This window comes from Solanum lycopersicum, chromosome 11 (genome assembly GCF_036512215.1).
Source record: "Solanum lycopersicum chromosome 11, SLM_r2.1".
NCBI classification, from domain to species: Eukaryota; Viridiplantae; Streptophyta; class Magnoliopsida; order Solanales; family Solanaceae; genus Solanum; species Solanum lycopersicum.
In genome coordinates this window covers 43,658,038-43,730,126 of record NC_090810.1, presented here as the reverse complement: position 1 = coordinate 43,730,126, position 72,089 = coordinate 43,658,038, and the positions used below count along the sequence as shown (strand labels likewise).

At 33.4% G+C, this 72,089-nt stretch overlaps 2 protein-coding genes and 1 long non-coding RNA gene across 4 annotated transcripts; 2 read left to right on the top strand and 1 right to left on the bottom strand.

The window, feature by feature from the left end:
• Positions 1 to 35,056: 35,056 nt before the first annotated feature.
• Positions 35,057 to 38,763, top strand: LOC104644646 (uncharacterized). Its single transcript, XR_738520.4, has 3 exons — positions 35,057 to 35,611; positions 35,823 to 35,949; positions 38,516 to 38,763. It is a non-coding gene; the product is annotated as an uncharacterized lncRNA (long non-coding RNA).
• Positions 38,764 to 46,493: 7,730 nt separating this feature from the next.
• LOC101263970 (endo-1,4-beta-xylanase 1) lies at positions 46,494 to 55,085 on the top strand. 2 transcript variants are annotated; one of them, XM_010314753.4, is made up of 8 exons: positions 46,507 to 46,633; positions 46,739 to 46,773; positions 52,721 to 52,872; positions 53,109 to 53,259; positions 53,353 to 53,522; positions 53,603 to 53,704; positions 53,771 to 53,917; positions 53,992 to 55,085. In XM_010314753.4, exons 6-8 carry the CDS (start codon positions 53,702 to 53,704, stop codon positions 54,961 to 54,963), a joined length of 1,122 nt encoding a protein of 373 aa, XP_010313055.1. In that variant the 5' UTR covers positions 46,507 to 46,633; positions 46,739 to 46,773; positions 52,721 to 52,872; positions 53,109 to 53,259; positions 53,353 to 53,522; positions 53,603 to 53,701; the 3' UTR covers positions 54,964 to 55,085. The 2 variants fall into 2 exon arrangements, with proteins under 2 accessions (XP_004250707.1, XP_010313055.1); XM_004250659.5 differs by lacking the exon at positions 52,721 to 52,872 and having other exon boundaries at positions 46,494 to 46,633.
• A 115-nt stretch (positions 55,086 to 55,200) lies between these two features.
• Positions 55,201 to 57,484, bottom strand: cel7 (endo-1,4-beta-D-glucanase). The gene is given in 5 exon segments (NM_001247394.1): positions 55,201 to 55,640; positions 55,718 to 55,881; positions 55,957 to 56,068; positions 56,486 to 57,139; positions 57,300 to 57,484. Coding segments are annotated over 5 exon segments (1,440 nt in total). The 5' UTR covers positions 57,480 to 57,484; the 3' UTR covers positions 55,201 to 55,310.
• Between the last annotated feature and the right edge of the window lie 14,605 nt (positions 57,485 to 72,089).

Here is a 72,089-nt window from a genome sequence, read left to right as displayed (position 1 = left end):
AACGTCCGGGTACGACTCCCGAGGGACCACCCTAGAGGCCCCCAAGAAGGACCCAAACGTTGGACAAGGATGCTGCCCAAGGTAGCTTGCAGTAGCAAGATTGGGGAGCCAGCCTCACGACACACGCCCAACACGGGCACACTGCCTCAAAAATTATTTGGGGAAGAATCAAAGGCTGCCTCCGTGACGCACAACCACCTCCCAGATCCGGTTGTGTCTTTTTAAAGTCAATTTTGACATGTCTAAAAGACCCAATAAGTTGAGGGCGTTTTGGTAACTTTACGGAATGTTTCTAAACTTTTTTTTAGGACCTATTTAACCCCTTTACCAAGTCAAAACCCCAATACCCATTAAGAAATCAAAATCCTCAAAACTCTCTCCTCTTCCAAAATCCCAAAACCTCCATTGAAGACCAAGCTCAAGAACAAGCTATGGAGGTGGATTCTTGGAGAATTTTTCTCAAATTTTCATGGGATTTCTAATGTATAAGGTATGGTAATACTTCATCCATACATAACCATTCATCTATGTATTCCTTTCAAAGCTTTTCCATACATGATTGTAAGTCAAAATCCTATCTTTCAATATAACCATGGGTTCATTCTCAAATTGATTTCAAAAGCATTGTAATGATGAATATATGTTTAGAAAATGATTTTATGATGAATTTCTATCCAATTTTATAAAGAACACATGATCCTCCTAATTCTCAAAGTTAGCCTATAATGTGGGTCTTGTGATCTTGATTTCATGTTTATAGAATTGTGATTAAATTGTATTTAATTGCTATCGCTATTACTATCTATATCAATTGAATATGAGTTTTGGAGGAATGATCAATGATGTTAATATCTTGGAGATTTGGTAAATTCACTTATTTCCTTTAATTAACTTAGAATGTACATTGAATTATGTTTATTGGTATGGTCTACTTATGGTGGCGGTGTTTACATTCTTGTACATGTTTATGTGTTGTGATCATGGCCTTGAAGGAATTAGATGAAAGATGAATTGATATTATTATTTCCATGTTTAAGGAGTTGAAGGATTTTTTAACCTTGATTCTAATATCATGTTCTAAGTGAATTGAAGTTATGTGGATTATATGAATAGCCCTCAAAACTAGTTGCATGACCTAGGTATGGATATGATTTTATGTGTATATGTGTGATGATCATGTTAGGGTTAGTTGTGGTCTATATGGCTAATGATGAAATATATTCTTTTAGCATGACCCCTACCAATATGAACCCTATATGAATGTGTGATCAAAGTATGCTAGGAATCCTCTATTCTAATGTTGAACATGTTCGTGTCTCCTATGATGTAATGTTAGTGTGTGTAGTCTATAGTCCTTAATACTCTATATGTGTGTATGACTTGAGATTTGAGGAAAGGTTGTTCATGTGTTGTGATCTTTAGAAGGTGGCTTCCTCAATGTTAGGTGTTAAGCCATTATGTGATCATGTTGACCAGTGTACACACACACACTTCATGCATATTATGAATAGGGTAGATTCAGGATGATTAAGGAAAGGATAGTTATCCTATGCATCATTACCTATTTCTATGCATGTGAAGTATATGATTAATGAAGTTACGAACATGTGTAATTAGAGGTGTTATGTGAAGATAGATATCACTTTGTATGCAACACACATGATGTACGATTGTATGAACATGTGAAAGAACATTCTCACATGAAGTAGGATCTATGATGAAAGGACATTCTCATCTTAAAATCCTTTGAGCAATATGATGTATGAAGGATAAAGCTCCTAAAGCCGTCTTTACGAACTAATGCAGTAAAGACTTAAATATATTTAAAAGGGAGTTAGATCCTTGCACCGAGTGAACATGAAAAATGAGAGTGCGGGCTTCACGTTAGTAAGTCCGGTTTCCCACAAAGAGAACCTTCAGGTTTATCAAGTCCGGGTTACCAACATAGATATTGTCTCATGAGATGGAAACCTCCACGCTAGTAAGTCAAAGTTTCTAGAAGCAATCTCCATGTTCTATAACTACATGACCCCGTAGGTTATAGATTATGGTTTCCACCTAGATAGCTATGTACGAATGATTGCACCTTAGGTAAGTGTTAACCTTCTCTTTTCGATGTGGGAGTAGAACACCGAATTCCATGTATCTCACATGGTCTATGTCGGTTATGGCTATGTCTCCCGAAGGTTATTAAATTAACTAAGATAAGAATATGATTTTTAATCTAAATTCTTTAAGAAGTGTACATAGTATAGGGAAGACTATGGACCCTACCTATGCATTGCATTAGATGACTTCAAGAAAGGATAGGATTGGAGCCTCTTATGAAGTAAAGACTTATGTTATGCATGACTTGTATGAATGCATGTTTAAGTGACTTTGATATGTTAATACATGAATTATGATTATGCATGTGAGTTACACTTATGGCTTCTAAATGAGTTTACTTAGTATATGTGAAGGTATGGGACTCTATGGGTACATTGCACAAGTAAGCTTGTGAAGGTATTATGAGGGTGGTTTACCCATGATATGAACTAAATGAGTTATGATTAAGGTTCTAGTAAAGTAAAAAGTCTTTATATGATGCTATGAAGTATGTGACCTTATGTGTAGTTGTAAAAGAAAGTGTTATGACTTGTTAAACATGTAGCATCTAGTATGTGGCCTTATGTCTAGTTGTAAATGAAAGTGGTATGACTTGTTAAACATGTTATACCTAGTCTAGGGTGACTTCTTAAATGCACTTTGTGGAAGAAGTATTATGGGATGCTACCTACGCATTGCACTAGTGTGACTTAGGAGTTGTCTTAGGTGATGGTCCTTATGTGAACTTGATGTCTATAATGTGATTATGACTTGTGAATATATGTGGTTGTGTTTATGAAGCATATATATATGAAAAACTATTCTACGGTGACCTCAAGGTGATACATAGTACTAAGTATGATAAATGACTTTATGTGCTATTATGAGTAGTATCCATGTCTATAATGCATGTGAACTATATTGAGCTTATATGTGTCTGTGTTCATGAAGTTTAATAAAAAGGCATGTTGCATTATTTCAAATGAAATGTCCTCTTTAAATTCATGTTTTTGCATGGTTGTCATATTTAGTGCATTCTTGTACTAATACCACTCTTTTCATCTTTTTACACAAAGTGTAGGTGTTGATGGCTCGAGGATGTCTAGTAAGCAAAGATATTGGATACATCTCCCTAGTTCAAGTAAAAGGACCCTTATGATTCAAGGGTTGCTTATGTCAAGATATTTCTTTAAGTTGATGTAATAGCTTAGACTTATATGTTATGTTGATAAGGGTCGTGTCCCTATTATATTTTATTGAGTTGTCTTAAGATGGAAGAGACTTAAGAGTCTACTTATGTACTTATGATTTTATATATATACGAAGTAATATTCTAGCATATGATATGCTATGAAAAGTTTTATTTGTTTTGCTATTTTTACGATTATGCAATGAAAGATGTCTAAGGGCTTTTCTTGGACCTCTGAAAGGTCGACGACGACGTATGACGATTTGAGGATACCATAAATTCTAGGGAATACCCTCGGGTCGTAAAAAATCTCATTTTGGTTGGTTGTAGTAGGTTAAGAAGCTTTGATAGGATGATATTCAGTCCTTTACGCTATGGAGAAGGTGCAACTCATTATAGATAGACTTAAGACATCCCAAAGTCATTATAAATCTTATGCATATGTAAGGAGAAGGGAACTAGAGTTCTAAGTTGATGATTGGGTGTTTTTGAAAGTGTCACCTATGAAGGGGGTGATGAGGTTTGGAAAAAAAGGGATGCTCATTCCTAGATATGTAGGCCCTTTCAAAATCTTGAAAAGGGTTGACAAAATGGCATATGATTTAGAGTTGCCAGCAGAATTAGAAGTAATGCCTCCAGTCTTCCATATCTCACTATTATACAAAATGTGTAGGTTATCAAACCTCCGTAGTGCCATTAGAGAGTGTGGCTGTGAAAGATAGTATTTCTTATGAGGATGTACCAATTGAGATCCTTGATTGTCAGGTTAGAAGGTTGAGAAACAAAAAAGTCGCTTTAGTCAAAGTTTTGTGGAGAAATCAGTTCGTAGAGGAAGCTACTTGGGATGCAGAAGCAGCCACTAAAACCAGGTATCCTCACCTCTCTCTTTTTGATTCCACTCTAGCTTGAGGTAATAGTTCCTATTCAATTTTTCAGTCGTTCATGCACAAATTCAGTCTTAGTATCATGTTCCTTTAGTTTGTACTTGCATTTTTTAGCATATTTGCATATTCTTGGAACTCAGTTCAGTCAGAAATTCAGTTCTCAGTGCTTAGTAGTAGGGATTGCAGCTCCTTCCCTCCATACTCAGCTATTTCAGTCTTTATTCGAGGACAGATGGTCCCAAGGGGGAGATAATGTAATAACCCATATCAAAACTAGACCAAAAATGCAGATTTTTCAGAAGTTGCAGGTGTCAGCATTGGAGCCAACTACAGACCATCAGTCAACTCCATCGATTCTCTACAAACGACGGTCGACCAGTATGGACCGTCAGTTAACTTACAATCCATCAATCATCAGTCAAAAATTCTGACAGCTTTTAAGTATGGGGTCTTTTGATCATTTTCTTGTTCGTTTGGCCCCTAATCTACGTCGTTTAGATCTTAAATCACGAAGTTTTAGTCAGTTTAGGCCTAGAAACAAAACTATAACTTACCTAAGTCAAAATCATTAATCAAACTTTAGAAAATTAGAAACAAGATAGGAGAAAGAGATCAAGAATCCTAGTTCAAGAATGCAACAAGTTTCCATCAATTCCAGCCCCAAAATTGAAAGATTTCTCCATTGAATTAGTCACCAGGTATGTGGGATTTAACTAATTGGTTCTTTTCGCCCATTGAGTCCCCAAAATTCAGTCAATTTCTTGATTCCCATATTATGAATAGACCTAGGGAATCTAGAATTTCAGCAGATTATCATGATAAGTTATTAACATGTTTCAAATCAGATTATCAATTTATTACATCGTTTCTTGGATGAATTTCAGAACCCTAGCTACATATTTCATTAGTTCTTGAATCACACATGCTAGGTCAGATATATCAATTATTAAGTTATACATGCATCAACTTGTAATGCATCATTATCAGATTAATTATTGCATTATAAGTTTGCATGTTCAGTTTGAGCTATCCAGTATTTACAAAAACTTAGTCATAATCAGTTAACTACTTAATTCACTAGGAGTATCATAATACCGAGTTGTACTAGGGTTCAGCGTACCCAAATAGTCCCAGAACTACTAGCCAAGTAGGTTGTGATTTCCCTCTGCGGGCATCAAATTAGTGATCACGCTAGAATGTCTTTATACCTTCGGTAGGGTATATCGGGTCCTTTTAATAGGATGTATACATCAAACTCCACATTTAGCTCATGTGGTTTTATTATCAGTTATTAGTAGCTCTCATAGTTATGTCAGATTCTATTGCATTGACTTTTTTATCAATAAATTCAATATTCAGTTTTAGCATCTTAAAAATTGGTCACTTCATTCAGTTATCTCAGTATTCAGTATCTTTATCATGTTCAAACTATTTCATTGTTATATTGGCTTGTTTATTTATATGTTATTTCAGCTTTACTCTATCCTACATAGTCGATACCTTTCAAATAAAGACGCATATGCGCTACATCTTCACGTGATGTAGATCCAGGTTCTTAGCATCCAGATCACGTTTAGATCGCTTCTCAATGTCTAATTCAGTAAAATCAGTGGTGTGTCCTCATTCTCCGAGGACAATAGTCATGAGTTTCTTTTTAGAATTTTTAGTCATTTGGTTTCAGTTTTCCTAGACTTAGTTGGGGCGTGTCCCAGGATTTCTAGTTAGTTAGAGGGTTATTTAAGACATAGTTAGATTCAGCTTAGTGTTAAGTGAATATCTTTTTAACTTAAGAAACATTTACTTTAAGATATGCTGTCATTATATTTTAATAGAAATCTTCATCATAAGAGTTTTAGAGACATAATACAAGTCAACAATAACATATAAGACATATTCTATATTCAACATGTAAGCCTTTCCATCACTTTAGACTCTCTACCTAATGTAACTTTAAGACTCACTTGAGTAAGACATGAACATACCACCCATACACCCTCTTCAAACACACCTAAGTGATTCTCAAAGTTACCATAGATAAAAACCTTTCAATTCACATACTTTAAATTAAATTTAGCCATTTAAGAGACAACTAAACAATTAGGGGACTTCACATAATGGTCTTGGAAGACCTAGGAAACTCAATTTAGCCTTCAAATCCTACTCGTTCCATGTGTAGATAGCATCTCATTCCGCTATCTACACATTGTAGAACCTATCTAATACTAGAACGCACATCATCACGCATGATGAGAATAGGCATTCACCGACATAGACACACTAGCTGGGTATGGAATCCGGTGTCACAAGACCCCACACCATGGAAGGTGTTCTACTTGCCAAGGGTAGAACTAGGACACATGCCATGTAGGCACGTGGTTTAGGGAATATCAAAAGGTTTCTTTGTACTCTAGCCTCATACTCAACCAGATCTACTCCCTTAAACATATTGACTTTGTGCTTCGCCTTTATTCTCATAGAGTATTTTTTCACATAGGTGTATTAGAGAAGGTACCATTACTAAGTCCTACCAACTCATAATACCATTTACAAGGATGGGTCCGCGAGGGATGCCAATAATGGTCTATTTTGATAGCTCTTATGACTTCCTTAAAGACGGTTTCATGTCGTTCCGGCCAACCTACCTCTAAGTCCATCATTCCACTCAAGAAGGAGGCACCATTTAGGTTTATCCCTTCAAGGCTTCGTATTTAACCTTCTTTTCATATTCAAGGTTTTGCATTAGTACTTCGTAGAAGTTTACCTACTTTAGGTGTACCGATCCTAGACTTTCATTCATACACTCATTATATAAAAATCAAGTACCAAGTAGGGACAACTAAGTTTGCCAATACAAAATACAACATTATTCTATAAATTCTCTCCTAAAGTACTCAATTATCATATAGCAACAACAAGAGAGGAAGTACTTTCAATCATTTAATTATAGCACCTACAACCTTATAAATTCATTCATACCATATCATGATAATACTATAGTCTACATAATAATGCCGACAAGGCCATGTCATATCATTTATAACAATTAAACACCGCCACCATAAGTAGACCATACCAATCAATAGAAATTCAATATCAATTTTCTATTTAATAAAGGAATTATGTCAATTCACCACCTTCAAATAGCTAAAATCATCATTCCTTAGCTTTTACAACAAATTCACACAATCAAGAGATCTTACCAATGAAAATGTCTATAAGACTAGGCCAACAATACATCCGTTTAAATGATCCCATAAAACCTAATTAGATATCAATAATATAAAGCAAATGATCAACACATAATTCAATATCCCATAACAATCAAAATATGAATTCAACCTAATTATCAATACACCCACTTTAGAGCAAAAATTTGGAATTCAAGGAATACAAGGGTTCATGGAGATTTTTACCTTAAAACCATAAATTAACATTGATTATTTAAACATTTTTATGCAAGAACCTATGCTCAGAATTCAAAATAGAGTTTCAAGGTTTTTCGTGATCTTTAAAAAGCCTTCGTAATTGACTCCTTGAATGAAAGAAGAGTCAAGATGAAATTACCATACCTTGAGATACCAAAAAATTGATGGGGAAACCGTTGAAAATCTACAATACGAGCTTCAACTTGGGTTCAAGCTCCAAAGGAGTGTTGAGAGAATGGAAGAGGGGGTTTTCTTTTGAAAAGTGGAGTCTAATTTAGGTCTAGGCGTATAAAATAACTTTTAATACACTAAAACACATAAAATAACCATCTACTATTTCATTAGGACATTGTGTGAATTTATCAATTCACCCCTAAGTTGGTCGTGACCCTGCAGAAATTGTAGGGGCCAAACGACGGGTCCCATTTACGGGGCATCATTTGGTCGACGGTCCGTGCTGAAGGTCGTGGTTTTGGTTAGATACCCTTGATTTTGGGTCTAATATCCCACAACTAAGTGTGTATCCACTCCCCATTTTGACGGGGCATCAATTGACCTATTGGGCATCATTTGGGGTCCTCGATTGGGGTTGTTTTGACAGATTCAAGGTAAACATTTGGGTATTTGAAGAGTGTTCCTCGGGGATTCTTACCCATACATTTAGACCCTAAACATTCCAATATGGATTCTAGGGTCCCCTCCTATCATTTTAGATGCCAAAAAACACATAAAAAAATGCAAAGTCACACTAGCACATACACAAGACTAGTTTCTGAGTGTCTTGGTCGTTCTTCGACGTTTGACTTTCAAACAATTTAAACCAACATATAAAGCTATTATTCACCATTTTAACATATTATTAGCTCATATAACACATTTTAGGCTCTATTTTATCCTAATTTATTTTGAGGGTCGTTACATTTTTCCCACTTATAAAAACATTCATCCTCGAATGACACTAACATTCTTTAAACATCACAAGGTTCTAAAACTCATGACTGGAATCCCTTAAACATACTATATCAAAAAGTTATATCAAATCCATATAACAAGAGATTCAAAACACAACAAGAGAGTAGGAACAACATCTACAACTTATCATTCAATAAGACTTTACATTTCTCATTTCACATTGGAGGAACTTCCTTCTCCACATATAATTATGCTCACTACATTATTTCTAGCACATTATGTCCATTTCTCATAAAACACAATTATGTAACATTTCCAAAAGCTTACTGTTAGACATGCTTATTAGTTCACTTATGCAACATTTAGGCAATTCATTATAGATGCACATCAATATGTGAGACAAAATCATTTAAGCTAATTTTACCATATAAACATAAATTCGTGGAAACATGCTAAAATTGTAGGGGAACCATGAAACTCATTTTTCACAAATGAATCCCAATTCATGCACATGCTACTAGATAGTTCTAACTCTTACGCTTGAGTAGAAGAGAAGAGAAGAGACAAAACTCATCAACCCAACTATTCACCATGCTCCCTACTTGGGAAAAATCCATCACTCTATCAAGAACAACATAAGAGGGTATACTATAACTTGACGGTACCTTTATCTGGATTTGCTTCCTTGGTGGCTTGGAGAATATAGAAATGATTCCTCTTTTGTTCACCAATACCCAGAGAATCATAAGGAGCTTGTTGTACCTCTCTTCCCATGGAAGCAATAGTAGGACAATCTCTCACCTTGTGATAATTATTTCATCCATAGCACCCACTAGTGTTGGCTAGATACTTCCCAAAATGCATCTTTCCACAAATAGAGAAAGTAGGCTTAGCAATTTGGGAACCACCACCCTTCTCATGATTAACATTAGAAGCACTAGGGACGTCTTGGTTTGGATCTCTCTTCTTAAACCTCGGTTGACCTTTCTAATCGGTTCTTCCCCTCTTAATACCTTTACCCCTCCTTTCAAGCTTATATTTCTCAATGGATTGAGCATACACCATAAGACTAGATAGATTCATGTCATTATGGAGAATGGCTTACGACACTCTTCCTTCAAAAGGTCAGCAACATCGGTCACAAACCTACTCTTCTCATCCCTAGGGTTAGATACCAAATATGGAGCATACTTAGACAATAGGGTAAATTTCAAGGAATACTTATCAATAATCGTGTTACCTTGCTTAAGATTTATAAACTCTTCCACCTTCACTTCTCTCTTCTAACGGGGAAAATACATTTCTAAAAATGCTTCCTTAAACTCTTCCCCTTTTATGGGACCTGATTGAATCGGCCTATTATCTTTCTATTGTATATATCACACTTGAGAAACCTCCTTCAATTAGTGCGAAGCCAACTCCGCCTTCTTCATAGAAGTCCACCCCATAACACTCAACACCTTATAAACACCATCTAGAAACTCTTGGGGATCCTCTCCCACCTTAGAACCAAGAAATGTAGGAGGATTCTTCCTCACAAAGTCCCTCAACCTAGAGGGCATGTTACTTTCAGGAGCATTCATCCAAGGACCCACATATCAATTCACTTGAGCCATTATGGCTCAAGCTAGGGTAAGAAGATCTCCTCTAACTTCCTCATTATTCATGTCCGGGGGAACCACCTGAACCTCATTCTCTTGATTAGTTATAGGGACTTGTTCATCTTGAGGAACTTGACCTCCCTGGGGAACTTGTTCACCTAGGGGGAACTCTCTTATCCACTCTTCTTGCGGGCATCCTTCTTGTATTCATATCATATAAACACAAGATAAGATATTAGGAAAATACACTTATAACCTCAACTCTATGGCACTACACAAGAGTAATGAAGAAAGTGAAACATCTATCGTACTATAGTCTCTCGTTCATAGATGTGTCACGACTCACATAGATGAACAAGACTCTACTAGATGTTGCTTTTTGATACTTTGAATCCTAAATACTACTTCCTAACCTTATGCTCTAATACCAAGTTTGTCACGATCCGAGAGCACCCCCAAGTCTTGATGCAGCGTACTTGACCTTTCGGAGGTCTTGAAGAAGCTTCTTAGAATTCATTCATCACATAGATATGAAAGGTAGTGCGGAATTAAAGTTTTTCACAATAATAGTCCAACTCTTTTATAAAATGCAAGGAAGAAACTATGTCTCATCATAAGCCATCTTATACACAAGTCAATATCATAGGGTCACAGCCCTTTCATCATTTGAAAATAAACTTATAGTCTATTACAAAGTCTTTTAGAAAAGAAAAGCTAGAACTAAGATCCATAACCTCGATCATATGAGGACATACCAATCTTGAGAGAAATCTACTTCCCAAGCTTCAACTTCTATAAATTCCGCACTTGCCACCAACACTTGTACACATAGAGAAACATGTGGAATTAGCACAATTAATGCACTAAGTATGGTGAACATGCAAGAAAACCATGCAAAAAGGGACATTTACTTTAAGATATACTTTCATAATATTTTAATAAAAACCTTCACCAAAAGAGTTTAAGAGAAATAATACAATTCAAAATTTCATATAAGACATATTCTTCATTCAACAAGTAAGCCTTTTCTTCACTTATACCCTCTACCTATGGTTACTCTAAAACTCACTTGAGTAAGAGATGAACAGACCGCTCATACACCCTCTTCAAGCACACCTAAGTCATCCCCAAAGCTACCCTAGATAACAACCTTTCTATTCACATACTATAACTAAGTCAACATTATTCAAAATTATCCATTTAAGAGACAAGTAAACAATTAGGGACTTCACATAATGGTCTTGGAAGACCTAGGGAACTCAATGTAGCATCTTCAAAGCCTACTCGTGCCATGTGTAGGTAGCATCTCATTCCACTTCCTACACATTATAGAATCTATCCAATACTAGAATGCACATCCCACGTGACAACAATAGGCATTAAATGACATAGACCACACTAGCTAAGTATGGAATCCGGTGTAATAAGACCTACCGTGGAAGGTGTTCTACTTGCAAAGGGTAGAAATAGGACATATCTTATGTAGGCACATGGTTTAGGAAATATCAAAAGGTTTCTTTGTACTCTAGCTTCATACTCAACTAGAGATACTCAATTATGCATATCCACTCGGTTCTTTGACTTTGTTCTCATAGAGTAATTTCATTCATATAGGTGTATTAGAGGGTACCATCACTAAGTCCTACCAACTTATAATATCTTTTACAAGGATGGGTCCACTAAAGGCTTCCAACCAAGGTTTATTTCAATAGCTTTTATGACTTCCTTAAAGATTGTTTTATGTCGTTCCTACCAACCTACCTCTAAGTCCATCATTCCACTCAAGAAGGAGGCACCATTTAGGTCTATCCCTTCAACACTTCTTAATTAATCTTCTTTTCATATTCAAGGTTTCACATTATCCATTCATAGAAGTATATCTACTTTAGGTCTACCGATCCTAGACTTTCATTCATACACTTATTCAATACAATAACAAGTACCAAGTAGGGAAAACTATGTCTACCAACACAAGATACAACATCATTCTATAAAGACTCTCCTTAGTCCTTAATTATCATATAGCAACAACTAGAGAGGAAATACTTTCAATCAAGTCATTATAGCACCCATACAAAATCATATAGACATCACATCAGCACCTTAACCTTATAAGTCACTCATACCATATTATGATAATATCATAGTTCACATAATAATGCCAACAAGGTCATGTTCATAACATTTATAATGATTAAACATTGTCACCATAAGTGGATCATACCAATCAATAGCAATTCAATATCAATTATATATTAAACAAAGTAATTAGGTCAATTCACCACCTTCCAATAGCAACAATCAACATTCCATAGACTTTCCAACAAATTCACACAATCAAAAGATCTTATTAATGAAAATGTCCATAAGACTAGGCCAACAATTAATCCATATCAATGATCCCACAAAACCCAATATAGATATAAATACTATAAGGCAAAATAAGAACAATTTCAATACTAATCAACAGATAATTCAATAGCTTATATCAATCTAAACATGAATTTAACCTAATTAGATCATGATCAATACACCCACTTTAGAGCCAAAATTAGGAATTCAAGAAATACATGGGTTCATGGAGTTTTTGACCTTAAAACCATCAATTAGCATTGATAACTTCATGAAACATCACTTTAAACCTTTTTAAACAAGAACTCATGCTTAGAATTCAAAATATAGTTTGAAGGTTTTTGGTGATCTTCTACTTGAATGAAAGAAGAGTCAAGAATGAAACCATCATACCTTAATATTTGAAATCCAAGAAAATTGATAGAGAAACCACTATAAATATCCAATCCTAGCTTCAACTTAGGTTCATGCTCTAATGGAGTCTTGAAAGAATTATATTCGGAAGAGGGGTTTTGATTTTGAAAAGTGGAGTCTAATTTAGGTCAAGGTATTTAAACTAACTTATAATACACTAAAACGCCTAAAATAACTATCTACTAGTTAATTAGGATGTGGGGAAACTTTACCACTTCATGCCTAAGTTGGGCGGAACCCTGCAAAAATTGCAGTGCTAAACGACGACTCCAATTGACGGGTTTTTTCTCTCTCTAAAAATTTTCTCTCTCTAAAAAATTTTCTCTCTCTATAAAATTCTCACGAATTCTGGTGTTCGTCGTTTCTAATCGGTGAATTTGATTAGTAAAACGAGTTTGGAATGGTTGGTAATCCGGTGGATGAGCAATTTCGACCTCCTGATCCAACGTCAGGAGTGGAGGAATCGAATGTTCATGCAAAAACTAGCGATATAATGGAAGGATCATCTTCTACCTCTTCGCGCTTGAGGGAAGAAGCGATCCAAGTCACGACAATAGAGGCAGAGATGGATGAGCTCCGTTGTCATGGTGAAATGGATCGAAATCCAAGTGGACAGGTAGGCGATAGACAAAGGTCGGATAATTCACAAGAATTGGTAAAAGGTGATTCTCAGGTGATAGGGGCGGAGAAACTATAGGTAATTGAGGCGACGAAATCGAGTTCGATGACGGCGGCAAAATCGCAATCGATTGAATCGGCAAAATTGAGTTCGATGGAGGCGGCGCAATCGAGCTCTGATATAAATCGATTGGAAGGTTCGCGACAAGAAGCCATTACTGGGGAATCATTACATGGAATGAATCTAACTACTAAACAAGGAAAGGAAAACAGGGGAGTTCGTGATATTGAATCTCGACAAGGTGCTGTAATGGTGGAATTGCATAAACCTGTTCAAGAACATGGAAGTAGAGATGGTGATCCACAAGGAAATCCCAATATATCTTCTCAATATCGTGGTGATCATTCTTACAAGGAAACAGAAATCTATCAACAACAACTTCAAATTGCTAATACGAATACAAGAATTCCTGTTTCGACTTCAGCAGTAGCTTATCCTAATCAAAATAGCCAACGAACTGGGAATCCAACTGAATTACTCAGGCAACAAGGCACTAATATTCAACAAGGAAAGAATCAAGGTAACCCTCCTAATGCTGCTAATACTTCGAATTCTGATGGTACTTTGCAAAATGTTGGGAGAATGACTGATTCTGTTAGAGTTAACTATCAAACAAATTTTCCAAAGATATCTTCTAACTTTGATAGACCTAGCAATAGAAATAGGATGGATAAGAGTGATCCTCCTTTAGGCAATACTGATAATTTGCCCAAGAATGATCAAACTCAAGAGCCAGCACCATACACAGTCATTCAAACTTATGCAGATCGACTGAGGTTTAATCAATCAAAGAAGGGTGTGAGTATTAATTTGAGTGATCCTGAGATTACCACTAAGCAGGGTCTTCCAGCAGTCCTATATGTTAAGGATGAAATTGTTAAGGAATTAGCTTCAACATGCAAGTTTACATTGATTGGAAAGTTCATCTACACAATGCCTAAAGTTGAACTTATTAGGAAAAATTTTATCCTCCAAACTCAACTTTCTGGTGGGGTAAAAATTGCACACTTCAATTCTAGGCATGTATATATAGACCTTGACAATGAATTGGATTATAATATGGTGTGGACAAAGCAACGAATGACAATTGCTGGACAAGTAATGAGGATCCAGGCTTGGATATCCTTGCCAGAATTACCTTGGCATTGCTATAACAAAGAGTTTATTACCAGCCTGTTATCCCCAATTGGTAGAGTTTTGTATCTAGACTCAGCCTCTATTAATAAAACAAGAGGTAGTCAGGCTAGAGTAAAGGTCCAAGTTGATTTAACCAAAGACAGGCCATCACATATTTGGATGGGATACATTGGAGAGGACATAACAGATGGAAGATGGCAAAAAATAGAGTATTACAATATTCCAGACTATTGCTTCTATTGTAAGCATCAAGGGCATAAAGAAATGGCCTGTATTATCAAACAAAGGGATGCTGAGAATAAAAGGAAAAAAGAGATGGAAAGAAATAAAGAAAGACTAGACAGTGTTCATAATAATAATGAGGATATGCAGATTTCTAAAGTTGTGGAATCTGGTAGAAGGGAATTAAATCAGCATCAACAAGGACAACAAATACCTGACAATCAACAACAATTAATACAAGAAGAATGGCATAAACAAAAAAGAAGGAATCAACCACAACAAGTCAGATTCAATGCAGACAAAGTTGTTGTTCAACAAACTCAGGCTCAGAAAGGTATTTCCTACTAAAAATACCTATATTGATCTTGAAGTGCAGGAATTCATAACTAATGAAGGAGGAGAGGAACATACAGTACAAGATCATAGGCCTCTGAGTGTTCCCCTAAACAGGCCTTCCCAAAATTATGCTTATACTCATCAAAGAAGTGACAGTCAAGTGTCTAGGAAGGAACAAACTAGTTATCAACAAGAAATAATAACCAGCACAGGTATTGACTCAATGCTCCCCATCCCCACACCCCATATTGCTCATAATACTGTTGGTTTAGCTGTTGTTGATACTGCTGGTGTAGCTGTTGGAGGTGTGGATGGTGATTGTCAGGAGACACATAGAATTTATCAATGTAGAAGTTCTAAAGGAAAGGGTAAAATGGTAGAACAGGGGTCCTTAAATGATAAAGTACCTCCTGATAAAATTAATCTTAATGTTTCTCAACAGTTTTCTGATAAGAATGTCAATCCTAAATTTTCTAATCTTGGCAATGATCCTAGTACCCATCATAGAGACAATCTAGATGATTATAAAGAACCAGACTCTGAGGATGAGTATGATCCTGATACTCAATTCTTAGGGGAAGGTAGGGAGCCAGGGGAAGACATAGGTACTTCTTACCAAGTTCAAAAGGGTCCTTTGTTACACACCTCTAATGTGGAAGAAATTAGAGATGTTACTGGAAAACAAGGCCTTTCTCCAAGAGGTAGAAAAACTCTAAAATCTAATAAAAATGCTAGTATTAGCAAACCTAACACTAGAGCTAGAAGTAGAGGTTTTTGATGACTAAGTTTCTATGTTGGAACATTAGAAGCATCAATACTTTTGGTGCTCTAGAAAGGTTGATTAATCTTAAGAAGATTCATAATCTGTCTATGTTTGCTATTTTAGAACCATTTTCTAATCAATCTCTCATGGAATCTTATAGATTGCAGTTGCTCACGGATCATAGTTATTGTAATCCTAATAACAAAATCTGGCTTTTTTGGTCTAATGAAGTTACTTGTGATATTATGGATAGTGATCAACAACAAGTGACTTGTGAGATTAGCCATGGTAATTAGAGTGAGAAGTTCCTTATGACTTTTGTATATGCTAAGTGTAAGGATCAGCTGAGGAAACCTCTTTGGGATGGTATGCTAAAGTGGTCTGAAACACTGCACCCTTGGTGTATTTTAGGTGACTTCAATGAGTGAGAATCTGGGTGGTAGAGAGTATAATATCAATAAAAGTTTGGAGTTTATCAGTATTATTGAGGCCTCTGGTTTAGTGGATATGGGATATCATGGCCAAAATTATACATGGTGCAATCATAGAAAGGATGGTGCAAGAATCTGGAAAAGACTGGATAGGGGTATGATTAATGATAAATGGATTGAAACAATGCCTCAATCTAGCATTACCCATCTTCCTTCGGTAGGATCTGATCATTGCCCTTTATTGATGGAAATAAGTAATCCACAATCCAATATTATTAAATATTTCAAGTTTCTGAACTACTGGACTGAGAATGTTTCATTCTTACAAATTGTGGAGAACTGTTGGAAAAAGAAAGTGATAGGAAATCCTATGTGGCTTTTACATACTAAAATGAGGAGGTTAACTAAAACCTTAAGATTGTGGTCAAAACAAGAATATGGGGATGTTTTTGATCAGGTAAAGAAGTATGAGGAGTTGGTGAACAAAGCTGAAACTGATATGATTCTTAACAATGGTATTGAAAATAGAGAAAAATTGAATGTTGTCAATGCTAATTATATTAAGTATTTGAAATTTGAACATAAAATTCTCTAGCAGAAAACTCAGTTGCAATGGTTAAATGAGGGGGATGCAAACACAAAATATTTTCATGCTGTGATTAGAGGCAAAAGAAATAGAATGGTTATTCACAAATTGATGGATGACAGTGGGGCTTGGATCCAAGGGGAAGACAATATTGCTAAAGGGGCTTGTGACTATTATGAGGAGATCTTTACTGGAAAAAATGAACAGATTAATCAGGATAAATTGCAATGTATTGATCATATTATTACTCAAGCACGGAATGAGGACTTGGATAGATTACCTGATGAGGAAGAATTGAGAAAGATCATTATGAGTATGAATCCTCATTCTGCACCTGGTCCTGGTGGCTTTGGTGGAAAATTTTTCCAAGTATGCTTTGATATTATTAAAGATGATCTTTTGGCTGCTGTTAGATATTTTTTTAGTGGTAATATTATGCCCAGATATATGTCTAATGCTTGCCTAGTACTACTTCCTAAAGTTGAACATCCTTGCAGATTTAAAGACTTCAGACCTATCAGCCTTAGTAACTTTACCAATAAGATCATTTCTAAGATCATTAGTTCTAGACTGGCATCTATGTTACCTTATATTGTATCAGACAATCAATCAGGCTTTGTCAAAGGGAGAAGCATTTCTGAGAACATTTTATTGGCTCAGGAAATTATCCATGGCATCAAAAAACCAAGAGAAGGCAGTAATGTAGTCATCAAATTGGATATGGTTAAAGCCTATGATAGAGTTTCTTGGACATATACTTGTATTGTTTTGAGAAAAATGGGGTTCAGTGAAGTGTTTATTGATAGAGTTTGGAGAATAATGAGCAATAATTGGTATTCTATTGTAATTAATGGGAAGAGGCATGGATTGTTTCAATCTAAGAGAGGCCTTAAACAAGGTGATCCCTTATCTCCAGCACTATTTATTTTAGGTGCTGAAGTATTTTCAAGACAACTCAATCTCCTTTATCAAAATCAGTTGTATAGAGGGTTTCAGATGGAAATTAATGGTCCACAAATTAATCATCTTAGTTTTGCAGATGATATAATTATATTTACTTCTACTGAGAGTAATTCCCTTCACCTTATAATGAAGACTATAGAGGAGTATGAAGAAGTATCTGATCAAAAAGTTAACAAAGATAAAAGCTTCTTTATGGTTACTTCTAATACCAGTCAAGATCTTATAGAAGAAATCAAAAGAGCTACTGGATTTAGCATGAAGAACATCCCTATCAATTATCTTGGATGCCCTTTATATATTGGAGGACAAAGGATTATATACTATTCTGAGGTGGTAGAAAAGGTGATCAAAAGAATTGCAGGATGGCATTCAAAAATTCTAAACTTAGGAGGCAAAATTACTTTGGTTAAACATGTCTTGCAATCTATTCCTATACATACCCTAGCAGCCATTTCTCCTCCAAAAACTACTTTAAATTGTATTACTAAGTTGATTGCTGATTTCTTTTGGGGTATAGAGAAAGATGGAAAGAAATATCATTGGTCTTCTTGGAAAAATATGGCTTACCCTACTAATGAAGGTGGTATTGGAGTAAGGTTATTGGAAGATGTTTGCACTGCTTTTCAATATAAACAATAGTGGGATTTTAGAACCAAAAATTCATTGTGGAGTCAGTTTCTAAAAGCCAAATATTGCCAAAGAGCCAATCCTGTGGCTAAAAAATATGATACTGGGGATTCTATTGTTTGGAGATATTTAACTAGAAATAGACAAAAAGTAGAATCTCTTAATACATGGCATATTTACTCTGGTAATTGCAGTTTTGGTGGGACAATTGGTTGGATACTGAACCTCTTGCCTCTAAATGTGATCATATCTCCAGTTTAAACAATAGTATAGTTTCTGAGTTCATCATAGAAGGGAAATGGAATGAAAGATTATTAAGACAGCATGTGCCTCCTTGGATGATATCTAATATTTTGCAAACAAATTTCAAGTATAATGCAGACAAAAAGGATAATGCAATATGGATGCCTGCAGAATCTGGCAATTTTAGTATTTCTTCTGCATGGGAGAGTATTAGGAAAAAAGAAACACTGATCCTATTAATAATATTATATGGCATAAACATATACCTTTCAAAATAGCCTTCTTTATTTGGAGAGCTTTAAAAGGTAAATTGCCTACTAATGAAATTCTGCAGAATTTTGGTAAGGCTATTTTAGATTGCTATTGTTGTTATAACAAAGGCAAAGATGACATTAATCATATTTTGATCAATGGTAACTTTGCCAAATATATATGGAAGATTCATGCTTCAACAGTAGGCATAATACCAGCTAATACAAATTTGAGACATCAACTTCTTCAATAGAGACAGCAGCAAACAAAGAATGAGGTACACAAATTATTTTTACATATTTTACCTAATTTTATTTGTTGGAATCTATGGAAAAATAGGTGTGCTGTCAAGTATGGAAGCAAGCAGTCCAGTATATATAGAGTTCAATATGGCATTTTCAAAGATGTGATGCAGTTTATACAAATTGTGTTCCCTACTATTCCATGGCAATCTAGTTGGAGCAAATTGATCAACTTAGTGGATCAATGTCAGCAACAATATAAGATTGTTATGATAACATGGAATAAGCCAGTTCTAGGAACTTATAAACTTAATACAGATGGTAGTGCACTACAGAGATCAGGCAAGATTGGAGGAGGTGGAATTCTAAGGGATCATCAAGGTAAGATAGTTTATGCTTTTTCTTTACCTTTTGGCTTTGGTACTAATAACATTGCAGAGATAAAAGCTGCACAATATGGGCTGGATTGGTGTGAACAGCATGGCTTCAAAAGAATTGAATTGGAAGTTGATTCTGAGTTGCTGTGCAAATGGATAAACAACACAATAAATATACCATGGAGATATGAAGAAGCTGTCCAACACATTCGACAAATAATTAGCAAATTTGATCAATTTCAATGCCATCATACATATAGAGAAGCAAATTCTACTGCAGACTGTTATCTAAATGGAGTCACAACTTGGAAATAATTCAACATTACTATACAACAACACAACTTAATGGAGCTATTAGAGGGAGTTACTTATTGGAGAAGATGGGCATACAAAATTTTAGAAGAAGGAAGCTTAAGAGAATTAAACATCCTCCTTAGATATAATTTCTTTTCTCAAATATGTTGTATTCCAAAATACATTAAACTTATTCTTTGACTTTAAGTGTTTAGAATAAGGTTTATCTTTTTAATTTTGATCATGTAAAGGGAGAGTCTCCCTAATTCATGCTTTCTTAGGACTTTGATTTTTTTCCTATAGATAGGCATCATATTGTATAAGGTTGAATTGACATATCTTAGTAGATAAGTCAATTACATACCTATCAAATCATAGAAGGTAAGGTCAAGCCCCCCTTCTTGTACTATTTGATTTTATGAATGTTAACGCCTGGGGGTGATGCTAAGCCCCTGACCCACCTCAAGGGTCGTTCAACTGAAGAAAAAAATATCCCACAAATATGTGGGGATCCACTCTCTCTTTTGACGGGGTGTCGATTGACCTAGAAGGCGGTGTTTGGGGTCGTCGATTGGGGGTGTCTTTGCATCTACATGGCAAATGTTTGGGTCCTTCTCAAGTACCCTTAGGGTGTTCATCGGGGAGTCGTACCTAGATTTTTTGACCCTAAAAATTCCCATATATATCCTACGGTCCCCTTCTATCATTTTAGACACCAAACAACACAAACATGCAAAGACACACTAGCACACACACAAGACTAGTTTCTGAACGTATTAGTTGTTCTTCGATGTTTGACTTCCAAGCTCTTTAAACTGACTTCTAAAGATATTATTGACCATTTTAACGCCTTGTTAACTCATAGAACACATGTGATTCTCTAGTTTATCCTAATTCATTTTGAGGGTTGTTACAATTTAAGTGTTCTAGGATGCCTGAAAAGTCGCACTAGGTAGAGTCCTTTTCATGGGTGTGTAGTGCGCACCACATCTAATGAGAGGGAGGATACAAAGTGTTCTAGAAAAATCCTCATTTTCTTGGTACTCTTATTGTGCGTAAGGTATGATTGAATCCATTCTAACTTGATGTTTAATGTTTTAGATCATGTCTCTTCGTAGAGCTTACGTCAAGAATGTGAATGCCAGGAATGCAAATGCAGCTCCTCCAGTCCCAGATCAGGAAGTCTCTAATTCTAAATTTGGGAATTCCAGTCATATGTTGGCTCAGAGTGTCTTTTACCGGAATAATCAGCGGGTTCAAGCTCCTGTGAATGCTAATGGTGGATCAACAACAGCTATGGTCGGTAAATCTGTTAAGATGAATTCACCTGATTTCTTAAAAAAGATCAGGAAGATCTTTGAGGTGATTCGGGTCAATAGGAATGATCAAGTGGAAGTAAAATAGGGGTACAGATGTAACCCCTACTACTTGGAAATGTTTTGTGAGACCTTTCTGGATAGGTTTTCGCCGATAGAGTTGAGAGAAGCAAGGGCCCAGGAATTCATAAACTTAAAGCAGGGTAACATGAGAGTCTAATACTATGGGCTCAAGGTTAACCAACTCTCCAAGTATTGTCCTTAAATGGTTGCTGACTCCAAGTCTCAAATGAATAAGTTCTTGTATGGAGTGTCCGATTCGATGAAAACAAAGTGAAGAAATGATATGTTACTGGGAGATATGAACATTTCTAGGCTTATGACTCATGCTCGGCATGTTGAGGGTGATAAGCTTAGGGAACATTCCAAGGAGAATAAGAAGGCTAGGAATGGGAACTATAAGTATTCTCAACAGAAATAAGGTGGTGGAAATCTCTCGCAAAGTCAGCATAAGTTTTAAGCCCATCCCCTTTGTCAGTTAGTATTTCATCCTCCAAAGATAGGTATGATCAAAAGGTTAGGGCACAAGGCTCTAACTATCAACGAAGTGTTTCAGGCACCAAGACTTACCCTACTTTCCCTAAGTGTGGTAAGAACCATTTGGGCGAGTGCCTCATAGAAAAGGGAAGATGTTTTGGATGGATTCGGTCTGGTCACAGGTTGATAGAATGTCCTTCTAGAAAGGGTCAAGGATGTAGTAACGGTAGAGCTCAGTCTACAACTTCAGCAGCACCAGCAAGTCGCTTGACTCCTCAAGGTAACTGATCTGATATAGGTAGCGGTCAGCGCTAGAACAAGTTGTGTGGTCTTCAGGCTCGCCAGGATCAAGATGGTTCTCCTGATAAAGTCACTGGTACGTTACAAGCTTTGATCTTAATGTGTTTGCTTTATTAGATCTAGGATCTACTCTTTCCTTTGTCACTCCTTATATAGCAGTCAAATTTAGTGTTAGTCCAGAAACACTCTAAGAATTTTCTCAGTCTCTACTCCAGTCGGTGACCCAGTTATAGCTACATGGGTATACAAAAATTGGTCTCTCAGAAAGTCATTTCATAAGATCATATAGAGTTAGAAACTGTAGGCTTTGATGTCATTTTAGGCATGGATTAGTTACATTCTTGTTATGCCTTAGTTGATTGTAGAATTAGGATTGTTCATTTCTGTTTCCAAACGAACCAATCTTAGAATGGAAGAGTAGTAGCTTATCGCCTATGGGATGATTCATTTCTTACCTTAAGGACAGCAAGATGATCTCTAAGGTTATCTCTATCATCTAGTTCGGGTTAAAGAATCTAGCTCTAAAACCCCTACTCTTAACTCAGTTCCAGTAGTCAGTGAGTTTCCAAAAGTTTTTCCAGAAGATCTTCCCAGAGTTCCTTCTAGATACCCAGCCTAGTTCTATGCCTCCTTAAAAGATGGCTTCAGCTGAGCTTAAAGAATTGAAAAAGAAGTTCAAAGACCTTTTAGATAAGGTCTTCGTCAGACCTAGTATTTCATGAAGGGATGCACCGGAGTTGTTCATAAAGAATAAAGATGGTTCTTTCAAAATGTGCATTGACTATAGATAGTTGAACAAGGTCACAATCAAGAATAAGTATCTCATCCCCAAGATTGATGGCTTGTTTGACCAACTACAGGGTGCTAGTATATGGGTATTTTCATGGCCTGAAAGTACCCCCTAGAAGTTAGGGAGAACCCTCGGTTTGTGGCAAGGCGTACTTGAGCCTTTGGGGTCTTGTACAAGCCCTTTAACTATCGTTCATTACATAAGACATGAAAAGAAGTGTGGAATTAAAACTTTTCAATACATTTAATAAAAAAACTAGACTTTCATAAATATTTAGAGAATCTCATCGTCACAAGCCAACCTAGATACACGACATAATATCTTAGGGAAACGACCCTTTACATTAAAAATAAATACATAATAAGTCATAATAATAAAACTAGGAAATAATAGACTATGTCCTCGAATATATGAGGACATACCGAATCTTGAGAGAGTAGATTCCCAAGCTTTACCTTCAAATCTTCCAAAAGCCTTCAACCTACACTTATAGAGTATAGAAAAGTATGGGGTTAGTACAAAACAATGTATAAAGTATAGCATATGCAAAAACATGCAAAAAGGGACATTTTAGTAAAAACACATTTTCATGCCAATTAAGTAAAACATTTATGAATATAGAAGAAAAACAACATAAGAATCATCATAACACTTAAAGAAGAATTTCCATAATTTTAGCAAAAGAAAGAATTTTACAGTAAAGTAACCCAAAATTACAGTGACTCATTTTAACCCTTAAAGTGAACTAAAATGACTCCAAAGTAGTGAACTTCCAAAGTATTGCCAATGAGGAAGTAAGTTCATTTCCTTCGGAGTTTCCCTATCTAAGGTCATCCTAAGACTCACTAAGGTAAGACATGAAGGAAGTATGCATATTCCTCCTTCAATACACACCAAAGCAACCCTCAAGACTACCTCCCTTTTGGCGTACTCACCTCGGGAGAACAAGCACCCACTCTAAGGCAATACAATATAAGAACACCCAACAACACACCAAGAATTAGCTTTCGAAATGCCTACTTAGTACAATGAGTAGATGGAGTCTCATACCACCACCTAACCTAAGTAGTACACTCTCTTAGAAGACTTGGACCAAGAATCCCCATTCGGAAGGTCCCACCTAGTGCAATGGATAGATAGCGTCCCATACCACTACCTACCCTAACTGGTACATTATTTTAGGAGACTTAGTTCCTTCAATTCAAATAATCTCACCAAGACTCCCCTTTCGAAATGCCTACCTAGTGGAATGGATAAATAGCGTCGATTCCACTACCTACCATAAGTAGAACACTCCTTTAGAAGACTTAGCACATTCATTACTTTTATGGGAGCTAGATTAACCGATATAGACCATGAGATCTAGAAATGGAATCCCGATATTAACCCCTATCGGATGAGGGATCCTCACTTGCCTAGAGTAAGGTCATTCTCTTAGCTTTTACATGGCTTGGCCAATAGCTACACCTATGTGGGCACATAGTTAAAGGATAATGATATTGCTACTAAGTAACTCATTCTCTACTAACAAGGAGTTCTCATCTCAAGAGGTACATTGGAATATAACATCTCAACTCACGAAGTGTAACCACCTCTTCTTCATATCCTCTCGATGCTAGAAATAACCCCCACAGATTCTAAACATTATATACTATAGGTTAAGGATAACTAGTGAACACCACATCTCAACTCACGAAGGGCACTCATCCTCTGACCTATCTTAGAAAGATCTTAGGATGTAGTGAGGTTTCTACAAAACACTTCATCTCAACTCAACAAGAGTGACCACCTCAAAACTCCTTTATTTACTCAACTTAGTTTCATACATTCATTTAAGTGTGTGTGTGTGTGTGTATTTGTGAGCACATCTTGCATATAAGCATCATTTAGTTTACATTTACTTCTATACATGCTTTAGACCTTCATTCATCAAATCACACATCTTATATGCTTCACATAATCATATACTTCATTTAGGCATAATCTAAATCAAACATGCAATTCAAGCTTCATAATACACAACACAAGAATTATCTTCAATATCACTTCATTTCACATATAAGGCCATCAAAGCCACACTCATAATACATACTAAGTATAATCAATTCATCAAGTAAACACCGCCACCAAGAAGGTGGACCATAGCATTCAAGAGCATCTCATAACTTAAGTTTAAACAACATAACCAACTTACCTTTTAATCCAAACTTCCACAACCTATAGCATTTTACTCAATAATTCATCATAAATTAGCCCTTAGGGCAATGTCTAAACAACAATATAAACCATAAGAAACCAAAGTTCAAAGACTACCAAGTCATGCTCATTCAACCCATTTCTTAAGCCAAAATTTGATGAAAAGATTTAACATGATTTCATTAAAGTTTTAACCTTAAAATAATCAACTAACATTAGAAACATCATTGTTAAGTCATTAGAAACGTTTTCATGCAGACCCATATTTAGAATTGGAGATAGAAGAAACAAGGGTTGAAAACCCTTTTTGAAAATCCATTAGGAGGGACTCCTTGAATAAAAGGGAGTTCAAGGATGGATAGAATACCTTAGATAGGAGAAATCCGAAAGATTTTGATGAAGAACTTGGCCACCAACAGCCCTTCTAGTTTTTCTTGACTTCTAGCTTCCAAAGAGGCTGAGAGAGAATTCTAAGGGATAGGGGTTTTAGGTTTTAGGAAGTGAGGTCTAAAATTAGGTCTTAGGGTTTGAAACATCTTAATATACCTAATAAACCATAAAAAAAACTTCCTAAGGTCATAAAATACTTAGGGTAAATTTACCAAACACCCCAAGCCAAAGTAGGAAATTACAGCTTTTACAAGCCCACCAACGACCCACCCACGACGGACCGTTGGTCAACCAACTCCCCATTGGTGAGGGTCCGTTGGTGGAGTATGCAACCCTCAAACCTTACAGACTTGCAGGAACAATCGACAAACCAATTCAATGAGCCATCGATTGGTCAACTGGTTGTCGACTAGTCCCGTTGGTGGACACTGCCATGCAGCTTTGGACTTAATTCTTGGGCCCTTCTTTAGGGCCCCTTGTGGGTCCTAGGTGGGGTCTTACCCAAACGTTAAACCCCTAAAAATATCCTTCTAGGTCTTAGGAACATCCCACACCAAATTCAAGCAAAATGAACACGTAAAACTCACTCAAACACCTCAAGACGCGAGAACACTTTCTAAGGCACACCTTCCGAACGACATGGATGTTCTTGGACGTTTGACCTCCAAAACTATCCAAACTTCACACATTGCCTCAGAACACTAATTTAACTCATATTAACACAAAATTATATCAAGAAGCACTCACGAGGCTCTAGTTCACCTTAGTTCATTTTAGGGCTTTACAGGTATTCCCCATCTTTTCATTTTATTTATCATTTAGCTTCTGCACCAGATTATTATCTTTATTCTGCACATGATCTTGCTAGCAGGGTTAGCTTGGGATCACTTTTGGTCCTAGATCCTGTGTCTATGTCTCGGGGATAGCTCTAGGCGTGACATTATTAATTTGCATAATTCTAGGGGAAAATTCACCTAGAATTGGGACGATCCATATGTTATACAAGAAGAATATTCAAATTGCAGTTACAAGCTTATTGATCCATATGGTGAGAGGATTTGTCCTATAAATGCAAAATTTCTAAAAAGGTGCTACTCTTGAAGTAAAATAACTCTCCTTAAGGTACGAGGCAAATTTTCATATCAATCTTGACATGCAAGAGTATAAATTATATTGCACCCAAAAAACAAAATAACACACTCTCCAAGAACTACGTCGTGACTTGATCCTCCACTAAGGTACGTAGGCACTTAGAATTACATTCTTAATTCAATTGGATGAGTGTCAAAAAAGTTACATGTTCTAACTTGATCGGTCACGTGAAAGTTAAAGTTAGGAGTAAAATTCATAAAATTTTAGACTTGTACCAAATGATGGTGACTCGATCGGAACAAACCCCTATGAACATGAATTGTTTCAAAACTTTAAGTCTTCAAAAATCTCCATGTCTACAAGTTGAAATATTCAAAATTTTCAAGTCTGCGAGTTGAGGTCTTCAAATTCTTAAGTTTGTAAGTTGAAGTCTTCAAATAAGTCAATTTAGCAAGTTCAAGTATTCAAAATTTTCAAGTCTACAAGTGAAAGTCTCAAATCAATCAAATTTGCAAGTTGAAGTCTTCAAATTCTTCATGTTTGCAAGTTGAAGTCTTCAAATTTGTAAGTTGAAGTCTTCAAATTCTTCAAGTCTGCAAGATGGAGTCTTGAATCAGTCAAATATGCAAGTTGAAGTCTTCAAATTATTCAAGTCTGAAAATAAAAGTCTTCAAGTCTTGACCTTCAAATTACCTTTTCTTAGGGAAAAGATGAGGATTCATCCCTTTCCACCCAAAAGAAGACCATAAAATTACCTTACTTATGGCGGGGATGGGTCTCCTTCCCAAGGACTAGTCTACATCCCTCTCCACCATAAGATTACATTTAAATTACCTTTCTTAATTTCTTTTCAATTGATGATACAACTAACACATTTGATCTCACATTGTCGATCTTAGATAAAATTTTATCAATTTGAGATTCGAAAAACTTCTTTCGGTCGAGGCAATAGTTGCAGGAATTGTTAATATTATTCTATAAACAATATATGCATTAGGAAAAGAATCAAGTATTTTTATTTCATTGAGTATTTCCATTAAATCATTATTTTCTACTTGTATTATTTTTATTTATAATAACTAAAACATGAATATATTTATTTACTAACTAAGAATATCAACAATAACAAAAGTTCAAAAAAAATTATAAAATAAAGTTAGAAAAACTAAACCTGGATCACGAATTTGATAAGTTGATATATTAATGTTGAAATAGTTTTGTGTTCCTTCAATATAATGATTGCTTGTTGCGCTTCTTAAGATTTTGAAGAAGACACTCAAAAATAAATGTTATTCTTTTTTTACTTGGTAAGTAAAAGTAAAACATTTTTTTAAGAGAGAGTTCAATATTGAGAATGAAAATAATAAAATAGAGAATAATAAAAAGATGAAATTATAAGGTAAATAATAATATAAGGTCAAATTTTTTGGAAGATAAATAAGAAAACACAATTCCTCACTTAAGGAAATTATTTTCATAAAATCTTTCATTTCCTTAGAAAAGTTGGAAAAACTAACGGCTATTTTATTTTTTTATACTTTTTACATGTTTTTTTTTTAATTTAAACATACACATAACTTTAAGTAATATGTATAAGTATTTTTTTTAAAATTGGGGTCCCAAAAAAATATGAGGCCCCAAGTGACTCAAGCGATGGCTTTAATGGCCTAGTGTTTAAGACTGTTCGACATTCCTTCACACCTCAAAACCAAATTCTTGTGCTTTGACGAAAGTTTTTCATAATGTAACCACACACACATACACACACACACACACACACGCATGCGCGCGCGTGCACACACACACACATCCTTCCACTGGTCTATAAAAAATTTTAAAAAAAATACACAAAAGAAAAGGCGAACAAGGAAAAAATATGAATATATTAGTCCAAATAAATATTATGGATTAATATAAGTGAGTTATTATTTGAGATAAATAAATATGGATTCAACTAAAGTCCAAGTAAGTAATTTGAGTTACAATAGATGAGCTCAGTTTGCTAAGTCCAATGTCATCTCATCCTAGAGGTATAGTTTGGGGTCATTTGTCAAATGACATGACATGACTAGTCAAACAAAGAAGTCAATAGGATCATATCATATGTAAAAATGACAAGTTAACTTTATGAATCCCAATATGTCATGTCTGATTGGACGAAAGGAAACTTTTTCATATCACAACTCCTCTATTTCCACTAATATAAATAGCGGTCCTCATAATTCATAAAAAAAACACTAGAATTTTAATAAGAAGTTGGAGAAACTCGTGAATTGAAAATCTCATATTTATTTACAAGCTCAAGAATTCAATCATTCAAGTTCAGGAACGGCCAAGATCAAGACCACCAGATTCAAGAACAAGCTTGAAGCCCTTGAATTCAAGAATCCAAGTCAAGATCAAAATAAAGTTCAAATTCAAAATTTAGTATCAAATTCAAGTACAAGCTCAAAGAACTTGATTTCAAGTATAAGTTACGTCAACATCAAGATCAAGTTCAAGTTCAAGTTCATCCAAGATTCAAGAACAAGTTTCAAAACCCTTGAATTCAAGATGAGCTTTAAGAACAAATTCGAGATCAAGATCATGAGCCTTTGAATTTATATCAGAAAAGATGAATTGAATGAATAATAGAGTTTGTAACACTCATATTATGAATCAATAATACGATTGTTGCTTTATATTCTTAATTATTATAAATCTCGACTCAAACTTTATCGTCTACAAATTCTTGTAGGCATTGAAAACTTGTAGGATTTCACATGACGTGATCAATTCAATTAGGGTTCGTAGAGGATACTCAATGCTAAACCTTATCACATGCCTATATTACAAGTATTATATTACCTTATAGAGGCATCTTAAAAATTTCACAAATTTATGAAATATTCGCAGAGATGAGATTAATACATGTCATTCTTCTTGAAAATCAAGTATTTCAATAAGATCTACAAATCCTTCAAATATTTTAAGTAAATATATAAATTCTTTCAAGGAGTTAAGGTTGAAATCACATCATCAAGTTAAAATTACTCTAATCTGATAAATTCGTCACTAACGTCCCTTAAATTATTGAGATTAAATCTAAATCATCCTAATTTGAGAAATACACCATTAACAGACCTGTAGTCATGGAGAAATTATATTCATCCTAGTTTGAAAATATGTCAGTGATGACCATTGAATCACAATAAAAATTTAGAGAGAGGAATCGAGGAAAACACAGACTTATACCTATATTATTTAATAAAATATTCTTATCTCTTCATATTTTTATTTTTGATTGTCATTTATTTTTTGTCACTTTAAAATTATTACAAATAAATTATGATGCTCAGTGGGACCAAATTTGTCCTTCATTTCTTCTCTTGTAAATCAAATATACAAATCTAAAGTCGCAAAACAACAAATACGGAAGGGTGATTAATATTTCAAGTCTCACGTCTTTGTATTTCATCAAGTTTACACTCCGACAAGCCTTGAACCTAGGAGAAATTTTACACACTGTCAATTTATGGTACTCTTCAACACATGTTCAATTCTACTTGGGATTCTAGTTAGAATATCTGGAGGCTACTCGAACCCTAAATCCTAGCTTATGTCTATATTAAGGATATTATGTTCACTTAAAGAGAAAGCTCTAGAATCCATAAATTCATGAAATTTTCATAAAGAGGTGAAGAATTAAATCATCCTAGTTTGAGAAATAAATCATTAACGACACTCGAATCATGGAGAAATCCAAACTATCATCCTAGTTCATGAAATATGTCAATAATGGATCTCAAATCATGGAGAAAATTATAAGAGAAAAATCAAGAATCAATAAATTTGTACTCACAATATTGATGGATAAACGTATTCTTCTTATTTGTCTTGTAAATTTTACTCAAATTTTGATAAATAAGATTATTTTTATTATTTATTTTGTGATTACAATATATTTTCATAATTGAAAGAATTTATTGCAAACAAAGTGACACACCCAATGAGACTAATATGCTCTCGTCTCTCATAAATCATATCTGCAAATATGAAGCCACAAGATTGTACAGGTGGAAGCTTCATTTTTATTGGTAATTCAAGTATCGTTTTTTAGTTTCATCAGGTTTCATTCTACTAAACTTTCATCAAGTCTACACTCCAACAAACCTTGAAGTAGGAAAAATTTGTAGGCATTGAAAATTAGTGAGACTCTGCAAGTTGCAAGATATATGCAATTCTAGATAGAATTCTTGGATGCTACGCAACCCTCAACCGTAATTCATGTCTATAAAAAAAGGATACTATATTTATTTGAAAAGACATATTGAATATTTTACAAATTCATGAAATATTATACTGTCTTTCTCAATTAAATCTTGAATATCCCACAAAAACATGAAATATTCATAAGGAGATCAAAATCCTAATCATTTTAGTTCAAGAAATACGCTACTAACTGTCCTTGAATCATGTAAATCTTATGAGAGAAGAATCAAGGGGGAAACAGATTTGTATCCACAATGTTTATTAGTAGAAAAATTATTCTTATTTAATTTGTGATTGCAATTTATTTTTTGTCACTTTTAAATTTGTTGCAAACAAGAATATTTGTACAACTAAATTCAATGACCATTTGAGGAATAGTGAAAGGAATTAATTCGGGCATATTGACGTCATTTCTAGTGTCATGCTTAGGATTCATAATAAATGCATCAAGGGGTCGTTTGTATATTAAGGAGTCGTTTGGTACCAAAATTAATAACACATGAATTAATAATATAGGGATTAATAATAGAGAGTTTATTTTTTATCAAGTATTTGGTCCACTGCTTCTCACCTTATCTTGTGTTTGGATTAAAAATTCTATAAAAATCTTATTTACAATAATTATATCCTTGAATTATTATGAGATTTAAATTCATAAGATTAGATCAAGGTAGATAATTACCTGACAATATTTTTTTGTGTGGTCTTCTATCTAGCTAGAAAAACAACGATTTTCTCTTCATGTTTGTTACTCCCTCCGTTTAAAAAAGAATGACATAGTTTGACTTGGAACGGAGTTTAAGAAAAGAAAAAAATGTGGTTCTAAATTAAAGTTATGTCAAATGTACTAAAATGTCATTTAATCTTGTGGTCATAAAGATGTCCCGTGGAAAGTTAAAGTTAAAGTGTTGTCAAAAAGAAAAGGGGTCATTCTTTTTAAAAAGACCAAAAAAATCGAATCTTTCTTTTTTTAACAGAGGAAATTTTTTTTTCACTTGAATTATTTGAGAGAAAATAATTCTCATTTAGGGTGTGTTTGGTATGAAGGATAAAATGTTTTCCATAGAAATTTTTTTTTTTTTGAAAAACAAGTACATTTTTTTACTTATTTTTCATGTTTGGTTGATAAATTGAAAATATTTCTTGGAAAAGATTTTTAGTGTTTGATTTATGAATGAAAAATATTTTTGAGAAAATATTTTTTATTTTTACTAGAGTAGAAAAGAATTTATGAAATTGAAAATATCTTTTTTTTAAAAAACTTAATTTTTAGGGGGATGGGGGTGGGTGTAGGGGGGTAGAGGTGAAAAAATAAAAGTTTGAAATCAAAAATATTTTTCAAAAATAAACTTAAAATTTTTTTTTGGAGGTGGGATTTGGGGGGGGGGGGGTGTCAATGGTAGGGGTGAAAAAACAAAAATTGAAGTTGAAAATATTTTGTAAGAAACAAACTTAAATAATTTTTTTGAAGTACGGGAGGGGGGGGGGGGGGTGTCTAGGTTAGGGGTGAAAAAAATAACAAATTTTTAAAAAAATTGGGGGATGGGGTGGGGGTTCTAGGGTATTGGTGAAAAAAACTAATTTGAAATTGAAATATTTTTTAAAAATAAAGTTTAATTTTTTTTAGGAGGGGGGGGGGGGCTGCAAAATTTTGCGGGGTGGGTGTGGTTGGGAAGGTGGGGTCAAGGTTAGAGATGAAAAAAATGAAATTGAAAATTGAAAATATCTTAATAAACAAACTCAATTTTTTTGGGGGTTGAGGGCTGGCCGGGGAGAGGGGGGGGGGGGGAGCGCGGATAGGGATAGGGTGAAAAAATAAAAAATTAAAATTGAAAATATTTTTTTAAAAATAACTTAATTTTTTGGAGGGGGGGAGGTCGATTAGGGGGGGGGGGTCGTGGGTAAGGACGGGTGGGGTGAAAAAATAAAAATAAAAATTGCAAATATTTTCTAAAATAAGTTTTAAATTATTTTTTTCAACAAAAAAAATGTAATTTGAAGTTGAGGGAAAGTTTTGAAAAATGTTTTTCTTAATTTTTGAAGGAAACTAGGGAAGTCATTTTCCTTAATTTTGAGGAATATAGATTGATTTGAAAAATATTTTCCAAAACTTTTAATCAAACCAAACATGAGAAAATTGAAAAATGTTTTCCTTCATACTAAATACACCCTTAATGAATTAAGAAAAATATATATATACATTCCCGAATTATCATATATGATAGTATGTCAATATCCTCTATTATACTTTAAGGTCATATATATCCGTATCGTCATTCTTTTGAATTGTGTATATCCTTGAGGTTAACAAACGAACACGTAACTTTATCTAAATGATTTACCCAATTTTATTTATTTATTAACCAAAATTAAAAGTACACCCAACTAAAATGGATGGTGTCAAAATCCACTCTTCATTTTTCATCAAAAATCATCCTTCTATTTTTCTGAACCCACTATGACCATGAAATTAAGAACTTATCTTTCAAGAAAGAAAATGGCTTGTGCACTAAAAATACTCTCTTCTTCAATTTACTTCAAACTTTGTATCGTCCCATTCCATTAAGTTTCAATATGTAACATTCCTTTCAAGTTCTGTCAATTTGGTGTCTTTCAAATTTTTTAAATTTGTAGACTTTATTCCTGCTAACCAAAAAAAAAAACTACATCTTCTTTAGCTTAGTAAGAATGTAGCTTGTTGGATGTTCTGTATATTATCTATTTTAAGAATATTTTCGATTTCTTTCGATAATAACAAATCAATTTGAGCTTTAAATTTTTTATTTGATTATAGACCTACTTTAAAGTTTGAAGCTTTATTCATCAGTGATTGTAGTATTTTCAACCCCTTTCAACAATAACAAATCAATTTGAGCTTAAAATTTTCGATCAGATTGTAGACCCACTTTAAAGCTTGAAGTTTTGTCCATTAATGATAGTAGTATTTTCTCAACCCCTTTTAATACCAATAAATCAATTTGAGTTCAAAGTTTTTCATTCAATTGTAGAGTCATTTTTAAGCTTGAAGCTCTGTCCATCAATAGTGATATTGTTTTCAACCCCTTTCAACAATAATAAATTGATTTAAACAAAATATGAAATTGGTTTCTTGATTTTGATTGAAACATTATGCTTCTAGATTTTTGTTTGTGAGATTTGGAGAATGGTGTCAATGAAAATGAATTGAAGAACATTTTTCCTTTTATTTGATAATTAGTGGAGATGAAAAACTATGCTTTTTATTATTAATGTTAAATGTCATGGCATGTTAATTTGGGTCATGGGTGGGTAAGTTATGAAAAATGGGTGAGTATTCAATTTTTTGGATAAATAAAAAAAATCAGATATGTATCCATCCGTTAGTCTCAAGAATATAGATGATTCAAAATATTGACCATAAGAGTATATATAATCTTCAAGTATAATTGAAGGTATTGACACATCATTTTTTATACTTCCGAGATATATTTGTCATTTTCTCCATGAATTAATCATTCACAAAAGGTTAGGTTACAATTTAAATAATAGATCATCTACTTTTAAAAATGAAAAGACAATAAATAATAGTAAAATCAAATAAATTATCTACGTTTACACATTTTTATAAAATTACAAATCTTAATTTTAATATGCCTACAATTTTATAAACAAATAGTAACATTCAACTGAGATCACAAACATGATCATATATTTGCTTTTTCAACAAGTAAATGTTAAATAACTCACATTTCAAATATTATATTATTTTGTATTAAATTTATTTAACAACAAACAACTTTCTCTAAAAAACAAAATTTATAAATTAATTTATTTAAGATCAAGAAAATAAATAAAATGATTTAAAAGATTTCAGGGATGTCATTGTTTCTATATATGTTGATCTCATGGTACTAAATAATATGCATTACTCACTACACCATTTTAGGTCTACGGCAACACTAAATCTGAACAACACTTATAAAGTGTTGCCTAAAATACTTTTGGGACCACTTTCAAAGTGTAGCCAAAGATTTTGACTTTTTAGCTACATTAATTTTAGCAACACATCTAAAGTGTACTCTTTAATGGGATAACTTACACTTTATAAGTGTTGTCATGGTTGGCAACAATTATTTACATGAATGGCCACACTTTTGAAGTGTGTTATTTTTATAATTGTAAATACAACACATTAAAAATGTGGTCTTAGTGTTTTCACCAAAATTTTATATTCCCTCCAACATTTTAACATTAAAATTTCATCTCCCTCCCATTTTTATTTGGCCAAAAAAATAAAACATTAAAGAAAAATTAAAAAGAATAAAACATTAAAGAAATAAAAAAAGGCCACATTTCCTAAAACTTCAGCTGAAGCTTCCATTTTCAGTTGAAGAACACATTCGCGGTAACTGAAGAAGGATCGAAGAACGGAAGAAATCAGCTGTTGTTCAAGAATGGAGAACAACATTCGTCACATTTATGTTAAACTTCATCTGAAGAACACCATTTTTAGCTGAAAAATCAAAGAGCATTGCGATTTCTCTGAACATGAACTGAAGAAGACAATTTTCCTCTCAGCTTCGTTGTTCAAGATTGGAGAGCTGAAGAAGACGAGTTTCTTCAAAGATTTCTGGGTAAACTGTTGTTCCATCATATTTCCTTTTGAAAATTGAAAGGAAATGCTTCACAAATCAACATGCCTCATGACTTAAAGCTTTAGGTTGTTGGAATAAAGTTTATCAGGTAAGAGATTTTACCTTCAAAAGTCTAAATTATAGCTTTAAGATTTTTATATGCTTGTATTTCAGTCCAAAATTGATGTTAGGGTTTTTATGTTCTTGTGTTGTTGAGACGAATTTTGGTGATTTGGGGAGTTTAGTTTATAGTTGTATTACGTATAAATGGGCAAATTATCTTTGACTCACTAGTTTTTCCTCTTGTGTGTTGAATGTAGAAGCTGAAGCTAAGTCGCCTTTATATGAAGAACTGAGTTGTAGCTAAATCGTCTTTCTTCGAAGAACTAAATTGTTGAAGCTGGCGATACCTACGATATTTTGTCCCTAATATAGATTTCGTCAACTGTAAGTAGCTACTCTACATGAATTTGAAAAGTTTTTAATGTTTGTTTTAATGTCACTGTTTTTTTAGTCTTCCTGAGTTCATAGTTGTGCTCACCTTAAGCTTGGTTTGTTCCTTTGTTAACCACATTGATTATGTCTTGTAGCTATTTTCTTGTAAAATGTTTCTTTTTTCGACTACATGCCTTGAAGTGTTAGAAGTCATTTTGTTGTTTCTCTATTGCATTTTCAAGTGTACATTAGAAACTTTAGTTGAATATTTCTTAGTTGTTTTGGGATCACCTCGTAGTATGGATTTGCTAAACTTTCTTTGTATTTTGAGTTGCACTATATAGAAAACGAATCATATGACTTAGAGATAGACGATATAGGATATATTTTTCAAGTCTAGAAGGGGTAGAGAGGGAGCAGTAAGTTGTGAGAGTGTTTTACAAGAGCTGGACATTACAGTTATGACAAATAGGAAATCTCAACCTATAAAGGGATCTATCAGGAAAAAAAAATATTAATAGACTTAACTTTTGTGGCTGGACAGTACCTAATTTCTTATTTTTTACAATAACAAGTAACTGTGTACGATAAGTTTGATTGGTGCACATTTTATTACCTTCTATAACTGGTAAAACTACAATGATAGCGTAACATGCTTTAATTGTTAATGTATATAACTTAATTCCTTAGTAAAGCAATTGTTTTTATGTCTTTAATTGTTTTGGTTCTTTTTCTACTTTCAACTTCTTCTTTTTTGATAAAGTAATTAAATGATATTAGAAAGCATCAAGAAGATGCAAAGTTACAAAAGCACCTTGTGCAAAAAAGCTGCTCCAAACAGAAAATATATTGGCTATTTTCTGTGCAAAAGCTCTCATTGGTTTGCTTGCACATGACACATCTGTTGATGAGGATTGCACCTTTTTTCCTGAGGTTGTCTTGTGTTAGACATGTTTTCTTCAAGGCTGTCCAGGTGAAACAAGAAACTCTTAGGGGTTGCCTAGTTTTCCAGACATGTTTCCAAGGTCAAATTAGTAGAACGCCATTCTGGGAGCTGAAATTTTAGTAACATTCTACTTTCAACTTGAGGATTATGCTTTCTTTCTTTTCTGCTAACTGTTACTAGCAATAACATAATAGAAGTAGGAGATTTGTTTTTGTAGTATGGACAACCTGTTGAGTTTTGGATATTGTTGAAAGTGAGGGAAGTTTTAGAAAAATTAGGAGAAGTCAGTGCAAATAAAATGGAGAGAAAGTTTTGTATGATGCTAAAGTCTGTCCTATTTAATAAGCTAGATGCAACGAATGAGAAATAACTTGTAACTTTCTAATTTCATTACCTGTCAAGTTCTTGCAATACTAAACAGTCTCTCATGTAACACATGATCATATGGTCCCTACCCCTCTCTGCATTTTTTTTTGCAAACAACGAATCTAAAAAAAAATGTTTGACGACCAACGTGGACTACCCTGCACCTGCTGACTGATAATTTTATCAATTTATATAAACCAGCTAACAGACAATACAAGCTGACTGGAATGCCTTGGTCGATACAGTTTTAGATGAATAAAAAAAGTGCAGGTCTAAATGCTTTGGTTGTTTTACATGATTCAAGAAAATATCCTGTTTTTATTTTTATCTAAACTTGTAAAGTTCACCAGTAACTACATTTGTAGCTTAAGAAATTTGATCAAGTTTGTGTAAAAAGTTGTTTTCAAATAGATAAGCATGCAATATTTGAAAATCATGTCTCTCTGTTGATTTTTCTAGTCACCTTTGTTGACTTCTTGTTCTATGGATGTGGAAATACTTTGTTTCAATTGATGTGGTATTTAGTGGACTTAATTCTTGATAAAGTAGGACTGATAAGGAATCATTGCTTCAGAAGAATGTTGGCTTTACCGGTGGTTTTAACCATGTTCTTTCTAAACACTAGCGGTAGTACCAGGTTTAATGAAAAATCAATGTTGAAGAAACACATGATGAAATACTTGTTGAATTTCAAAAATGCTTTGAATGATTGTTTACTTACATGATCTTGAGTTTCTCATGATATAGTTTTTGCTATTGAATTAGATTCAAGTATCATTTTTGTGTTGAATTAAATTCAAAATACTTCTCTATTTTGGTGTTTTGACGTGCTTACTCGGTTGCACGGGTTAAAACATAGAAGATAAATCCACATCCTTTAAGTTTCAGAAATATAGTTAATGAATTTTTAAGAAAACTGTAAAGGCAAAAAGAATATATAGGACGTACATAAAATATAAACACGCTTAAAAATCCTTCATAAATCAAAGTTAAAACTTAAGCAAAAGTAGCATTAGGAAATGCAACCTTATTAAACTTTTGAAGACTGCACAAATTACAACAGAAGACTGCACAAATTAAACTTTTGAAGTTTAATTTTTGAGAGCTAATAACAGAAGACTGCACAAATGTTGTAGTCCTTATAATGTGTAATTTTTACATTGAAATTGTATTTAGATTTGGATTGGTTGTCTTACAGTGAATTCTCTCTGATTATGCACTTCCACAATTAATTCACAAACTTATAATTTTATTTTAAATATGCAGGAAAATGTAGGTAATTGAATTTGAATTTGGCCAGAAGTAAACTCGATCTATTGTGGCAAAAGATGAAGAAATTTTTGTATTGTTGTCATATACGTTTGAATGACACTTTTGGGTTTTTGGAACTTGTTGATATTAGAGATCTTTAAGCAATCACTTTCTATGTTTTGGTTGTACATGAAATATGTCTCGAAGTTTATTTGAAATATATAGCTTCAATTTAATCATTAATTAGTTCATTTTGTGTTTTAGGTCACTTGTATGTATGTAAATATATTATATATATTTGTGATACATGTAGGCCTATAAATGTTGAACTTACACTTTGTAAGTGTTGCTCTAGGTAGATAAAAAGTTACACTTCGAAAGTGTTTCTCTAGGTAGATATAAAGTTACACTTTGTAAGTATTGCTTTAGGTAGATATAAAGTTACACTTTGAAAGTGTTGCTCTAGATGAGATATAAAATCAACACTTTATAAGTGTTGCTATAGATGAGATATAAAGAAACAATTTATAAATGTTGCTATAGCTGACATATAAAGTATCACCTTATAAGTGTTGCAATAGATGAGATATAAAGTTACACTTTATAAATGTTGCAATAGATGACCAATAAAAGGAAACACTTTTTAAGTGTGACCAATAAATCTGAAAAGGCAACGCTTTTAAGTGTAGTCTAACAAAAAATAGGTGTTGCTAATGCACGTCTTCAAAGCGTGCTCTTATACCTATTTGGCTACGCTTTATAAGTGTAGCCAAAGATGGCAACATTTAAAAAGTGTTGCCTAATGTCAAAGGTTACGCTTCTTTTGGGCAGCCCCTAAAAAGTGTTGCTGAATGTCCAAAAGTGTAGCCTTTTATCAAAGGCCACACTTTTTGCTAGTTTAGGCTACACTTACGTGGTGTTGCTGTAGGCTGAAAATGGTGTAGTGACTAATGCAATCAAATGAAACGTATTCATTATACACCATGTATTACCATATGTTGTACTTCCTCCGTCCAATATTATTTGTCATGGTTTTTATTTTTAGAGTCCAATTATAAAAACTTTGACCAACATTTTAAGATGTATTTTTTCATCAAATTAATATGCAAAAAATTGCAATTTATAGTACTTTTCATATAGTTTTGGAATATCTATTTTAAAATAAAATTATCAAATTAATGTGATCTAATTTAACATTGAAAATTAGTCAAATTGACTTTCAAAAAATGCAACATGACAAACAATACCGGACAGAGGAATTATAACGAATACATGTATTAATTATACAATGATTCAAAATTTCTATCAACCTTCCATCCAACAATACTTGTCCAATTTATGAAATTCATGAATAATTTTATACTTAATTCTTAATTTACTCTTTTCATTAATTATAGTCATTTTCATATTACATTTTTCAAGACATTGTATTTATTATATTCAGAGGGTAATATAATACAATTACCCATCTATTTAAAGTTTCTTAAGGGGTGCTAAGTCGATAGTGAACAACTATTTTTTGACATGGAAAGTACTAAATAATACTCTCTCCGTATACAATTGTTTGGTAGGTATACTAAAAATGAATATCTAATATTAATTGTCAATTTAAATAATTAAAAAATAATTAGTCATTTTTTTCCAAATCTATCCTCAATAATTACTTCATTTTGTTATATTGAAAAGTTATTTAGACTTTTGATATTCTTGATATAGTAAAGTTATATTAGTCAAATTACACCTTGTATTAAATTTTTCTTGAGTGGAGTGCATGACCTTACCATGACAAATAATTGTGGACGGAAGGAGTACTACCTTTGTCTATTTTTCCTTTTTAGTTGTCTTCAATTACTTGTCCATTTTTCCATTTTAATTGTCCCTAATTAGTTGTTTATTTTGACAAATCAAGAAATGACACATTTTTTTACCTATTATATCCTCAATTAATTACTTTGAAAAAGTCTTGAAAATCTTAAGTTTTTTTAATTCATTTAAAAGGGGTAAAATGATAAATTCACTGTGTCAATTACTCCCTCCGTTCATTTTTATTTGTCATGTTGCGCTTTTCAAAAGTCACTTTTGACTTATTTTCAAAGTCAAATTAGATAACATTATAAATTTGATATTTTAAACAAAAAATTGTAACGACCCGTTTAGTCGTTTTGAGCAGCAGACTTTATTTCTGGAAAAACTGGCAGAAGCGACGGACCCCACGACGGACCGTCATGGGCACGACGGACCGTCGCAGGTCTCGTTTCAAAACACTTAGAAAATCTGAAATTGGGTACTGAAAATCGACTCTCTGAACTTTGTGACGGAATGGCAGGACGGACCGTCACAGGTGTGACGGACCGTCACAGACCCTTGGTGGAAATTTGGGTCTCTGAACTCTGCGACGACCTGCAGGACGGACCGTCGCAGGCACGACGGCCCGTCACAGGTTGCGCAAATCCCAGGCAGAGTCGGATTTCTGGTTAAGTTTTAAGGGACGTTTTTGACTATTCTTGCCTTAATTATAAAGTTCGTGGGTTTATATTAATAACTCAAATTCTTGAGGGAGAAAAAGCTTTATGCCAAGTTCTCTAAGTGTGAGTTTTGGCTAGATGCGGTGTCCTTCTTGGGGCACGTGGTTTCTAAGGATGGAGTGATGGTGGATCCTTCTAAGATTGAGACAGTGAAGAATTGGGTAAGACCCACTAATGTGTCAGAAATAAGGAGCTTTGTTGGGTTAGCTAGCTACTACCGCCGATTTGTCAAGGGATTCTCTTCTATTGCTTCCCAATTGACGAACTTGACTAAGCAGAATGTCCCATTTGTATGGTCGGATGAATGTGAGGAGAGCTTTCAGAAGCTCAAGACTTTGTTGACTACCGCACCTATCCTTACCTTGCCAGTAGAGGGTAAGAACTTCATTGTTTATTGTGATGCATCCTATTCTGGTTTGGGTGCAGTACTAATGCAAGAGAAGAGTGTGATTGCTTATGCTTCAAGACAATTAAAAGTGCATGAAGGTAACTATCCCACTCATGATTTGGAATTGGCCGCGGTAGTGTTTGCATTAAAACAATGAAGACACTATTTATATGGGGTTAAGTGTGAGATCTATACGGATCATCGTAGCCTACAGTATGTCTTTACTCAGAAAGATTTGAACTTAAGACAGAGGAGATGGATGGAGTTACTAAAGGACTACGATATCACTATCTTGTATCATCCGGGGAAGGCGAATGTTGTAGCGGATGCTTTAAGTAGGAAGGCGGGAAGCATGGGAAGTCTAGCTCACTTGCAAGCTTCTAGACGCCCATTGGCTAGAGAGGTTCAAACTCTAGCTAATGACTTGATGAGATTAGAAGTAAATGAGAGGGGAGGATTGTTGGCTTCTATGGAGGCAAGATCTTCCTTTCTTGACAAGATTAAGGGAAAACAGTCTGATGATGAGAAACTGCGCAGAATTCAAGATAAAGTATTGCGAGGAGAGGCTAAGGAAGCACAAATCGATGAGGAAGGTTTTTTGAGAATCAAGGGAAAGGTATGTGTACCCCGCGTCGATGGTTTGATCAACACTATTCTGACAGAGGCTCATAGTTCAAGGTATTCTATACATCCGGGCGCAACCAAGATGTATCGTGACCTAAAGCAACACTTTTGGTGGAGTAGGATGAAGCGTGACATTGTGGATTTTATTGCCAAATGTCCAAACTGCCAACAAGTAAAGTATGAACACCAAAGGCCCGGAGGAACACTTCAGAGAATGCCCATTCCGAAATGGAAGTGGGAAAGAATTGCAATGGATTTTGTGGTTGGTCTTCCGAAGACAATGGGTAAGTATGACTCCATTTGGGTGATTGTTGATAGGTTAACTAAATTTGCTCATTTCATTCCGGTCAAGGTGACTTACAATGAAGAAAAGTTAGCCAAACTTTACATCTCGGAAGTGGTGCGATTGCATGGGGTTCCACTATCCATCATATCAGATAGAGGTACGCAGTTTACTTCTAAGTTTTGGAAAACATTGCATGCAGAATTGGGTACTAGGTTGGACCTTAGTACTGCGTTCCATCCCCAGACCGATTGTCAGTCTGAGCGAACGATTCAAGTGTTGGAGGATATGTTTCGTGCGTGTGTGATAGAGTTTGGTGGTCATTGGGATAGCTTCTTACCCTTAGCGGAGTTTTCATACAATAATAGCTATCACTCAAGCATTGATATGGCCCCATTTGAAGCATTGTATGGTAGGAGATGTAGGTCTCCCATTGGTTGGTTTGATGCGTTCGAGGTCAGACCTTGGGGTACTGATCTCTTGAGGGATTCGATGGAAAAAGTGAGGTCTATTCAAGAAAAGCTTCTAGCGGCGCAAAGTAGACAAAAAGAATATGCAGATCGAAAGGTTAGAGACTTAGAGTTCATGGAAGGTGAACAAGTCTTGTTGAAAGTTTCACCCATGAAAGGGGTGATGCGGTTTGGTAAAAGGGGTAAACTAAGTCCAAGGTACATTGGACCATTTGAAGTACTTAAGCGAGTGGGGGAGGTGGCTTATGAGTTAGCCTTGCCTCCAGGGCTGTCCGGAGTACATCCGGTATTCCATGTGTCGATGTTGAAAAGATACCATGGGGATGGAAACTACATTATCCATTGGGATTCAGTTTTGCTTGATGAGAACTTGTCTTATGAGGAGGAGCCTGTTGCTATTTTAGATAGAGAAATTCGTAAGTTGAGGTCAAGAGAGATTGCATCCATCAAGGTGCAATGGAAGAATCGACCCGTTGAAGAAGCCACTTGGGAGAAGGAGGCGGATATGCGAGAAAAATACCCACATCTGTTTACAGATTCAGGTACTCCTTTTCGCCCTTGTTTTCCTTCTTTTGATCGTTCGGGGACGAACGATGGGTAAATTGGTATCTAATGTAACGACCCGTTTAGTCGTTTTGAGCAGCAGACTTTATTTCTGGAAAAACTGGCAGAAGCGACGGACCCCACGACGGACCGTCATGGACACGACGGACCGTCGCAGGGTCTCGTTTCAAAACACTTAGAAAATCTGAAATTGGGTACTGAAAATCGACTCTCTGAACTTTGTGACGGAATGGCAGGACGGACCGTCACAGGTGTGACGGACCGTCACAGGTGTGACGGACCGTCACAGGTGTGACGTCACAGACCCTTGGTGGAAATTTGGGTCTCTGAACTCTGCGACGACCTGCAGGACGGACCGTCGCAGGCACGACGGCCCGTCACAGGTTGCGCAAATCCCAGGCAGAGTCGGATTTCTGGTTAAGTTTTAAGGGACGTTTTTGACTATTCTTGCCTTAATTATAAAGTTCGTGGGTTTATATTAATAACTCAAATTCTTGAGGGGTTAAAAGAGGTAACCCTAAGTTAATTAGTGGGTATTATTGCCATCTTTTATTCTTAATTATATACTAATTAGGGTAAAAGAAAGAGGGTTGGAATAAAGAAAATAGAAAGAACAAGAGAGAGAGGGAGAATCGAACGAGAAGGGAGAAACAAAGCTTGGAGAAAGATTTGCTTGCTTGATCACTAATCTTCGGTGGAGGTAGGTTATGGTTTCTCTTACGATATTCGTAGTAAACTCTTGATAGAGAATGATATGTATTAATAATATTGTAAACCCTGCTATATGCTTATTTGTATGCTTGCATGAATATGATTATGTGATTGTGATAAGATAAGCATGATGAAAATATTGAATCCCAAATCTTGAAAAGAAACTTTAATATACATTATTAAGGATGATGCCTTGGTATAGAAGAAGGCTTGATGAATTAAAGCAATGGGATTGATGATGCCTTGGTATAGAGAAGGCTTGATGATTTACAGAATGATATTAGTGGATCGGGTGTCACGAACCGACACGTAGAATTAGGGGATCGGGTGTCACGAACCGACACGTAGAATTAGGGGATCGGGTGTCACGAACCGACACGTAGAATTAGGGGATCGGGTGTCACGAACCGACACGTAGAATTAGGGGGATCGGTTGTCACGAACCGACACGTAGATTTAGGGGATCGGGTGTCACGAACCGACACGTAGAATTAGGGGATCGGGTGTCACGAACCGACACGTAGATTTAGGGGATCGGAGTGTCACGTACCGACACAAGAGGAATAATGAATATGAAGGATCGGAGTGTCACATACCGACACAAGAGAATTAAAGATAATGAATCTTGAAAGATGTTAATATACTCAATCTAACGAACATAATTCCCAAATGAGTATGGTGTTGAGGCTTGAGCCCTCATGGATGAACTTGATGGTACTTATTGCTGATTATAATACTTGTTGTGGCTACATGTTGAGTTTTATAGTTGATTTACGATAATATTGATATATACTGTTCCCTATTTTGAGTTGGCCGATGATATCTACTCAGTACCCGTGTTTTGTACTGACCCCTACTTTTATGTTTTCTTCTTGCTTATTTGTGGAGTACAGCAAACGTGCCATCGTCTTCAACTCAACAGTAATTCAAGCCAGTCTTACTACATCGGAAATTCAGGGTGAGCTAATGCTTCTAGCTTGGACTGGATCTTCTTTTTCAAGTCTTGATGCCTTGAACTTCCGGCATGGACTAGCTTCTTATGTATTTTTAGCTTTTAGAATACTCCTAGTTTAGTCATTTGATCGTAGATGTTCTTGTGATGATGACTTCCAGATTTTGGGGATGATAATAATAGTTTTGAATTGTTTTTATTAATGAGTTTAAGTCTTCCGCATTACTTTCTGTTGATATACGTTGAAATGTTAAGGGTTAGATTGGTTGGTTCGCTCACATAGAAGGGTAAGTGTGGGTGCCAGTCGCGGCTCGGATTCGGGTCGTGACAAAAATTTAGATATTCAAAAACTGTATGAAAAGTACTATAAATTATAACTTTTTGCATATCAATATGATGAATAAAATACATCTTAAAATATTAATCAATATTTTTCTAATTAAACTTAAAAAATAAAAATTATAACAAATAATAATGAACGAAAGAAAGTAATATTCATAGCTTTACCAAATGACTCATAAATTAGGGATGGAGGGCGTATCAAATAGAATTCATAACTAACATACTTTACCAAATGACTTATAAATTGTTTTTGGAGTATGTGAGTACACGTGACGAGCATAGAGAAAGGCTTCATTCATTACCTACCGCAATTTGACGCACACTGTACTCCATTTACATACACACAAGAAAATATATAATGGAGAGTACAAACAATGTCGATATTAGGTTGAAGAGTAGTGCGTTTTGCACAAACAATGATGCACATTTCCACTTTTGACAGAATAATATATAATGGGCTTGCTCTGTAAAGTTCTTGTGACCACACATCAATACAATTTATTTATTTATTTGGAAGAAAAAAAAAACTTAGAATGGTTTTGTGACCAACAAATTAGAACTTGTCAGTTTTAGAAAGTAAAATATTTTTTTTAATAAAATCTATAGTAACTCTTTAGTAGTTTTTTTGAGTAAACTTGGAAGATCATTAATAATGTCACTTATTTTGAAAATAAAAGCAACAATTATTTAAAGGGGGAAGAAATAATAGTTGTATTTATTAGGTTGTTGCTTTTGGGAGGCATGTGAAGAAAGCAGGGAGTTTGGAGAAACAAAGTCACTCCTCTGTTATTAATTATATTTGTCTAATTTTAAATTCACATATTTAATAATAAAATAATTAATGATATATTGAATTTATTATTTGTTATTTTATATTTATTAATTATAAAGTCAATGAATTAAAAATTTAAAATTTTTAAAAAAGTTTTAATTTTTTTAAAATAATTAATTGAAAATATATTAGATAAAAATATTTTATCGTTTCTTAAATTATTAAAATAGATATAATTAAAAATAATTAAAACAAAAAAAAGTTAACAAGTAATTATGGATCGAATGAGTATTCGTACTGTTCCTCTTGTGACTTTGCTTCCTAGTTGGTATTACATTTATTAATAAGTACCCCCTTTTTTTTTTGTGTGTGTATATATATATATGTTGTCAAGTAGTTTTTTCTAAAATTATTTTATGTAAAGAAGATATGAAGAGAATGAGGAGTCATGCCATGTTTTCCCTCTCTTTCTTATATTGGATGCTCTCTGTTTCTCCTTATGGTAATTATTTCTGTTAATTAATTAATTAATTTCTTATATAATTTTGAATTTGAATTTCAATAAAAGAGTAGTTTAAGTGGCTTAATATTGTTGTTATTACTGCAGATGGGCCACTCTATGATTCTTCAGCTTTCTCTGAGGTAATTACATACCTCCTGCATTTTCTTCTTATATTTCTTTCCTTTCTTCACTTATATTTTTTTATTTATTATTTTTACAAAAAATAATACAGAGTTTTTAGTTCTCATGTTTTGTGCTTACCATTAATTATTTTCCTAGATGTAATATTAACCATCAATTATTATAGTAAATATAATTTATTAAAATATTTCTTTTGATACAAAAACCATGTATTCGAAGTTGTACTACTTATTACATATATCCATTTTTCCTTTTTCCACTTATAGTAAATAATTTTTGTTTTAAAATATTGGGTTTATTTATCTCTTTAGAAAGTTACTCATTTTCAGAAATAGTAAAATGTATAGTATTTACTTATTCTTCGTAAATATCTTTAAGAAACTATAACTTTTTAGTAGTTTTTCAATTATGTAAAACTCGGGTTAAATTGAAAAATATCACTAGAACATCACTTTTCATCCTTAAATATGCATCTTGTACATATCTTCTTTTAAAAAAGAAAAAAAGAAAAAGAGCCTAAAATACCTTTAAAATATTGAAAATAATATAAAATTACCCTTCATTTATATATTGGCTCCAAAATATCCTTTCATCCACCTACTGACTCCAAAATATCGTTGTCATTCACCTTTGAGTTCAAAATTGACCACCTTCTTTAATTGTTTTAAAATTAAACTCTTTAAATATTTTTTAAAATATTTGGCATTCTACTATTGGTTATAATTTAATTTATTAATATAATTTATAAACTAATTTACTACCCACTCATTACTAACTAAACCGCACCCAAATAATAATCCAATTATAATATCAAAATCGTCATAAACTCTACTAAAACATTATGAAATTATAGATTCCTGAAAATGACATCCAAAATTATTCGAATTCGAATCGAAGCCCCAATTAAATTTAGGTTGAGCCGCTTATTTAGGAGACACTTTCAATAGGATTCTCTTTCAATAGGATTCTCAAATTTATGATTTGTATTAAACCCTTTAATATATTATTTTGAAAAAAAAATTACCTAATAACATCACATAATTGAGACGTAAGAATAATTAGGATGAACATAATCAAATTTTTAAGTTTATCGATAATTTTTATTTAAACACTTGAATATATGATAATTTACTTCTATAGATATTTTAGCCTCAAATTTTTAAAAACATTCAATTAGCACTAGATTTTTGTTGTTGCATTAATAATGTGACGGGTTTATTAGTTTAGAGGGGTTTAATTAGTAAAGGGTGGGTAGTGAATTGACTTATAAATTATACTAATAAATTAAATTATAACAAATAGTTGAGCGTCATGTATTTAAAAAAATATTTAAATAGTTTAAATATAAACCGTTAAATAAGTGGTCAATTTTGAATCAAAAGGTGGATGACAAAGATATTTTGGACCCAATAGGTGGATGGAAAGGGTATTTTGGAGCTAATAGATAGATGAATAATTTATTTTGTACCATTTAAAAGTATTTTAGGCCCTTTTTCGTGAAAAAAAAGACAAGTTTGTATGTTTGTATGCATACACTTGTTTGTCGATATAATACATTTGAAGCTATGAAAAACTCCTACGTGTAGTGTAATTTTCAAATTAGGTAGTGAGTGCTCTTTGTGGGCTGACCCAACTCTCTTAGAAGAGACGACTTTGAATTACTTCTCAATAAGAAGTTAGAAAAGCAGTCTGGGTGGTTTGTAGCTTATTAGAGTTATGCATGTATTAAAATTATAAGGATTAGTTATGCTAAAGTTTAATATTATTTAATATAAGAATTAGTAATTCATAAATCACTTATACATGTATTTGTTACTTCACATTTTTATCATGTATAAAATAATTTATAGATTTCTCCATAATTTATATTGTTGTGAAGAAAGATGAAAATCCAAAAATTAAAAAAAAAATAATCGTGGAAAAAACCCTTCAAATCGAAGGTAACAACCACATAATTGGCGAGATCTGAATTACATCTCTATAACAATGAGCAGGTTACAAATATTCTCCTAAATAAATACACAATATTTTCAAAAACAAAGAAACAGCTACACCAACACAAGTAAATAGAACGAAAATCTCTTAGACACATTTGTAGTTTAGGATCTAAAACTGAGCTTTCTAATCTCTTAATCTGATCTCCACCGTTCAAATTAAACACCAAGATATTAAAATACGTAGTCAAAATTTCAGCCCAATCCAACGGTTATTGAATCGGCAATGGGATCTAAAGGTTGCTTGACGGAGAAAAACTCTCTCTAATCGAAAGCTCTCTCAGAACCCTCTCTAATGTCCTAATATTTTTCAAAAACAATATTAATGAGAAAATGAATAATTCTTTCAAATCATCTTATTTACAGAGTGGTTTTTTTTCCTTAAAAAGCCAAAATCAATTACAAATAAGATTACAATTTCAATCCCTTTCTGATTGGATTGAGAATTTAAAAAGGAGAATATTTCAATCATTTTTCAAATAGAATTGGGTTATGGGCCGTTGACTGAAACATGGTCATAGTGACTTCTACCAACGTATCTCTATGAGTATCTTGTTTGACTTCATCATAACCTTTATAATCTTTCATGCTAGTCAAAAATATATATTCATCAGGGAAATAACGTGTTGAGCTTTGCATCTCCATATTAGATCTTCTTTTAGAGGTTTCTTGATCAATCAGAACATCAGCAATGGGAGCATCTATAGGTTCTACACCCCGATGATCTTGGGTTTCCTTCATATGCAAAAGACGTATCAGTATTAGGAATTATATCAACATCAACTAAGCTCTCATCAGTTTGAAAATCTAATTTTTTAGTGTTCACTACTTTGATCTCCAAAGAACACAGCATCACGACTTCTGATATTTTGAAACACGCACAGAAGATTTACATCCAAACATTTGCAAGTGATCATATGAAACATCCTTAGCAAATCAAACTTTGTTTGGAACATCACCATCCAAAACAACACTAGGAGACAAATTGATAAACATAAGCAACCGTTTTAATTGTTTAAGCCCAAAGGAATAAACAATTGTCATTAATAAAATTACCTACCAAGAGAAGTTGTTGAATCCTACAACAAATAATTTATCGGTAATTGAAAAGGCAAAAAATAAATAGATATAACTTGGACCTAAACTTAAAATACACGGTTGTCAATATCAAGAGTGATTACCCAGTTAAGAGTCAGAGTTAAATTTCACAAAGAACAATTTTTCGATAGTTGAAAAAATAAAGAATGAATAGATACAAGCTTGAACATAAACTTAAGAATACATGAGTATTAATATCAGGAGTGATTTTGACAACCAAGTGATGGATTTGAGCAAACACAATATCGAGCAAGGGATATATGAGAATTGAGAAATTCAAAATTCAATTAAAATTCAATTATCCATTACAATTCAATCGTACTAAATCAATTATACATAAAATATATTATCATTAGACAACACTAATTTATTTTCGATCTTAAAGTGTTATCACAAAATTTTCTTTTTGTCTCAATTGAAACAAGCAATCCAAGACCTTAATCTAAATCTTTATTTCTAACAAGTCTAACATTCAACAAAATAAACCTAAATTATTTCCTTTTAGTCTCAAATTAGGATTCAAAGTCAAATATGATTAATAACCTATTGTCCACTTCAAGAGTTCTCTTTCGAACAATCCACAAAGATCATGATCTACTTCTCAGTGCACACTCTCAAATCATTAATTCAAGCATGAAAATGATATTAAACTCATTTCACAAAAATTAAGCATGGAATCAAGGAATGACCAAAGTAATGAAACATATTTTTAATCTCACGATCACTAATACTTGAATTATAACTCAACTCATAAAGCGAATCATGTTTCAATAAATTATCACACAAAAATCATTATAAGATCCTCATTTACAATCCTCCTCGGAGAGATATTACGTGGTTGTGGAACCCAAATATAGAAAGAATGATGAAATCACAAATATTACATCTAAAAATCACTATTCCCTCCGTTTAAAAGAAATAACCTCTTTTATTTTTTGGTAACATTTTAATTTCAGTTTTCCACTTAGCATGTTTAAGGTCACAAGATCAAAGAACAATTTTGTACATTTGACCTAACTTTAACACAAGATTCAAAAGTCTTCTTTATACTCTTAAACTTCGTGCCAAGTCAAATTAGGTCATTGCTTATAAAATAGATGGAGTAATAAATAGTAAATGAGACAACAATAAAAAGAACACAAAAAATTTACGAAGTTCGACAAAAAAATATTTTCTTTTGTCCAATCCTCGAACACAACCAAGCAATATTTATTTTACTTCAAAAGAATGCAAGTGAAATACTATAAAAAAGAAAGAAAATCAAATGTCTTAGAAGATAAAAAGACGTACAAGTAAGAAATGTTTTACAAATAAATCAAGAGCTACCTATTTATAGAAATAAATTATGATTCCTAATATCATTCATGACAATACTATATGTCAAAATGTCAAGATTTAAATTGTGAAATCATTTTATTGTTTACCTAAATTTCTACTACAAAATTACAGAAACACAGCTCTGCTCCAACGGGCACCTTCTCCGATTCCTCTAGTTCTGTGTTATATCTGTTACATATGTCCACTTAAATTTTCAATGCATCTGATCTATTTTATTAACTACTATATACTAACCATAGTTAAGAGATGTTCTGTGTTACGTATGTGCACTTAAATTCAATGGATCTAATCTATTTTGTTAACTACTATATACTAACCATAGTTAAGAGTCTTTACAGAGTATAATCTGCTAAATAGTGTTGAGTCCATATTCATCCCCGAATTTGAAAGTTCTGTCGTCATAATCGATAGGCTCTTCTATTGTTTCATAACATTGTAAGTGATCAGACCTAGGAGTAGCCAATAAGCGATTCAGACAAATATAAATTAATCGAAAACAAAATAAATAAATATAAATAAAATATTTAATTCGACTCATATTTTAAATAAGTAAAAATAAATTACTCAAGGAATAATATAGATATCCATAATTACCTATATTATTATTGGGAATATGGTAAAAGCTTTATAAGCAAAAAATTACTCTCCACCCCACCCCACCAACAACTTGGAACTTCTTAATTTAACCTGGCCACTCCCACCCCGAACTCCAATGCCTAAAGAATTATTATAGTTTTACTACTGCCACCCCCCACCCACCCCCACTTCCACCCCACCGTCAAATAATTAAATTTATTTTTTTAAAAAAATTGAATTTATTTTTGTTTACTACTGTGATCACCCCACCACCACTATTCCCTCCACCCCATCCACGCCCTGACCTCAACGCCTAAAAAATAAATCCCCTTCCAGCCCCCACCCACCCACTTCTAACCCCAATGCCTAAAAAAGTAAATTTGTTTTATAAAAGAAATTAAATTTATTTTTACTACTTTGATCACCCCACCATCACTAGCGCCCCCCTCCCCCCTGCGCGCACACACACCCCACCATCTCCGCCACCGCTCCATCCTCTTATCCTATCCATTCCTATCCCGTCCTCCTAATAAATGTGTATGTTTTATAAATAATGCTAAATAGAATGTTTTATCGATATTTGCATCATCGATGCTTGTATAAGTTATGTATTCATTAATTTTATCTAGATTATTTTCTTATGCATTGTTTGATTTGGTGTCTTAAAAATAAAATGTATTGTTCAAAAATAATTATTTACGAGCATGAAAAAAAGTACCAAACAAATATAATGCTAATACACAAAATTAATACAAGTATTATTTTTGTTAGGATACTCTATCAAATGACCCTTAATTATTCACTTTTAAATGAGTAATATGAATTTAACTTTATTATTCATTTTTATATGAGTTAAGTACAAATAAATAATTTGAATGGATACCCGTATAAATTATCCGTAATGAGACCCATAAACAAAAGTTTGTAAATTGAATTGCAGAAAGAAAAATGTAGCACCAAGTAAAAGAAAAGCAACGATTTCAATTGTGACAAGAAGGGAACAAATTGCCGGTCAAGATAAAGATTTAGGTCTCTGCCAAAAGAAGATATTAGATTCAACCAATTGAATGCTTAACATCTTTTTCCAATTTGGTAGGCATAGAAACACTCCATTCCATTTCAGACTTGATGTAGTCATCTATCTCCATCTTCTAGCTAGTTCTGGAGGAGAAAACTACACAAGTTCGATGATATGTCGACGATGATGGCTATTACAGAGATGTATTTTTAAAGGATCCTCAGACCAGCAATTGCAGTCGGTGTACATGCATTTTCACAAATTTGAGAATGTTTTACAATCATTTTAATATGTATGATTTCCTGTGTAGTGCAAACAATATCCAGAAAAGCCACTATATGCTGGCGGAATTCTAAAGGATAATTTGCCGGAGTTTACGAGGGCTGATGGAATAACAACAGTCAATTTGCCTATTTTCAAACTACAAGATATCACCCCTGGCACCATTTATTCTTTTTCCAGTTGAGTACATGTTTTCTCTCCATTTTAATCCCAAATATGATAAAATGGTTTATCAGAGAGGAAAGCTAATTTTTTTTTAATTCTTTTGACAGCTTGGATTAAGATAAAAAATGCAGATTCTGCTGTCATAACAGCAAGCGTGGGTGACCAAGATTCAGATGAATTATGTGTAGGCACTGTAGATGCTAAGCCTGGATGTTGGTCTTTCCTCAAGGGTGGATTTGTAGCTTCGTCACTTAATATATCTTCCATATACTTAAAGGTGTGTGTATATATTTGTTGCCTTGCTCATTATGTGTTAGTATCTACATGCACATCAAGTATTTTTTTTTCGTCTTGCAGAATTCGGATGAACAAGACTTAGAAATTGAGATTGCTAGTGCTTCATTGCAGCCTTTCACTGAGCAGCAATGGCTGCTGAATCAACAAACAAAAATTAATATGGTAAATGTGTTGAGTAGTGCTTTCTAATTTCATTTGATTGAAAAATTGAATACACGTTTGGTTCAGGCAAGGAAGCGGGCTGTTACTATACACGTCTCAAATAAACAAGGAGTTAGACTTGAAAATGCATCTCTAACGGTAGAACAAGTTTCCAAAGATTTTCTCCTTGGATCTGCTATTGCGTATACCTTTATTGGCAATATCCCCTATCAGGTTTGTCCATCGTACGAGACATATATAGTCACACTTATTTTCTTTCCAGAAAGTGAGGTTTGTTCCTTTTTCAGAACTGGTTTCTCGAGCGATTCAATGCTGCAGTTTTTGAAGACGAAATCAAATGGTATACGACAGAGCCTAAACAGGGACAACTTAACTATACTTTAGCAGATGAGTTGCTAGAATTTGTTAGGAGAAACCAGATCACAGTTAGAGGTCACAATATTTTCTGGGAGGACCCTAAATATATACCGGCCTGGGTTCAAAATCTTACAGATTCTGAGCTGAAATCAGCTGTAAACTCCAGGATTCAGAGTCTTATGTCCAAATACAAAGATGAATTCGTTCACTGGGACGTTAACAATGAACTACTTCACTTCAATTTCTACGAGCAAAGGCTGGGACCGGATGCCACACATGAATTTTACAGGACGGTACACCAACAAGACCCTTTGGCAACTTTGTTCCTCAATGAATTCAATGTGGTGGAAACTTGTGATTCTTCATCCACGGTTGATAAATATATCGCAAAGATTAGGGAGCTTAAAGAAGATCGCATGTCAATGAATGGAATTGGCCTTGAGGGTCATTTTGGAGCTCCTAATCCCCCTCGTATAAGAGCTACTCTTGACAAATTAGCAACATTGGGGCTTCCCATTTGGCTCACAGAAGTCGATATCAGTGATACATTTAGCAAGGAAACACAGGCCATTTACTTGGAACAGGTATTACGGGAGGGCTTCTCACATCCAGCAGTGGATGGGATAATGTTGTGGAGTGCCATTAGGCGAAACAAATGTTACAGAATGTGCCTTACAGATCCAGACTTAAATAACCTACCAACCGGTAATGTAGTGGACAAGCTGCTCAAGGAATGGGACACTGGAGTTCTCAAGGGCCAAACAGATGAACATGGCTCTTACAGCTTCTATGGTTTCCTTGGTGAATACAAACTTACTGCTAGTTATGACGGTAAAGTTGTCGATGCAGCATTCTCCCTTAGCCCCAGTCATGAGACTAAACATTTTAGCGTTCAACTATGACTCAGTGACTCCATCAGATGTACGTATTTTCTTTTTTCTTGTCTCAAATTCAGAGAAGAAAGAACATAAAAAATGTATCAGACAACAAGCCTAACTAAGAAAATCTTGTTATCATCAAGTAATTACTATCATGCATCAGCTTTGCCCTTTTAGCTGGATAACAACTAAAAAAATATTTTTGCTCAAAGTCTCTTGATTTTGTTTTGGCATAATTAAGTTTGAGATGGGGAAGAAACATTCGTTGAACATATATATATATATATATATATATTAAGAAGTAAGTATATATCCCTATACCAAGTTTTGGTGATGAAGGGATATATTTACAATTACAATTAGATAAACTGTTAATGTTTGGAACTATCAAAATATGCTAAAGGTCCAACAATAGCAGCATTAATGTAAGTAGCTGGCTCCGAATGACTATAATCAGTACGTTCATCTGGGAAGAAATCATTTTGATTTGGACCTCCGATAATAGCTCCAACTAATATGTTAGGGTTAGGATTTGCTGTGTAGTAAAATGGTTGAAATCCAGCTTCACAACCAAATGATTGTGGATGCATTGCCAAAGAAGGTAAAGATGATCCTCTATGGTGAATTCTTCGCGGGTAGTTACTCCCATACCCAGCCATGTATGACATTTTCATTGGATTATTTCCCAAAATATAGTCCACCTAAAATCAAACAGTAAGAAAATCAAATGAATGATCGATCACATTTAATCTTTTTATAAAAAGGATTTGATTTTTACCTGTCTTTTTGCAAAGTTTCTAATTGTCTTTTCTGTAACGACAAGGCTTCCACAGTTGAAAGTATGCTTTTTAGTTGCCATGTATTTGGCATAAGTGGTGAGCAGAGAAGTAATGGATGTCACATACTGAAGGTTTTCTTCAGGTAGCTTGTAAAGTAAGCCCCCTGTACGTATGTAATAATACATATTAGTCGCAATTAATTAAAACCTAACAACAAGTAGTCCAGTTCCAGCCTCACCTTTTGTATATTGGGTGCTTGTATAAGGTGAGTTGGGTAGTACTTTACATACAAAATCTTCCGCTCTTTGTTTGAATGAATCAAATCTATTGTCATTTCCTACCACGCTTCTCTGCATTATATATCTTATTATTAGAGACAATTAAAGACTAGTAGTCTAATAAAATTTAGGAAAAAATAATAAATATACCGTTGAACTATTATATGCAGATACCCTTCATCATACATTTGGGATATTAGTGCTTGCCGTCCAAAAATTAGAACATATATACCCTTTATACTAAACGACATACACGTGTCAAAATCTTATCCATCGACCCGACATTTATTAATATCGGATCGATGGATAAGATTTTGTCACGTGTCCCTATTTAGTCTTCTGTTAGAGTAAAAGACATATATGATCTAGTTTTTGGACGGCAGAATCACAAATGTTCCAAAAGTATGACTGAAGGTATCTACATACCATTTACGATGATTAGGGTATATTTGTCCTTTCTCTCTAAAACGAATAAATGTATATACATACCCTTGACATAAGAACATGAGCACCAGCATACTTGTTGTCCCAGCTGAATAAATCTGGTACATCATTAGCTCCCAATGTATTAATCAAGTTTAAGTAAGAAATGTCATTTGTTGCTCTCAATAGCCATGCTGCTCCCCAATATAGCTCATCCTTATAACCAGAGTATGAGCAATAAAATGGGCAAGCTGCAGAGCCTAATGAATCACTATAAGACCCCCTGTATTGAACTGCAAACCTAAACACTTTGACTGCATTTCCCAATAGTTTTTTCGAGTAAACTGGATCAACAGATCGGAAAACTAATGAGGCAGCAGCTAAAGCAGCAGCCATTTCTCCAGCAACATCAGAACCAGGATTACTGGGAGACACATAATAGACGCTACGTATAGTGTCCATATCTTCAGGCCTTTCCCAACACTTGTGATCAGCATTTGGGTCACCAACACCAACGAATAGCTTGTTTGGAGCAGCATTTGCACATTTTAGAAAGTAATCAGTGGCCCAACGGATAGCAGCCCGTGCATGCTGTAATTGTGCACCCATTCTCTTCCCATACTCAAGTGTGTTCCACGACAGCATTGTCGTCGTATATGCCATTGGGAAATTGAACTTGACATTATCACCAGCATCATAATACCCTCCACTTAAATCCACCTGCACAAAATCATACATTCACACTATAAATATTATCTTTGGAACCTGCTTTCTCTCTCTTAATTGAATAATAATGATTGACATAGTGAATTTATCCTATTAAAAAAATAGATAAACGATTAAGGACGGAGAGAATAATAATGAAAAAAAAAAAAGTTACTTTAGCAAGTGAACCATCTTGAAGTCCAGAGTTACCCCTCCAAGAGAGTCGTTGGTTGGGGGGGAGTTTGCCTGATCTTTGTCCTTCAAAGAACAAAATGGACTTTTCAAGAGCATCTCTATAGTCAAATTGGGCAGTACCCAAAGAGAAGAAGAGAATGAGGCAAACACAAACTTTCATTCTACTATACTAATTGGCTTGGCTTGGCTTGCTTGGAGTTGGTTAGTAAAGGAATATATATATAGGGTGAATACCCCAATCACAACAACGCAAATTATGGCTTTTTACCAATCAAGTGTCTTTTTCTTTATTCAAAAATTGGGTTTCAGTAAACATGGAGTGTATAGAAAGACGTGGAAAAGGTAATCCATGTCACAAGGAAGCTTTGAAAAATTCATAATAGGTTCAAACATCTTTTAGTTAGGTTTAGCACTCCTTTTTTTTTTTTTTTAACTTCCGTTGTATTTATATGTCATCTTTTTACTTTCTACTTACATTAAGAAATGATATAATTTTAACCTTCTACATTTATTTAATGTTTTTTTACGTCAGCTTTATGAATATATTTTCAACATTAATTAATTATTCTATCAAGAATATAAATAATAAGCAAAATATGGTACTCCCTCCTCCGTCCACTATTGTTTGTCAAATAAGATCATGCACAATCTTTAAGAAAAATTTAATATAAGGTGTAATTTGACTAATATAATCCTACTATCAATCATTATTAAAATGATTGTACTTTTTGAAAACGGTAAAAATAACTTTTTTTCACATTAAAGTAGTTTTGTAACTTTAAAATGATTTCTTTTTTAAATCGTTATGTAAATTATTAAGGGCAGAGTTGGAAAAAAATAACTAATTGTTTCTTGATTGTTAAAATTGACAATTAATTTTGGACAACTATTTTTAGTATACCTGACAAACAATAGTGGACGTAGAGAGTAATTTATACATAAATTTTATTAAATGACAACTGTTGTGGTCCAACTATTTATAGACATGGATGATATACAAAATGGGACGGATGAAGTATATAACAAAATTGTTACTCCCTTCATCCTATTTTATGGTCCTATTTTAGGTGAGCTACTTTGATTTAACACGGAATTTTTTTAAAAAAATACTTTTAGAACTTGTAATCTAAATGAGTGATAGAAAATTTGTGTGGCAATAGATAATTTCATTAAGGATAAAATAGATATTTTATAGGTAAATTGTTACTTCATATAGAAATATGTCAGTTTTTTTAGAATTGACTAAAAATAAAAATAAGTTCCATAAATTGAGACAGAAGGCTTATGATTTAAAACTTACTAGAAGTAGGATTTATGATTATATTTTGTTGAAAAAACATAAGTGAGTGAATTTGGAATCGGAATTGGAATTGGAATTTGAAGTACACGAGCTTAAAAGAATACTGCAATTTCTCATTAAGAAGTAAAAGTTACACTTGGTTTTTTTATTTATAATTTTTTAGAGTTAGGAGTCATTTTGTTTTAATAAAACTTTAACGGATTAATATTTGGAGCTCATCTTATTTTAGTACTGATAAGTAATGAAAGATACGAACATGCTTATGTAAATTGGTGAAGAGATTGACGTATTGGAAAACTGAAAAATATAACCATGCTTAAGTGTAATGATGATTTTATTTCTGGAGGGATGTTCCTAATTAGTGGGAAATTAGGCAGTATTGGAGTCAATTAACAATGAGGTCATAATTGACTTCTTGCCCAAATTGTGTCAAATTAGTTTTTAGTACTTTCACCGTCCATTGTTTATTATAATAAGATCATGCATAATTGTTAAGAAAAATTTAATATATGATACATTTTGATTAATGTAATCTTACTATCAGTCATTATTAAAATGATTTGTTCTTTTTAAAAATTGTAAAAATATTTTTTTTTCATATTAATAGTCTTGTAACTTTAAAATGACTAGTTTTTGAAACCAGTACTTATGTACTCTTACTAAGGTAAAATTGGAAAAAATTGACTAATTATTTCTTGATAATTTAGATTGACAATTAATTTTGAACAACTATTTTTTGCATACCTAACAAACAATAGTCGACGTAAAAACCAAATTGTGCTATATTATTCCCTTTTATCTCAACTTATGTGACACATGTAGATTTTTAAGAGTCAATCAATTTCTTTTTAATATTTCAAGTTATTAATTATTGAAATTCATAGTATACTCTATACTTTAAGTCATTTTTAAATGATACATTTTACTTCCTCTATCCCAATTTATATAACATCGACAAAATAAAAATAAAAATGCCCTTAAATGGCAAAGCAAGTATGTTAACCTGGGCTTGAGGGTTGGGTGGGAGCAAAAAATAAATGCAACAATAATGAAATAGTACAAAAAGATGTTGCTTGTGTTGAGATTAAACCCGACAAAAGAATCTCAAAAGCCTCCATATATGCCATGATAAAGGAAGCTTAATTTAAGGCTCATAATCTTTTTTTTTTATTGCTAATTCAGTTAAAAGAGGTATCAAAACTAGGGGTGGGCATAAACACCGGAAAACCGAAACACCGAACCGAACCGAAATATTATTATTTTAATTTATAAATTATATTATATTTAATAATTATTAATATTAAATAATTTTTTTAAAAAAATAAAAAACTCTAAATCCCTAATACCCTAATCCTCTTCACTCTTCAACTTCATCCTCTCTCTTCAACTTCATCCTCTTCCTCTCTCTTCAACTTCATCCTCTCTCTTCAACTTCATCCTCTTTCTCTCTCTTCAACTTCATCCTCTTTTCTTCACTCTTCAGCCGCCGTCCTCGTCGAGCAGCAGCCAGCTGCAGCAGTAGCAGCCGTCGAGCAGCAGCCAGCAGCAGCCAGCAGGAGCAGCCGAACCGAAATAAAAAACCGAACCGAATTAACAAAAACCGAACCGAACCGAAATATTTCGGTTCGGTATTCGGTACGTAATTTTAAAAAACCGAAAACCGAAAAAACCGAAGAAAAAAAACCGAACCGAACCGAAATACCGAATGCCCACCCCTAATCAAAACTACTACTCCATCTCTTCTATTTTATTTTATCCCTCTATTTCATTTTATTTATCAATTACTTTTATTTCTCTTTTTGTTTTTCATGTACTGTCATTAGTACTTTCGAAAAAGGTTCAAATATGCTATCGAACTTTTAGAAAGACTCATTTATGTCATCAGTTAAATATTTGACTCATTTATGCCATTACCGCTAAAGAAAAAAGACTCATTCATGTCATTATATTTTAACAGTAATTTTGCAAAATTATTTTTGACACATGACCAATTATAATTCGGTCACATCATCAATTTTTTTAATAAAGAAAATTATAATTCTGAAAAAAATCATTTTTTTTATTTTTTTATTAAATAAATTAATGACGTGGCCGAATTACAATTGGCCACGTGACAAAAATAATTTTGCAAAATCACGTTAAAGAATAATGACATGAATGAACATTTTCTTTAACGATAATGACATAAATAAGCATTTTCTGAAAGTTCAGTGGCATATCTGAGCTTTTTCCCTTCATAAAATAATAGAAGTTAAATTTGAAGTTTTAAAACATTATTAATAAGGTTAATTTAGTAAAATAAACACTTAATTTCTTTTTTTTGTTAAAAGATGTGTTATGTAAATACAAGTCAAGTACTCATTTCGTTCATTTATTTGTGATATTTAAATTTAATATACCATTAAAAAAATAATGATTGATATGACGTTTTATCGCACGATCTTTATTAGTTGATGTTTGATATTCAATATTGGAAAATAATTTAAAAAATAAGTAATTAATGTTAAAAAGTAAAAGCCTATATATATTTTTTGTATTGTCATAAAATATTAAAAAGAACAAATAAAAAATTATTTTTGAACATATAAATAGTAAAAATGAAAATGAGGAACCACCAAACTATTTAACATAGAAGTTTTTTTTTGTAAAAAAATAAATGATTCTTTCTATCCCAATTTATGTACTTATGTACTTATTTTCATTTCTAATTAGTTCTAAAAGGAATGATAATTTCTACATTAAATAAAAATTTATCTATAAAATATATATTTTATCCTTAATAAAATAATTTACGGTCGCATAAATTTTTGTTATTCATTTTGAATTATAATTTTTTTTAAACTTTAAGTTGAATTATATTAGGTCACATAAAATAAAATAAAGAAAAAAGGAAATAGTAATTAGCATAGGAAAGAATGGCGCAATAGGCGGTAATTGGCATTGGATGGCGCTAAGATATCGGCGCTAAAGTTAATTAAATGATAGATTTGTAATTTACTCAATTTTCTAGGAAAGTGTTACTATTGCTTTTCTTGTGATTTGCTTATTCTTTATATACTTTTTTCCCAATGCTTTTGGACCAAGCCTTTGATTCTTCCCTATTTCATATCTTTCTAGGATGGAGTTTTGAGTTTTGACCATTTTGTACAAAAACCTCTTTTCTCCCTTTTGTCAAATCACAAACGACTATTGGATTCTTATCTTATCTCATGGAAAGGAGGATTTTCTAAAGACTTATTCGCGTCATATCAAATTTAAAAATGTCTCTTATCTTTGAGTTAAAATTTAAAAGATAAAAGGGTCTGATATACCCCTCAACTTTGTCATTTAGAGCTGATATACCCTTTGTTATGAAAGTGACTCATATATACCCCTACTTGTAAACAAATGACTCACATATTACATGAAAAACTAATAGTTTTTTGTATTTGTAATATTAATATATTATTCGTCCTCCTCAAACTTAAGCCTATTTGTAAAACTGATTTGTTCACAATTTCATGTATGAAATGTTCAATTTATATATACATATATATATATATTTTGTGAGAAATTATTTAAAAGTACAATCGATCTAAATTATTTGTCGGATTCATTTTCTCTTTTTATTCATTTTTAATCTCTTATTTTTTATTAGGATATCAGAGGCTCATACTTGAAACAAACTTACATGCTCATATTCTTTTAATTTATATTATTATCAGTTGATTGGTAGGTAGGGTGGGGATAGGAGAAAAATGATTAATTTTAGGGAAAATTGTATATAATAAACAAACTAATAACCTAAAATAAATGGAGTAGCTAGTGTTTGATTTAAATGTGTTCCATAGCAAACGTTTGCAAAAAATTGTCAGGCGCCTCTCTCCCAAATATCTCGCTCACCACTCTCTTCCAATATCTCGCTCACTTCCTCACTTTTTATACAAACACAAGTATATAAAAATTGTTTCTAATTGTATAAAGCAGAGAAAATTGTATAAATACATATATTTTTGTTCCCCTCTCTCCCCTCTTCCAGATCTCGCTCGCCACCTTCGCCTTTCTTACTTATACAAACAGAAGCGAAATGTATAAATTGCGTATCTGTTTGTATAAAGCGTGAGAAAATTGTATATACACATGCAAGTACATATATTTTCGTCCTATACACTTATAATTATACAATAAAAATATTTCCCTGCCCAGTTTCTTTTGTCTTTCTCCCTTTCTCGTTTTATACAATTTTCAAATTGTATCTAATTTTCCTCTTTCTCATTTTATTCAATTCGATTCAATTGTATATTCCTTGTCAAGTCTCTTTTGTCTTTCTCTCTTTCTCATTTTATACAAATTTAAATTGTATATAATCGTTCTATACACTTATAATAATACAATTCGTTTTATACACTTCATTTTTATAACAGTTCTCTGCCGAAGTGTCTTTCTCTTTCTTGTTTTATACACTTCGTTTTATACAATTTTTCTTCAGCTGTATATGTATAGCGAATTATACAGTTTCTATGTATGCTATAGAGCGCAATTTTGCAAACTTTGCTATAGCAAACAAATATGAATTTTTATTTGCTATTTGTGAAAGTTACTCTTATTTTTATTAGTTTCTTTTTTGAATTTTGGGTGCACACTAAATTTTAAGGTGTCATTAAATATCTTCTTTCTTCTATTCACTTTTAAAAGTCACAGTTTCTATTTTTAGAGTCAAACTATAAGAATTTTGACTAACATTTTAAGATGTATTTTTTCATCATATTGATATACAAAAAATTGCAATTAATAGTACTTTTCATATAATTTTTGAAAAACTATTTTTTTCTCTCTTCAAAATGTCAAATTAATGTAATCTAATTTAAATTTAAAAATTAGTCAAATTGACTTTTAAAAAACGCAACATGACAAATAAAAATGGACTGAGGGAGTATTAAACTAATTATTTCTAAAGTTGAAGAGAGGGGAAATGAAGAGGGTCGGGGTGGGGGTGGGGGTGATTTTACTATGTAATTCAGAATTAGGTGGTGGGGGTGATTTTACTATGTAATTCAGAATTAGGTCAATCATATAGCTCATATGTTAAGTTATTACAAATTATTTCAACGTATAAAGGCCTAAATACCATTAAACTGTGGGATTTGATATAATATTATTCTCTCATCCACCTTATAAGTGTGAACCTTTAGAAAAAAGATACTTTTGAGTCAAAAGTTGACGTCGGAGATATTTGTGGACCAAAAGGTAAACAAAAGATAATTTTTTATCAATTAAAATAGTTGAGGGAAATTTTGACCATTCTCCGAAAAATAAATATGCATATTGTTGTATACTTGATTGTATTTTGAGTTAAAGATTTGTAATGAGTTAAAAGATTTGTAGTGTAGCTTTTGAAATGTATTTTTCCAATGTAGTTATAATTATATATTACTAAAATTTTCTCATGAATAAATGTAGGACATGCATTTATACATTTTATTCCAAATGTCGTAGTACACTATTTTTTTTTTAAATTCTTAATATTATCAAACCAATAGTTTAAGCAAATAATAATAAATAAAATAATTGAAAAAATCACAAACTCTTTAGAAAAGTCTTAATCCTTCGAAAAAGTAACAATTCTTCAAAAAAGTTACAATCTTTTGAAAAAGTCACAACTTTTTCAAAAAGTTTTAAAAACTCAACTTTTCGAAAAAGTCACAATTCTTTCAATAATTCGTAACTCTTTGATGTGAAAAGGTGTATGCTTTATGATATAAATAATTTAATGTAATATATATAATGTAAAATATATAAAAAAAAATATTCAATTGATTGTTTTAAATTGGTGGTATTATAGTAAATTAAAATTCAAGTTAAGGAGTTTGTGCTTTAAGATAGTATAGATAGATTACTAGTGAAAGTGTCCGTGCATTGAAATATTATAAATGATATCAGTAAATTTTAAAACAAAATTTTCAAGCTAATAAATATCGATAAGTATAAATATATATATACACTTTTGGAAGGATACTATAAATCGCAATAATTACCAACACAAAAAATTAGAAGACACATGAAAAATTTAAATGGTTCTTGATGAGTTGGTATCTTACCAATCTATTAGACTCTTATTCATGAATTATTGTTTATATACTTCTGGATAGTCTTCTGTTTTTGAGATAAGTCTATACTTATTTTGCTTATTTTTGAACTTGTACTCATTTCAGTAGTTTTGTACTATCGTCCACTACGTCATGGGATTGGATCAAGTTTTGTTCTATATATTTACGTCATTTCCTCTTCTTTTTTTTTTTTTAAATTTTTTTTTATTTTTTTTAATGTGTCTTCCTTTATATTGTTTTATGATCCATTTAAATTTGGATTTCTTCCCACTAGACCTGACACTTACCGTTTTAGACTATGAATCGGCTTACCTACTGGGGTGGGTGCCATTATGACTCGAGTCTTTAGTACGTGACAGAAACGAGTGAATATGTTTCATCTTATTTATGAACTTAATGACTACTTTTGAATCATTATTAGGAAGAACGACAACCTCAACCCACTTTGACACGTAGTCTACAACAAGAAGGATGAATTGGTTCCTATCGAAAGGTGGAAAATGACCCATGAAGTTGATTTCCCACATATCAAATATCTTTACCTCCAAAATATTGTTCAAGGGATTGACGAGTCATGCATTTTGGACTTTTAGTTCATGAAAAAGTGTCCTCGATGCCCTTGTATGTCCAATGATGCTAGACTGTTGAATCGAAGCTATGAAGCCTTAAAAACAAGGCAAGGACAAATATACAAAAGAAAGCCAAAAATATATTGGTGTCCTAAGTCAAAGTGAATGAGATTGTTATTAATATTATTATATTATTGAATATTGATATTGAAGTGAGAAACAAACTAGTAGTAGTTCAATTCTTTTTTTAAAAATGGAATTCTTGTCACTTTTCATTGTATCAACCTAAGAGGGGGAGACATATCATCATATCATTCATTGATAATTGGTTTTGTTAATTAGTGGTAATAACATATATTATATAGAATTGAGTTGCGAATTTTTTAGGTTTTCAATTTGTGTTTGCAGTACAGTTTTTGGTTTCACTCATTAGATTCTTATGAGTTTGGTTCGTATAATATGGGTTAGTTTGCACATTGATTCGCAGTCAAAATTAGTCCGATTTCAGAGTTAATTTTGGGTATCACATTATATATAATTCAAGTTTTAATATATTGAAATAAGTAATTAATTATTAGGTGTATATTAAATGATTAACATTAAATTTTAAAATATTTGGAGAGATTGAGGCTTATCCCTAGCCGTGAAATTTAGTAAATATGATTTCACATATAAATTATATCAAAATTAGGAATTTGGTTAAGAGATATGAGTGAGTTTGTCGGTCTAGGATAAACATATAATAATTATGGACTTGTGGTTACATATATTGCATATTTGGTAGATTGGAAACGTTCTGAATCATTGCGAAAAGGGAAGGCAAAATCTTGAGGAATTGTGACATGTGTTCGGTATTCAAGGTATGTTAAGACTTTCAGACTTTGTTGAAGGACAGTTTTGTGATTAAAGACTCAAAATAGAATCGACAATGGGTTAGGGCAAAAAATGAGGGTCTCGTACTAATGGTGTGGATGACATCGTTACGAGTATCAGCGTTATTAAAGGAAAAGTTTATTACGATAATATTATAGATTGTAATTCGGTAATGCCAAAGCATATGAACATTAGCTGATGTATTTAGTGACTTGATTTCTTTTGTATAGTTGTGTTTCCTTACAAACCCTTATAATTGTGATAATTGAGACATTTGATCTATTGAGATATTGCATCATTTTCTTTAATTGATATCATATTGTGCACATGCATTGACATGAAACTGAGTACGAGTAAAGGTCTAACACGTGAAGATCGCCCGTGTTGAGATCGATATATGATTATAATTTGGGCACGTGGAGATCGTCTGTGCGAGTGATTAATTATGATTATAAATTAGGCGCGTGGAAATCGTCCGTGCTGGGAATTTTTAAATTTATGATAGTGCATTGAGATCGTCTGCACATACACATAAAGATCTTCCGAATCGGTATATGGACCTCATGAGACCCTCATGGGTCATAAACTCTCGATGTATTTATGAGGAGTATCATGTATGTATGGTTGAGAGAATACTGACATCTGAGACATATCTTTTCATGGTGTCACATTTAATTGCATTACAACCCTCATTTTTATTTGAGTATGTGATTTATTAATGTTTGGACATTATGTGACATTGATTATCCCTATTTGATTGAAACTTAGTTGATAAGTATATGGTGGACTTGTAAAATTAAAGAATTATTTTCTGATATACTCATGTCACTATTTCTTCGTTGTCTGACTATGAGATATACTGCGTACATGTGGTTTCGTACTCATATTACACTTGTTGCACTCTTTTTTGTGGTGCAGATTGTATTCAAATTCGAATGCATTTCTTGGAGATTAAGTCTGAGTTTGAATTATCTTGAAGTTGTGGTGAACTTCTTGAATATTCTGCGGCCCATGCCTTCCTCTATCTCTATTTACTAGGCCGTGTTGATATCTAATAGGATATTTCTTATATATAGACTTGTGAGACTTGCATTGACTTTAGAAGCTCTTGTACTTATGACCTAAATCTTGAGGTGGTATTTTAGGTTTCCAAATTTCATATTTATAAATGACTTAGTGTTTGGATATTATGTTGCCTCTTATCTTTCTACTTTAAATATTCAACTGAATTGGTAAAAGTCTTGGGCTGGATTACCTATCGGTTGAGAACATAGGTGTCATCACTATTTGTGATTTTGGATTGATTTGGTAAAAGTCTTGGACTGGCTTACCTATCGGTTGAGAACATAGGTGTCATCACCACTTGTGGTTTTGGGTCATGAGAAATAAGTTTCACTAAACTCATTTCTTGCAGCAAAGTTAGAAAGACGATGTTGGGAATGAGTGCATAAAATATTCATAAATTATAGGGAAAATGCACAAGTACCCCCTCAATCTATGTCCGAAATTCTTAAGACACACTTATACTATACTAAGGTCGTATTACCCCCCCTGAACTTATTATATAAGTAATTTTCTAGCCCTTTTCGCCTACGTGACACTAGCTTGAAAACAAGTCATTCATCATTGGGCCTATAAGATAGTGCCACGTAGGCCGAAAAGGGGTAGAAAATTATTAATAAAATAAGTTTAAGGAGGTAATAGGACCTTAGTATAGTATAAGTGTGTCTCTGAGATTTCGAGCATAGGTTGAAGGGGGTACTTGTGCATTATCCCTAAATTATACATTGTTTGAATGATTATTATGTATTGTTTCATATTGTATCATATCAAATTCAAATATATAGAGATTGGATAAAAGAAGACATAAATTTTGTTATATCATTTTAAAAATTTATAATGAATTATAAAGTGTATGAAAATATTCAAAAGTGGTTTATAATACTTAGATGAACTCAACAGAATGCAATAACCAAGTACAAAACATGCTAATCGAATACCGAATATAACTGAAAACCTAGTCACATGCATTAAAGCATGACTGTGGGAGCTACTAATAATCGACAAAAAACCACGTGAGCTAAACATGGAGTCCGATGTATACGCCCCATAGAGAGAACCCAATATACCTTGCCAAAGGTATAAAAGCATGACTCACGTGATCACTAAATATCATGCCCACAAGGGGACTTATAAACCTAGGGGACACGTAGTACTTTCACTACAAGGGTACGATAAACCCTAGTCCACTCGATATGAACCGAATTCCAAATATAAATGCGAATAAACAACATAATGAGTTATACTAGATAGCTCAATATTCTGACATGCTTACTCAGAATGCAACATTTATCACTGACAGTGAAACATTCAAAATCTGAAGAACTAACTACTGTAATTTATGATCTAATTGAATCTACACCACTTGTTTTCTGAGTTTCCTGCAAGTAGCTAAACACCATGTTATGAAATCATGATAATACGATTTAAAATACCATAGCAACTAAATCGCAACAATTTAATTAGCTAAATTTCTAAAAACTTATGTCTAAAAAATGCATAAGGAATCAATAATTTGACTGAATTCTAGGGACCTATTAGATGAAAGGAACCCACTAGTGAAATACCACATAATTGGTGACAAAATTCACGGAGAAATCTTTTGATTTCAGGATGGAACTGGGGAAACCTTATTGTGTGTTCTTGAGAGGTGTAACGATCCGATTCGGTTGTTATGGAAAAGTCAATGAAGGTGTAAGGAAAAATCTAGTAATGAATAAGAGATATAATTGTAAATTTTATTATATGAGTTTATAAATAAGATGATAAGGAACCCATAACACTAAAGAAAATTGAATTTGGACGAGTAGAAATCCAAAAATCAATCTTTTTATGAATGAGTACATTTTGCCGAGGCCGATGCCATTAGAGCAGCTCCACTACAGAAGATGGGTTTGCTAGATTGCGCAGACGTGTTTTGAAGTTGCTTATAAACCCTAAATGACCCTATTTGGTATTTTTTTATTTCTAGGACTAAGTAGGTGATCGAAGACGAGTTCTTAACAGTTTTCACCATTTTTAGGATATAGGTGATATACCGTGGTTTCACGGTATAATTAATACTTTTTTCTTAAGTTTAGTGTGTCCAAAAGCCTTTTTTGTGCTAATTTTTATAGAAGTTTCTCTTTGTTTTGCAAGAAATCTGTCCAAAGCTGAATGCGGGGATTTTGAGCAAAGAAATGCAGAAGAGACCACCTACGGAGCTTATGACGGTCCGTCGTGCTTGTGACGGTCCATAGGTGGCAGCGTAGTGCAGCTGCTGAAGGAAGATGGGGAAGACTGACCAAGTGTGGGATTACGAAGCTTGTGACGGTCCGTCGTGTCTATGACGGTCCGTCCTGCAGGTTCGTCATGAAGTTCAGAGAAGTGATCCCAATACCCAGATTCCAAGAGTTGAAGTGTTTTAAAACGAAGGCCCTCGACGGACCGTTGTGCCTATGACGGTCCGTCATACTTGCCGTCGAGGGTAATGAAGAAGCGCAGCAGAAGAAATTGCACAAGTATGGGACGACGGAGTCCATGACTGTCTGTCGTGACCACGACGATCCGTCGCGAGGTCCGTCGACCTAGCCGCGTTTTGGTAGATTTCCAGCATACAGAGTCCTTGTTTAATTAGGTTTTTATTTTCTATAAATAGTTCAAAAAATCTCATTTTTTGAAGTTAGACTCCGTATTATTGGACTCTGTTAGGTTAGACTGTATTAGATTAGACATCATATTCTTAGACTTTGTGTATTAGTGTTGGATTTTGAGATTCTTGCAAGTGATTTTTGGAGATTAATAAAGCAAACTTTTGGATTTTACTCTTTCTCATTGAAGTAAGTACATGAATTCTTATCTACTATATTTGAATATTGTGTTTATGACTATGAGTAAATAAACTCCATAACTATGGTTGCGGGAACCATAGGCAAATAATGAGATAAACCTTAACTAAAATAACAATTCTAGAATAGTGTCTTGCATGTATTAATAATTCTTTCGCTTAGAAGTCTTTTTAACGAAAGACCAACGTTAGAACTCGCCTTAGTGCTACTTGCCGGACCAAGGAGGTAGATAATAGGAAAAGAATTATTAACATAGATTTAGTGTATACTATCTAATAGGCTAGTATTGATTGGTAGTAGGTAATATCTTAGTCAAATATCGAATACGATGCTTAATATGAGGTAAGGATAAGGGTTAGGATAGCAACACACGTAGCCGGACCAAGGTGCGGAGTGAGATTTTCTAGATGCCGGACCAAGGATTTAGAAATACATAACTTATCACTTTGCATGCAAGATACTAGGAAAGAATTGTTATAGTTAGAGTTATCAAGTTATGAACCTGTGGGGAACACGTAAACCCTAGTTAATTTGATTAATTGATTAAAATCCAACATTCAAAGTTGTTAAATGTCTCTGTCAAGTTTGTTAATTAATTTTACTCATTTAGAAATAGAAACCCCCCTTTATTGTTTTTACTTTCCAAGGAAGTCATTGACCAAACAATAGTAATAACAGGTTGAAGTTAAGTCTAGACTATTTTCCTCATGGGAACGATCCCAACCTCACTAGTTGGGTTAGTTACTTGACACGACCGCTTTACTTCTTATTTGAGAAGTAAGTTTGAGCGTATCAATAGGTAAGACTTTAACTCCTCAAATCCATTTTTCGACCCGTAGAACCTATTTTCTTGGGTTATGATCGATGAGAAAGGGTTTATATCTAAGAATTATGGTGGAAAAAACCCTAATTTGGGTATTATTATCTTGTTTTTGGTCTTAGTTATTGAGTTTCTTATTATCCATATAATTAGGCCTTTGAATGTTGATCCTTGCGTATATTAATTGTTATAGACCTAGAACAAGCGGAAAGAATCCAAAAATAAAAGATTCAAAGCCTTAGGAGATTCAAGCTTGGATTCGAGGTAGGTGATGGTGGTGATTTCATGTTGGTGAGGTATATGTTTATAGTTGCTTCGTTATAATGCATGTATGTATGCGAATGTTGCACTATTGATCACACACTATGTAAAAGAGTATGAACAAATAACTTGTAAGCCATGAATCACCTATTGTTATATGATTTTGATGATGTACTTGTTTTGTGACTGTGGTGTGTGATTGAGGATCAGATTATCACGTTCTGACAAGCTAACTTGGATCAATTTTCAATGTTCCAGCATAAATATTGGATCATATTTTCATGTTTCGGCACAACTATGGGATCAGATTGCCACGTCCCGACAAGCTAACTAGGATGAATAAATGCACTCACAGTTTGAGTTTGAGTTCCATGAAAGGACATTACATTGGGTTCCATGAGAGGACTAACAACTTGTGGTAATTGTATTTATTGTTTATGAACCATGACTTATGAATTCTCAAAGAATTCTACTTAGTCTTAGTGGGGGAGTGGGACTCCATTCATGCATTGCACAAGTGAACTTTAAGAGTGGTCGTGGTGTGGTTCTCTTATGCTATAAAAATTGTGTTAATTAATGTTGTTGATATTTGGTAGGTTACATGGTTATATTATTGCTTTAACTTATATATGTTTCACTTTTTGGTGTAGCCGCATGATCCTACTAGTACATGGTGGTTGTGTACTGATTCTTCACTTGCTCTTATTTTTGCTGAGTACAAGCCATCTTCATGTGACTGTTGAAAGACCTCGCTTAGGAGATCAGTGATCGCTTCAAATTCAAGGGTGAGCTAATTCTTACGGGCTGCCTTGAGTTCTGTTTTGGTTAAGTCCACTCCTTTTGGACTCAAACTATGTGTTATGGGGTTTTTTAGTTTATGGATTGTACCCCTTGTTCTTAGATTTGTCGTCGTTAAAGTTTTGGTACATTGACTTTCAGGTTCTAAGCATATTTTCCGCATTGTTTTTTATTTT

Bases quoted from the DNA above. Each gene is read 5' to 3' on its own strand.
- LOC101263970 (XM_004250659.5), top strand. From the start codon at position 46,561: ATGAAGAGAATGAGGAGTCATGCCATGTTTTCCCTCTCTTTCTTATAT. The intron at 53,523-53,602 runs GTGTGTGTATAT...TTCGTCTTGCAG, and splicing joins TATCTTCCATATACTTAAAG to AATTCGGATGAACAAGACTT. The intron at 53,705-53,770 runs GTAAATGTGTTG...CGTTTGGTTCAG, and splicing joins AACAAACAAAAATTAATATG to GCAAGGAAGCGGGCTGTTAC.